This window comes from Theropithecus gelada, chromosome 15 (genome assembly GCF_003255815.1).
Source record: "Theropithecus gelada isolate Dixy chromosome 15, Tgel_1.0, whole genome shotgun sequence".
Classification (NCBI taxonomy): Eukaryota; Metazoa; Chordata; class Mammalia; order Primates; family Cercopithecidae; genus Theropithecus; species Theropithecus gelada.
The window spans coordinates 103,083,525-103,155,613 of NC_037683.1; the positions used below are offsets into that span (position 1 = coordinate 103,083,525).

At 45.2% G+C, this 72,089-nt stretch overlaps 1 long non-coding RNA gene across 1 annotated transcript; it reads left to right on the forward strand.

Annotated features, from left to right (window-relative positions):
* The first annotated feature begins 1,918 nt into the window (after positions 1-1,918).
* On the forward strand, positions 1,919-17,328 carry LOC112607577. The gene is made up of 3 exons (XR_003115880.1): positions 1,919-1,985; positions 7,592-7,746; positions 17,021-17,328. It is a non-coding gene; the product is annotated as an uncharacterized LOC112607577 (long non-coding RNA).
* The last annotated feature ends 54,761 nt before the right edge of the window (positions 17,329-72,089 follow it).

Consider the following 72,089-nt stretch of genomic DNA (forward strand, 5'->3'; position numbering starts at 1 on the left):
CCAGTACAGCTGGGCTGGCATATCCCTGAGAGGGCTTCAGTCACAAAGAGTTTTGTTCTCTCTAACTTGGCCTTGGCAATAGTCAATTTTTCTTACACGCAGGATAGATTGGATTTATCTTCAAAGTTAGCCAGCAATGCTAAATGTTGGTTGAAAAGCAGTTCTCTGCTGGGTAGAGAAAGCAAGTTCCCTGTGTGACTCAATCGATGTGAAAGAGGGAAGAGAGAACGTTTCCTTCCAGGGCAGTTCATTTACATAAGGGTGACAGCATTCAGGATATAGGTACTTAACAGGAGGGTATTTTTTTAACATGTGTTTATGATATAATTTACGCACCCTACAATTCACTCATTTCAAGTGTGCGATTTAATGGCTTTTAATGTATTCATAGAGTTGTGTATCCGTCATTATAGTTCACTTGAGAACGTTTGCATTATGTCAAAACAAAGAACCCTCCCTCTGTTTCCCACCTCAGCCCTAGACAATCACTCTTCCGCCTTTGGATTCTAGGAATTTGCCTCTTCTGCAGATTTTCCTGAAATGGTTTCATACGACATGTGGTCTTTGATGACTGGTTTCTTTTGCTTAGCAGAACGTTTTTAAGGATCATCCATGCTATAGCATCTTCACCCCTTTTTTTGTGCCGAATAATATCCCATTGTGTGGATCTATCACTTTTTATTTATTCATTCATCAGTTGATGAACATTGGGTGCTTTCTACTTGTTCACAATTATGAACAATACCACTTTGAACCTCCGTGCACACATTTTTGTGGGGATAAGCATTCTAACTTCTCCTGGGTGTAACATAGGTGTAACATTGCATGGTCATGTGTTAACTCTATGTCTAACCATTTGAGGAGCTGCTAGGCTGTTTCCTAAAGCAGCTGTATTACTTCACATTCATACCAGCAGTGCACGAGGGGTGCAATCTCGAACAATCCTTAAAATACAAAGCCAGTACATATACACCATGAAATACTATGCAGCCATAAAAAGAAATGAGATCATGTCCTTTGCAAAGACATGGATGGAGCTGGAAGCCATTGTTTTCAAAAACTAACACAGGAACAGAAAACCAAACACCACATATTCTCACTTATAACTGAGAACTGAACAACGAGAACACCAAGACACAGGGAGGGGAACAACACACACTGAGGTCTATGGTCAGGAGCAGGTGGAGGGAGAGTATCACGATAAACAGCTAATGCATTCTGGGCTTAATACCTAGGTGATGGGTTGACAGGTGCAGCAAAACAGCATGGCACACGTTTACCTGTGTAACAAAGCTGCACGTCCTGCACGTGTATCCCAGAACTTAAAATAAAAATAAAATAAAATTAATTTTTTAAAAAAGCCACTTTGTCAAGCCTGTAATCCCAGCACTTTGGGAGGCCGAGACAGGTGGATCACGAGGTCAGGAGATCGAGACCATCCTGGCTAACATGGTGAAACCCCGTCTCTACTAAAAAATACAAAAAACTAGCCGGGCGAGGTGGCGGGCGCCTGTAGTCCCAGCTACTCGGGAGGCTGAGGCAGGAGAATGGCGTGAACCCAGGAGGCGGAGTTTGCAGTGAGCCGAGATCCGGCCACTGCACTCCAGCCTGGGTGACAGAGCCAGACTCCGTCTCAAAAAAAAAAAAAAAAAAAAAAAAAGCCACTTTGTTTAGAAAAGAGTTGGTCAGATCCTCACAATGGTAAGCACAGTAACCATATGACTCAGCAATTCCACTGCTAAGTATACATGCAAGAGAAATGAAAACACACATCCACGCAAAAACCTGTAAATGGATATTAATAGAAACATTATTTATCATATAGCCAAAAAGCAAGAGAAGCTAGTCACAAAAGCCACTTTTATGAGATACGAGAGGATTCAAATTCTCAGACAGTGGAGCAGGGATTGCTGGGGCTGGAGGAGGCAAAGCGCAGTGGAAGGAGGGGCTGCCGCTAATGGGTAGAGGTTTTCTCCTGGTACAAGGTAATGAAGTTGTTCTAAAATTAGAGAGCAGCGATAATTGCACAGCTTTGTAAATATACTCAAAACTGTTGAATCATACACTTTACAAAGGTGAACTTTATGGTGTGTCAACTGCAAATCAATAAAGCTAATGAGAGAGAGGGGGAGCTCAGCTTCATTACTCTGTTCTTCCAGCATTAAGCTTTTCCCTGGACACTTACGATTTAGTCTCTCTCTCTCTCACACACACACATACGCACACATCCTCACTCATGTTTTATACTCTTCTCCTTTTCTCTTCGTGCTTCAAAAATATCAATCAACTGGAAAGTGATGTTCCCAGTGTAGAGACACTGCCAATCTTACTGAGATCTCAAATAGATGGAGGCAGAGGAAGGTGGCTGTTAGGGCTTCACTTTCCAGTAACCACAGGGCACTAGGAGCTCACATGAGCCTTCCTCCTCCTGTGAGAAATTCATGAAGATGTGGATAAAATGTGATGCCCAAACAATATGTGACCAAAATAGGCATTTTTTTAGGCCAACAGAACCTATCCAGTGTTGTGACATGGTCTGTTATGAAAAATTAGCTGTGAGTGTGTCTATTGGTAAGAGAGTAAAAGGAACGCATTTACAACCTGATTTCACTTGTGCCTCTGCTGCTTTTTCATGGGATCTGTGGCTTTATTGAAGACTTTTTTATAAGAACGTGAACAAACAAACTGTAATCATCAGACAATATAGGCAGTATAAATAAAGTGTTTAAGATTCCTTTCATCCTTCTTCAGTCTTCCTTCTCCAGGTCAGGAGACCTATATCTTTTCCTATATTCTTACAAACATGTAATATGTAGAATGTCTGTTTTTATGTCATTCATCACTTATAACTAAAATACACATGATGTAGAATTTACCATCTTAACCATTTTTTAAATGTACAGTTGAGCAGTGTGAAGTATATACACGCTCCTGTGCAACCAATCCCCAGAATGCTTTCACCTCGCAAGACTGAAATTCTATGTCTGCTAGATACTAACCACCTGCTTCCCCACTGCCCTCAGCCCCTGGAAACTACCCTTCTACTTTCTGTCTCTATGAATTTGACTTTTCTCATATGAGTGGCATCATACAGTTGTCATTTGGTGACTGGCTTATTTCACTGAGCATAATGTCCTCAAGGTTTATCCACATTACATAGCATATGTCAGAATTTCCATCTTTTTAAGGGCTGAATAATATTCCATTGTATGAACAGACCGCATTTTGCTTCTCCACCCATCTGTCGATGGACACTTGGGTTGCTTCCATCTTTTGGCTAGTCATTCCAGCCCTTGGAACAGTATTTCTGGAAGAACACTTTACCCAGTCCAATCAATTCTGGAAGTGAAGAACATATCCTACCATGTCTTCCTGCATGGATTGAACCATAAGCGCATTCCGTTAGAGAGTGCCTAGCGCACGCCAGGCGATAGGGGGCTTTTGCCACAGGAGGCGATAAAATGGACACGATCCTGACATCATGAAGCATGAATGGCGTAGACAGAATGTAAAGTTAAGGAATAGGAGTGTGGGACAGGCTCTGAAGAAAATGGGCCATGTCAATAACAGAGACAATGGGAGGGTCGAGGATGGCATCCTGAGAAGCTGATAGTTATGCTGAGACTGGTAGGAGAAGCCATGCACATGAGTGCTTTTGGAGTGGGTGCAGGGCTTCTCGTTAGAGAAAATATGCTGAAGTGGAAAAGAGCATGCAGAAGGCACAGAACAGGCTGGCATGGCAGGCGCACAATGCAGGTGTTCTGCAGGGACAGTGGCATGAGATGGGCATGAATGGGGATGGGTGGACCAAGGTGTGAACTCAGATGATATTCCATATGCAAAGTATATGCTGACAGATTTAAGCGAGGGTGTAGCAAGACTGTAGATATGTTGCAAAAGCATAATGTGGGAGAATAATAATTTGAAGGGGAACAGGAATGGAAGCAGGAAGGCTATTAGGTGGCTACTGCAACAGTTCAGGCATGAGATAAAGAAGGATGGATCTGGGGTTGCAGCAGTGGTACTGGGAAAAAGTGGGTGAACCTGAGATATGTTTTGCAATTAAAACCAATGAGACTTGGGAGTGAATTAGATGTAGGAAGTAAGGGAGGGAGGAGAAGAAGATGGTGCCTTTCTTTCCTGTTTCTTTTAGTCTAGTCTAGAACACTTTGTCGTATTCCCCAGCACAGGGGCTTAGGTAGGCCCAGCGCACACAACACATTTTTGTGGGCTTGGGCCCCCCGTCCTGCTTCCAAGTCCAAGAGCTGCAGAATGCTGGCTGCCTTTAGCACCTTTGATTTTCTTTAAACTTATAGGTTAGAAGATCTCTTGTGTAAACAAATACCTGCAGGTGGGGGTGCTCAGTGGCAACTCTGTTTGGCCATCCCAGGGATGTCTGGACAACAGCATGTGCAAAATAGCCCAGAGGTACGGGGACATTCTATTTGGTATTTCACCCTCCATTTTGCTAAGTCACATGATGACTTCATTCATGACCCATATGAACTATTTTTTTCAAATATTTGAAGTCATAAGACATGAAGAGAGAGAAAAGAACTTGAAAGCTAGAGAAGCAGAAGAAACATTTGAGGTTTTATCATGCTTCAGTTTTCTGTCTTTTAGGCCCATCAGTTCTTACCTTAAAAATGAGAACATTTTATTAAATTTCCCCAAGTTTCCTTCCAGCCCTACCAATTCGTGACTCCTTAGAGTAATAGTCTATTTTTAGGGACAATAAGATCATGTGAGTTTTTCAAAACAAGAACAATAACTTTGTATCAACAACAAAAAAAATCAAACTGAAAATGAAATGCATTCGCATTTGCGGAGCCTAAAACATGTAGAAGTACTATAGTAGGTAAGTCACTTCTTTTTTATTTTTGTTTTTCCAAATTGAAATATAGGAGTTGAACTGCTTCTGAATGCGATGAACTAGTTTGTAGCAGGCCAAGTTCTTGCCTAGAGCCACTGAAAAAGCCAGATAAAATGTAAGAAGCTGTTGAAATGCCCTGAAGACCCATAGAGGCAGCTCACAAGAGCCACTTCCTCTGAGCCCACATCAGACAGGAGTGCGTGGCATGAAGGGGAGCTTTAATGGGCTGCTTGTTACTTTGGAACATCTGCCAATTTTGGTGTGGGGCAAGAGGCCAAGAGCATCACCATCTTGGACAGAAGCAGCCTGTGGAGAGGCCCAGGAGCCAGCAGAACTTTTAGAAATCTCACGGACCTAAAAACAGACTTTGGACCTAAGGACTAGGGGGATGGGGACAGGATTTGCAGAGAGCAGGGTGGGAAGGAGGGAGGCAGTGAAGGCAGACATCTCCTGAACTGTTCACCTAAATGGTAAGAAGATTAAAAGAATTAACACGAAGCTGCAGGAGATGCAAAAACAATTGTACATAACGGAGGGAAGTGTAAGTTATGAGTTCATCTGGTACCCTCTAGAGGAGAGTCCTGTGTGACCTCTGCCCAGGAGCCATGCTGAATGAACGTAAATTGATTTTACAAGCAGTTGTAAGCCATGTATAGCTTGCTTGATGTATTCCACAAATAGATATTCTCCAAGCAAATATTATTAGTCTTTCTCCCCCAAAGCCCAGAATTATGCCTTAATTTATTTCCTCTAGGACCATCCCTTCACCCTCCCTTAATAGAAGGAAGAATGCAACACGGCCTAACTGCTTTAACACCGTTCTCCCTGGTGTTTTGGGGGGGAGCTCAAACCAGACCGCTTGGGTTCTGAACCTGGCACCCCATGTGAATTTAGGAATGTTACTTTCAGATGTGCTACGTCTGAAAAAAAAGCAATAATAGTACGTACATAGTAGAATTGTTATGAGCATTAAATGAATTTTGCTAGCCTTGCATGCAGTAAGCACTCATTTAGTATTCATTACCACTATTATTGGCTTATCTGAATTAATACAAATACCAAGTAGAAGCAGCATGAGTGGGTTTAGCAAAAGCACAACCAGGTCTTGGGAAGCCTAAATTGAGGGCTTCCTGGGTACTGATGTGGAAATATACCCAGACTGTGAACGCCGTTAGCATAGTCCTTCAAGTCCTTCACCCATGTAAGCTGGATATGTTCAGATAAATGTTTGCTATGCTCCAGCCAGATGTAGGAAGGGCAGCTGGCAAGTCCTGGGGAACATCATCCTGGCACCATCAGGGCTTCAGATGTGGCATGGGCTTTCTTACCAACTCATCTGGTGTCCTCAGCTGGCAGGAGGCTCTGGCCGTGTGAAGGGCCCTTCTGCCCACTGCACACCTCTGTGCTAATATCCTTCACACGAAGCACCATTCAGCTGCTGAAGTCCGTGCTTGTGAGTCCAGCAAAGTAGATGCATGTCAGCATTCTGCAGCTCTACGAGGATAGGAAAACAGCACCCCTGCTGGCTGGAACACAGGTGTGCAAGCATCTCAGAGGACCAGTGGGGCATCCGACTGGGTCGGTTGAGTGGAAGGCAATCCAGAACGTGGCTACTGTAGCTGCTTTCTTTTTCTTTCTTTCCATTATAGAAGTAATAATACTTGCTGAAAAAGAAAATCGTATAATAATTAAAAGCATAAAGAAGCAAATTAAAATTACCTTTAATTCTACCATCCAGTGGGTCTGTTTTCTGAAAACGTGATTCATTTTGGTTTCTAAACTGTTTTTTAGTACTAGAGTTTTTGCTTTGTTTTTGTTTTTCAAAGTCGTGGCAAATGAATGCATGAAAATTTATCCCTAGATTCCAAACTTCCGGTAATTAAATGTATGTGTCTTGTCTGCAATACAATTCATCCAAGGTGAGTAAAAAATTGACAGTGATTTTGGTCACACATCAAATGGCAGGTCATTTGTAATACATTCAGTGGCACCCTCGCTCCTGTTCTCTCAAAGGAATTTCAGACTTGCCCCGGTCAGAATTAAAAGGTAGATAAGCTGTCAGCCTACAAGCTTCCTGGTCTAATTAATTTGGGGACAGCAGTGCTGTGAGACATTAATAAGCATCTGCTTTCTTTTTCCATTTTCTCATGAGGTTATCAATTCCTTTTTCTGTACATGTCAACTGCAAACCTGAGAATAGATTTCAAGGGAAAATTTGGAACAATGCGTGCTTTCTAAATAAAAAAAGAAATGAAATGAAAGATGAAGAAAGGAAGAAAAAGGAAGGAAGGAAGGAAGGAAGGAAGGAAAAAGAAAAAGAAGAAAGAAAGAAAGAAAAGAAAGAAAGAAACAAAGAAAGAAAGAGAAAGAAAAAAAGAAAGAAAAAAGAAAGAGAAAGAAAGAAGGAAAGAAAGGGCGGGCAGATGCAATGCTGTTCATTTCTTCTTTTAATATTTCATATTTAAAGTGAAATCTGCTGCTTTTTACAGTGCATATTTGTTCTTTGACCACACTAGTGTTTTGCAAAACTTAAATTATTTGGATTTTAGAAACACCAATTAGGTCACCATGGATGCTACACTATTTCTTTTCCCAAATAATCATTTCCCTTACAAAGTGGCAACTTGCATAAATTGTAATGTTGAAAGTACACAGACTTGAGATTGGAAGGGAGCGAAGTTGCTCAAGGTCGTTTAAGTTGTTGATTTTATCTCTTAGGACTTCTACCTTCTGCGCTTCTGCAGCCATCTAAAATCAGCCAGAGTGGTTTAGGATCCCATTTCCGGCTCTTGCACTGGCGATCCCAGCTGCTGTTCCTCTCTCTGCAGTGAGGGTGTTTCTCTCCCTATTCAAGAGGAGTGCCAACACCTGAGGTTTGGATTCCATCTCTTCCTGCCCCTTCTGCATCATTATCTTCTCTGCCCGGTAGGAACAGCAACTGCCATAGCTAAACACAGACCAGAAGGAACTCTCCTGAGAACTCAGGTCCCTTCACAGGCACCTCTCCTCCCCTCTCTTTCCCTTTAGGGACCTTCAAAAGCAGCTGTTTTGTTCTTCTCTTTCACTTTGATCCTTTATTTCTAGCTCTGTAATATATTGTTTTTGTCTCCACCATTTCACTACAAACTAGAAGTTTAAACTCCAGAAGTTCTTCAAGAGCTTTTTATGTTGATTTTATGTATTTTTTCTATTAAAAAATCTAGACACACACACACTCTTTTTAGCCATCTGCATTCTTGATGTCTTATGTTGATTGCCAATGCTGATGCCTCTCAAGTCAAAAACTCCAAACCATACTTTTGTTTCAAGCCCTAGGCCAGTATCCAATTTCTTAGTAGACTTGAACATCTGGATCTAGACAAGTCTAAAACTTAACTCATGATTTCCTCTGTTTGAGCCCACCAGACTTGCTCCTAAAGCTGACCCTTTACACACATAACTCGTATGTGGTGAGTAAAGCCACCATCCCACCTGCTATTCAACAACACAGTTGGGGGTGATTCTAGGTGCTGCTCCCCAGCCTCTGGATTCCGTCAGTCACTCACCCAACTCTACAGATTCTCTTGCTAAAATATCTCACTTTATTACCCTATTACACGTTCCCACGCTTTCTTACCATTCACATTTAAAAAAACCATTTACAATAATCATGAAATAAAACACTCAAGAAAATAGCACAAAATTCACATATATATTAGGTTGGTGCAAATGTAATCATGTTTTTTTTTTTCTTTTGGTTTGTTTTTTTTTCCACCAACCTCATAGTATATCAGAAACAGCCAAGTAACCAGTCCTCAGGTCAAGCAAAAGAACATTCCTCGAATTCTGGAAGGTTCTGAGTTTTCTCTTCTGGGTAGCATCCTCTTCCTCCTTCTGAAGACAATCCCTAGCCCAGTTTAAGAGTGATCACTTCCTTACTTTTCTCCTAGTGTCTTCTCTGAGACACATGCCCTGAAGTTCCCTCTCTGTGAGCAGTATGTATTCTCTTCCTTGATTTTCATTTCATTTTATTTTTTCATTCACAGTTACGAGTTTGAGATTCATCTATGCAGTGAATCACAGTCATTGTTGTGTAGGGTTCCACGGCATTAATACAGAGCATGCTTTTTTTCCCATTTGTCACTTGGGGGACACTAGGTGGTTCCTAGTTTGGAGTGGATCATAGTAACGCCACTGCCTTCAGGACCCACTGCAGTTCCACTCCCTGGTATGTGTCTGAGAAACCCAGGGTGCATTCCTTGGAGTGGGATCCCAATCCCAATTGAGGCTGGTCCCAATTACCTACCCCACCACTACCTGCAGTGGAAGTACACAGTACAGCATGAATTCTTAAGTGATTTCTGCAATAGCAAATGAATCGTTCTCTCTTTCCTTTCGCCTTCGATGTCAAGGATCTTCCCACGGTGCAGATCTGGTGATGCCACCCTTCTGCACGGCATCTTTTCAGTGACTGCCCTCCACCCTTGGACAATACTTACATTTTCTAGCAATGGCGTTTAGGGCTGATTGTGATCAGAGCTCTGTCCTCCAGTCCAGACTCCCACCTTGCCATTTGCTTACCTTGATCGTATACATCACCCATACAGAAGTGCTCCCAGCTACTGCAACATGGAAGCAAGAGTTGACTCTTTACACACAATTATTCATTTATATCAAATCGTTAGGGAAGGCATTCCCTTATCTCCAGCCTGAGTCCAGTGCAAGTCCCCAGGATTCTGAAATCTCTCCAGGCATTCATTTATTATAGCAGCTATCAAGTTGTATTGGAAATATCTGTTTACATTGAATTCATTCATATCCTGCCTCTTATACAAAAGGGTTGGATAGATGAAATATAATAGAGATGGAACCATGTAAGCAGATAAGTGTAGCTAGACTACAGTTTAAAAAGGAGGACACTGGAAATTAGATAGACAAGCTATGGAATTCCATGTGGTCATTAAAATTGGGTCTCAGAAAGACACTAATGACAGGGACCACAAAGCAGGTGTGTGCCTTCACCACAGGGTGGGAATGGGGGCTGCGTGTTCCATCTCTGAATTCCCAATGCCTGACACCTCCTCAGAGCAATAGGATCACATGCGTGTTGAAGTGGATGCCCAGGTAACAGGCAACTTTAGACTTGCTATGACCTCATTCATGCACTGCAGAATGATGCTGGTGTATATGGCTGGACAACTGAAGTATTTGGAAGGACGAGTGTCATCTGCAGTTGCTAACTAAACTGTCTGTAGGGACAATCTATCAGCAGCTGTCACAAAGACTGAGCAGGCTTAGGAGGTGGGAGCAACTAACAGGGAAATGATGGAGGGCTTTTTGAAACATCACACACCGGGGCCTGTCGTGGGGTTGGGGGAGCCGGGGGATAGCATTAAGAGAAATACCTAATGTAGATGACGAGTTGATGGGTGCATCACACCAACATGGCACATGTATACACATGTAACAAACCTGCACGTTGTGCACATGTACCCTCGAACTTAAAGTATAATAAAACAATTAAATAAACATGAAAAAAAATTTTAAAAGTCAGCTAAAATAACTCTTGTTGTTCTTAAACAGCTTCCAGTTTTATATAACTCTTTTTTCACAAGGTTAGAAGAACACTCAGGATTTAGAAATCTGTCTAATAATGACTGTCTTCAATGACTTAGGGAGGACAGACAGGTAGAAACTGATGTGTTTTGAGACCAGCATCCTAAACTAGATTTGTTCACAACCATTGTCTGAGAGGCTGCCATTCACACAGGCCAGATGCCAGGGAGGAGCACCTCCTGGAAACTGCATCCCCTTCCTTCTGTCTGCTCACCAAGTCCTGACCACGTTATGGGACCAACAGAATTTACCCTGCCTTGTCCCCTTCAAATGTGATTTGGGAAATCAGGAAATTTTTATCTGGAGCCAGTAAGAGACAGTTTTCTTTATTCTGATTTTCTCTGGGAAGATGCACTAGATGGAAGACATCAATATTCCTTTATTTTGTGCAGCTCGACATGCTAAAGTCTTTTTTTTGTTTTTTTTTTTTTTTTTTGAGGAGTCTCACTCTGTCCCCAGGCTGGAGTGCAGTGGCACGATCTTGGCTCGCTGCAGGCTCCGCCTCCTGGGTTCATGCCATTCTCCTGCCTCAGCCTCCCGAGTAGCTGGGACTACAGGTGCCCGCCACCTAGCCAGGCGAATTTTTTGTATTTTTAGTAGAGACAGGGTTTCACCGTGTTAGCCAGGATGGTCTCGATCTCCTGACCTCGTGATCCACCCGCCTCGGCCTCTCAAAGTGCTGCGATTACAGGCGTGAGCCACCGCACCTGGCCGCTAAAGTCTTATTAATGAACACTTTCCCATCTTGCAGTTTCTCCGTAGCAGTTCCATGCCTGGTGGTGATGGAAAGGTTTCTCAGAACACTCAGGTTTATTCAGACTGCCAGACAAATGGCATCCTGTAGACTTACTTAAAGTGTGTTTTTTGGTTATATTGCTGTAACAGGTGAGTCTTAAATCCCCAAATTCTAAGAAAATAAAGCCTGAGGGCAAGGAGTACGTGTTTGATACCATAGCTCACTTAAAGGGAAACCAAAATATGCCTGGAGAACAAAACAGAAACTGGGCATTACCTTAGAATAATAATTGTTATTATTATCGAGGCAAGGTTTTGCCGTGTTGCCCAGGTTGGAGTACACTGGCACTATCACTGCTCACGGCAGCCTCAACCTCCTGGACACAAGTGTTCCTCCCTCCACAGACCCTCAAGTAGCTTCCCTTTAGAATTTAAAGAAAAATGCTGAGTTAAGAGATGGCACGAAGAAGGCCAGGATTACTCTGGAACTCATCACCCTGAGCCTTCACAACAGCATGGGCTTTTCTGGTGGACACCACCTTGCTCCTCCTCAGTGTGATAGTAGCCACATGACTGAGCTCAGCATTCAGACTGATCAATCCCGTCTGTTGCCCACATGCCCTCTCCCCATCTACATCCATCCCCAATAGACGTCCGAGGGTGCTCCTCCAAATGTCATGCCCCCAAGTCCTGTGCAAGTTCTCATCTGACCCTATGGCGCATCCCTCCCTTCCACCCCCATCTTCTGGCCAGCCTGAGTACAGTGCATGTCCCCAGGATTCTGCCCTGTGCCCCGTCAAGTTCTCCTCTGATCTTTGCTCTCACCTTTTGACACCTGGCTGTTCTCTGGGAACACCCTGTCACTGCAGACACAGGATGTATTTCTCACACACGGCCTACATCAGGATCAGGAAATGGAGTTGGTTTTTCCTCTTTCTTATTGTTCCTTCCTAACTTTTCCTCTCCCTCTCTCCTAACCAGAAGTCCCTGATGCTCAAGGATGTGTCTCACTGGCCTCTGCCATCCCCTGCCCTGGTCATTGCCACTGTCTCCTTATCTGGTCCTTCTCAGTCATTTCAGACACTAGATCCAGCCACGGCTTTGTGCACACTCCATCCTGATCCTGATCTGTATTCTGTTCATCATCTACACTGGTGTTTCCAACCTCATGGATGCCTAGGGTGGCCATATGTCATGGTTTCTCTTGGAGTGTCCCCGCTTAGGCCTATTGTCCTGGAGTAATTATCGTCGGCACCACTTTCATTCTCATGCCTCCCCATTTGGAAGATAAATTATATTGGTGGTCTTGTGGTCGGCCAGATATCTACTTCTCTGTCACTCCTTCCTCTTCATCTATGTTCTCCTCCTTCCCACTTCCACCAGTCACTCCTCCATCATATCTGGGATCTTAGGCTCACCAATATATAAGATCTCAACTCTGAGCATTCAAAACACGAGTGTTGCCTCCTATTCTTTCAATTCCAAAGCAATTTAAACTTCACTGAGATCTTCCATTTGACGATCCCTTCACTCCCTCTGTGGATCGTCATTACAATCAACTTCCTGATGCCCTCTAGCCTCTACTCCACTAGAATCCCTGCCAAACCCTCACCTGCTTTAGTGTAAGTACCTTTCTTCCTTCTGTCTGTGTCCAAGCAGAACTTGATTTTAAAACTATCAATCGTTCAACCGGACTGACTGGTTTCATCTTAAATCATGACTATAAACCTCAAATGAGCAATGATTCTACAGACCAATCCTATTCAGGTTCCCCTAACTGCAGTCTGCCAGTGTGTCAGGCAGTGGCCTTGAAGACAGAGCAATAGGATTTACTTCATCTGAATGACAGAAAGAAAATAGATTAGAAAAAAGAAAACGGAGAGAGCCTCAGGAACCTGTGGGACTCTGACAGAAGATCTAACATTCATATTTTGGGAGTCTCAGAAGGAGAGGAGACCGTGAGGTTGAAAGAGTATTCAGAGACATAAGATTTATATATTTCGTTTACACAAACAAAGTTTTATATATTTTGCCAAATTTGGGGAATTTTCTGCTGTTATGTCTTTGAATACTCTTTCTTTGTTTACATATTTCGGGATTTGTTCAAAAAGCTGAATAAATCCCAAATAGAATATACCCAAAGAAATCCATGCCAAGACATGTCATAATTACACTTCTGAAATCCAAAGACAGAGAAGAAGCTCTTAAAAGCAGAGAAAGAGAGAAATGACACATTGCTTTTAGGAAAACACCCACTCAAATGACAGCAGATTTCTCATCAGAAACCACAGAGGTCGGAAGAAAGTGGTACAGCATTTTTCAAGGACTGAAAGAAAAGAATTGTCAACAATGAAGCCTAAACCCACTGAAATTATCCTTCAGGAAAATAAAGACCTTTTCCTATAAAGGACAAGTAAAAAAAATTGTCTCTAAAAGACCTACCCCGAATGATTGCTAAAGACAGCTCTTCCACAGAAAGGAAAAGCTGAAGGGAAGAATCTTGGAGTTACCGGAAAGGAGGAAGGAACCGTGGAAAAGGCAGGTAGACAGAGACACAAAGGAGACTAGGCTTTTGTCTGTGAGTTTTAGAAACCATATTAGATGAGTGAAACCAACATAACACTATCTGATACTCAAGATGACATTTAAAAATGGGACCATAAACAGGCCTAAATGGAAGTTAGGTTTCCACATTTCACTTGAAGTCATAAAATCCAAGGTCTAATATTACTCGTTAGAAAGAAAAAAAAGACTCCTTTCTCAACCCCACCTTCTCCTTCACTACTTTTCCATCTCTCTGACGTTTTGCAGCAATGCTTCTTAGAAGAGCTTCACTCACCATCCCACCCTGATTTTGTTTCCCTTCATACCACTCCACCCAAAAGGATCTTTTCAAAGTCCTTCGCAATTCTGGCAAGAATAGACAGCTGATATTTTCCCAAATTGTCTTCGAGTAATCAAAGGCATTTTCGTGTCAGCTCTCTCTGATGTCAGGATTATTCAGAATATGTATTTTCTGAGTCATCCTCCCTCACTGCCTTTTGTTCCTTGACACTGAAGCTATATACGTTAAAGCACAAATACTCCTAATATTTCATACGCTGGCTTTGATTTCATCATTTCTAACAATTTGCTACCTTGAAATTAAAACCTGCTTACATCTACTAAAGCCTCAGCTTTAAAACGGCACTTGAACCAGACAGTTAGTCCTGTGGGGAATGACATAATTGCCCAAAGAACCAAGCCACAAGCTTTTTACTGTACAAAGAGTGAATATTTGCAAGAGTTAAGCCTTGTTCTATTTTCACTCTTAATTTTTTTGATGCTACGCAAAATTATGGCACTCCTAGATATGGGGCAAAATTAGAGTCTTCTTATTTTTTCTTATGTTGACAGACCTTTGAACTGAACTATTTTGAGTTCAGTATTTTGAGTATTTCAAGATCAGTTTCAATTTGTAAAGATGCACATCTCAGTACAGAGCAACCTCCAGAGGAATGAGATCCATTTAAAGCTTAGAAATACTGTTTTGCCTAAACACAATGAAAAGGAAAGGAAATTAGAATATATGGGTAAACATAAGAAGAGTGTGTGTGTGTGTGTGTGTTTGTGTGTGTGTGAGAGAGAGAGAGATAGAGAGAGGGAGAGAGAAGCAAATTAGAATGAAAAGATACACTTTAAAAAATCCATTGGCCTGAGTTTAAATGTTCACTCAAGCAAGTCACATAGCTCCTCTGAGCCTCATGTGTGAAATAAGAGGATAATGCCAATCTTGCAGGATGATGGGGACTTTGTCCATGTTGATCACCAAACTTTGCTGAGCTCTGTTCTTCATGAGGAAGACTCAAAGACTAGCTGTTTCTGGCTTTGTTGGGGTGTTGGGGTGCCACATGACTCATTGTAGCCATGAGTTAGAAGCAGAGAGCAACTCAAGGATGTGCATTTGATTTTCAATGTGAGGTCACACAGAGCTCTTTGGCCTGCCACGTGGCCAGCATTTAAACTGGTGCCTTTTGGCCTGGCCTCTGAGCAGCAGGGATCAGCAGGGAGCCTTGCCGATGTGCATTGTCATGTTCCATGCGCTGGAATTAAATTTTGGTTGTTCCAAATCCTGAGATGTTCAGTCCTATGTTCCCAAGGCATCATCACATTTCTGCCATATCAGGTGCCTGTTACAGTGATGGAGGTCAGAGATGCTCATTAGGTGGTGACATTACAAATGCTGCTGTTGCTTTTGCTGTGAAATCGATTCTTACTGATTCTTCCCTGGCTTTAGGAGAGTATTGTAAACTCTTTCCTCATACCACCCATCCTCACATAATCCCCTCCTCTTAAAGTCTTTGATGAACCCGCATTCATGTGAAGTCAGAGAACCAAGTTGATTTTCCAACAGGCACTGGGAGTCAACCCAAGTTATTTGCTCACTGGGTGGAGGCAAGTAGCCTGAATCCTCATGGTAAGCCTGTGACAGTGCAAGTTTAGGTAAGATAAAATTGTGGTGTCTCCCTTCTCTGCCAGACTCCGTTCTCATTGTGCTGACCTTGCAATAAGACAGCCCTGAATCCTGTGCTATTGAAGAGGTGAGGCCCTCCTAAATGGCCTGCTTTATGGAAGGATTTTTGGTACTCCCATCACCACATCCACAGAGAAGGCGATTGTAGGCTAAGGGATCAGGGGCTGTGATGCTGCTGGTGCAGTGAGCCGCTCTGCATTGCCAAGGCCTTATGCTTGCTATAAACACCATCATTGCCAGCTCTGCTCTTTGCCAGGGTGCTCACGGTCATGGTGGAGGGCAATGAGCAGACAGGAACCACCCCGGTCATGGCTGGCGTTCACATCCCTCCACTTGCAGGGAGCCATGGACCCTTCTACCGCTGACGCTGGGAGACCAGCCAGACACCATTGCTGACTCTACCCATGCTCCCTCCACTCATTCACACCTGCCACACTAATCATCCCAGAAAATGACTTCCACATGTCACCTCTGTGTTCCTCTCATGGTTCTCCATGCTTTGAGAACAAAGGCAAACTCCCTGTGTCAGTCAGCTAGGGCTGCTGTGACAGAGCACCAGAGCCTGGTGGTTTAAACCACAGAGACTCATCATCTCACAGCTCTGGAGGCTGCAAGGCTAAGATCAAGGTGTGGGCAGGGTCGGTTCCTTCTGAGGCTGTGAGAGAGCCTGCACAGGTCTCTCTTCTGGGGGTTTGCTGGCAGCCTGTGGGTTCCTTGGCATGTGAACGCATTCTATCTTTGAATGGCGTCCTCCGTGTTTGTGTCTGTTCTTGTGTCTGAATTTCCCTTTTTTACAAAGACACTAGTAATATTGGATTAACCACCCACCCCCTGACCCTCACCCCCCACCAACCCACTTGCCAAGGACCTCATTCTAAATTGACTGCATTGGCAAAACCCTATTTCCAATTAAGGTTACATTCTGAGGCACTGGGGGTTAGGACTTCAACATATGTATCTTAGGAGGGGGCACAGTTCAGCTCAAAACACTCCCACAGTTGAGCAACGCAGGCTCTCCACCACATTTTCCAACCTTCCTTTTCCATCTTATATTCTGAATTCCACTACACTTTCCCACCATGCCTGTGGTAGCCAGACTGCTAGAACACTTCCCTGCCTGGGGGTCTAAGCCTTCCTTCTCAGGTCTATCCATCCTTTAACACCTAGCCAAATCACTTCTGTGGAGGGTTTTGGGATTCCTCCAACCTTGGTGATATGTGTGAATGCACTGAATTCAATTTTTTGCATAAACCATAGATTGGGCAGCTACTCACAGGCTTTCTTGCAATTATCCTATCTTCCAGGACAGTATCACCCCTAGACCTGGGCAAGAGAGACCACTGGGTGAGGCATCCATGAAACCCAAGGAAGAGGCGCCTATGAAGAGTCTGCAGTCACCTTCTAGACCATTCTCCCTCAGTAAACTGTGTCCTCTCCAGAGCTGAAGACTGGGTCTTCCCATGCTGACACCTCCAGTGGAAAAGAAAATTCTAGATTCAGCTCTGGGTGTCCAAGTCATCATGGAGGTACATTTGTCAAGGTGGAAGAAAAGGACATGTTGTATTTTGCAGTTTGTAAGTTTGGTCGATAACTTTAAAATATTTGGACCTATGTGTGGGTGCCATTTGCCTCTTAATCGGGGTTGGGTAGGAGTAGAACTTGCTACATGCAATCTCTTTCCCTATTTGCTATACTCCTGTATTACGACATGAGCTTTTTAAAAGATAAGTATAAACGTATCTGAAAGGAAGTTGGTCCTTCCTGACCCTTCAGCATAGCTTTAGCTGCTCCTGTTTAGTTCTGATGTCATTATTCTTCCACTCTCCTATTTTGTGCTGAAGTAATAAGATGTTTCCATGGAGTATGCATTTATCCCAATAAAAGGACTTTTAGTGAACCAATAGAACAAGTCTCCAGAACCCACCTCCAAGTCACAATGATAGTCTCACGATGCAAGGAGAAAGGTGATTTTAGGTGCAGCAGCTAACGGGGTGAGACATGGGAATGAGGCTTCTGTGTCTCACGTGGTACCCACTCATGCCTGCTGTGCAAGTCAATTTCTACGTCTGGCCCCAGGCAATGTCCAACCACCTACTGATCTTATGTGATGAGGGGTGGGAAGGAGACACTTTGCATGGTCCCCAGTGACAAAGAAGAGGCCCTCAGCTATAGCTACTCTTGTGTGAGTACAGGCGAGGATTTCTCAAGGAGCAGAAATAGCTTCTCCTTGAAAGTATTTGGGAATATTCAAAGGCATATCAGATGCATATCAGATGCCAGAAAAGTAATGCAAAGAGTTTATGCTGGCAAAAAGGCATTTGGTTGAATACCAACTCACCTGGATTTTTCCTTTATGTAAATGGGAAGAAATTGTGACTTTTCTTTTCTAGGAGCACCAGGAAGGGTTTCCCAGGTGAGAGGGTGGCAGCCAAGCCTTCCCAGTGGCTCATACCACCTCCTGCTCCCTCCCACCACCAACCCTCTAGGGAGCGCTCTGCCTGGGGGCTTCCCCCAAACCCCCTGCTCCCTTCCCCCTCAAGGACATAATGACTGAGCACCTGTTACTCTGTCATAGTTAAACTAACTTCACTTCTAAATATTCACTTGGACAAAAACATTCTCTTTAATATTTTTCTTCTCATTTTTTTCTGTTTGAAATCTTATCTAACTACTTGAGTAAAACCCCTCTTCCTTTTCTCACTCAATTCTATTTTTGAATCAGAATATTACTCCTATCATGGTTTAAGTATAGGAGTGACACACCACTTCAAATCATGTCAGGGATAGAAAGCATCTTCTTTTTTATATTTGATACAAAATGCATCCTGATCTTGCTGTCTGCTGCTGGCCCCATGCTAGTTTAGAGGACAACCTCTCTTCACTGAGGAGAACATAGAATCCTGGAGATAATTTTGATGAGTAGTGTAAGTCATTTCCACTACCAATAGCTAAGTAAATGTTTTGAATCTTTTCTATAATATCACCATAAATCGAGTAGTTCTGAAATAAAAATAAAGTAAGATAAGGAAGAAGTATCCATCACTGAGTCAGGAGGCTTTCGTCTGAGACAAATGGACTTGTACATACACATATGAATCATTAATTTTACTTTTTGTGGGCAGAGTGTCATTTGTCCATCTAGTACCTATCTCTGTTTTCTTCCTTAGTCACAGAACCCTTGTTTTATCGAAATAACAATGAGTCCAGCTGTAAAATTCCGATTTCTCAGCCCCCATTGCAGACACTTGTGGCTGTGCTAAATTCTGGCCACTGAGATTTAAGCAGCAGATGTTGGCTGAGGCTTCCAGGAAAATACTTCAAAAGAGGGAAGGGCAACTGGCACATTCCCCTAAGTCCTCTTGCCTTTATCTTTCTTTCTGCCCGGAATGCAGACATGATGGCTTAGGCTTCAGCAGTCTATGAGGTAGCCTTGTGGTTGGAAGCAACTCACTGAGGATGGTGAAACAGAACTTTAGAAGGAACCTGGGACTTCCTTCTTTGGACTTGTTTCTTTCTTTCTTTTCTTTTTTTGGAGATGGAGTTTTGCTCTTGTTGCTCAGGCGGGAATGCAACAGTGCAATCTCGTTTCATTGCAACCTCTGCCTCCCAGATTCAAGCAATCCTCCCGCCTCAGCCTCCTGAGTAGCTGGGATTACAGGCGCCCACCACCACACCTGGCTAACTTTTTTGTAATATTAGTAGAGACAGGGTTTGACCATGTTGGCCAGGCTGTCTTGAACTACTGACCTCATGTGATCCACCTGCCTCAGCCTCCCAAAGTGCTGGGATTACAGGCTTGAGCCACTGTGCCAGGCCTGGACTTATTTATAAGAGACAAAAATAATCCCTCTCTTCTTTAAGCTGCTATCAGATCACTCTAGTTCTATGCAGTTGAATTTGATCCTAGTTAATACATTCCACTGTATTCAAATGCAAGAAATGTCATATTATTTTTCTAAATCACAAAAAAACAAATTTCTAAGTCCCCACTAAGCTGGCTGGCAAGAAATTCAATCTCAACATGTGCAGCTGGTTCCCATGTGTACGCCTGACACAGTGCCCAGAAAACACAGTAAGGGCCTATGGTATTTGGCCCATCAGGATGGCTGCTGAGATGCCCATGCAGAGGGAGACAGCTTCCAGGTTTGATGTGGGTTTGATGCAGAGGGAGACAGCTTCCAGGTTTGTGTGCAGCCTGGGCAGCCCAACCCAGCCCTCTGGGTATACAAGGCAGCCATGTCTCTCCCCTTGGGGTCCTATGAGTTCCAGCACTGACCTCGACCTCCCCAAGAGGCCTGCCACCCAGACTCACACCAGAATCAGATCAGGGATGTCCCCGGCCTCCAGGCCAACCCCTCTGCCTCCATGTTTCCAAATTCTCCTTGTTCCCTGCCCTCCTTACTGTCACTCTTGGGAAACGGGCTCTTGAACCACAAAGGGCCTCTCCTGAAGGCAGGTGGGCATGGAAAAAGGAGATGCCCACCCTCAGAGGGGGGGCCTCTCCTTGTCCTCCTGTTTACTTGTGTGTGAGCGTTTTCCTGTGGGAGACGAGGACACTTTCCAGACTCACAAAGGTTTCTGTGAACCAAGAAGATAGAGTGTGAAAGAGGCTCAAAAGTCTCTTTCAGAATTTCCACATCAGCATCTCCTGCTTAGACCTGTTCTTGTTTCCATGAAATATAGAATGGTTATAAGGGATACAAGCTTAGAAAGTCAAAAGACAAAACAAAGACAGAATGAAAGGCAAAGTAGAACATGGAAAGATTTGGATCTGAATGTGGGAGAAGAAAGGAAATGAGTACTGAGTGAAGAGGCGCATAGCCAATGCTGGGGTATATTTGGCAACAACAGCATGACTGGTAAGAGTCACGGTCAGAATGAAATCACTAGTGATTATTTGCCCTTTATATCAATAAGTTAAAATTACTATAGATTTTGCCATATCACAATGCTATAAAAAAGTAGATGTATCACTTAAACAGATACATCTCTTACAGTCTGATATCAGGAAACAAGTGGAGTTAGATAGTGAGTAACACATGCATATAAGTCCTCATAGAATTCTAGCAGTGGCCTGTAACTTGAGATTGAGATGTTTAACTCTTCAAATATTCAAATCACTGCAAAGTCTACTCATGAGGTGTATCAGCCTCAATTTCTAATCATTGTAATGCAATCAACAATTTGCTCTTCAGAAAACACCTCCTCTCTGTTTTCTCATCTGCAACATGGAGGCCTCGTTAGCATTAATAATTTAATGTGTGTCTGAGCTTGGTGGAGGGAGAGAGCCTATAGAGGCAGGCTTTGTTGCTGCTGCTGCTGTTATAATAATGATGATTGTGTCTGAGGCGCCTGGGTGTGTGTGGACTCAGGGAGGTCACGTTCTGACGGGCTGACTCCCTGAAACTTTCTGCCTGGCACTGGTTCCTACCCAGGGAATGGGTTATGGAGTTCAGGCCTGTTTGGGTTTGTAGCATGTAATGATAGTTTCAGGGCAGCTGGTGTTGTTGAATCTGGAGCTGGGTCTTGGGCGTTCACCATCTGATTAATTTGCCCATCTGACTCACTTACCTGCCAAGAGAGTCAAGAACCACGTCTGTAATAGGGGAAATTGGAATCACTTGTTTCAGGCAAATTTATCCATTTTATTTTCTCAAAGCGCTACCTGCAGTTATGTTGGAAAAAAGCCCGGCGTGGCTCCTCTGAGTCAAGCGCTGCATCTTTTTTTTTTTTTTTCCTCTCTAGGCTACTGTACTTCTTTGTAAAAAGAAGAAAATTAGTTAATGGAATGAGCTTGTTAACACATTACACTTGGGCTGCAAGAAAAGTCATGGTTGAATCAAATAATGATCTCAAGCTTGTGCTCTTAGATGAGGGAGAAATACACTGAAAGAGGACGTGCTTGACCTCTACAGACTGAGCCTGGCCAGGTCCCTGCTTGTCCTGAGACAATGAGAGGAGGCATGATGTGGCCAGGGAGCGCTGGAGCTGCCAGGAGCGTCACCTTCGCCTGGCCCCTCATTAGCTGTCTGCTGTCTTCTTACAGGGCTGGTGTGTCTGGAAGTGAAGTGTGGAAGTGTACTCAGCTGGAGCCCATTTTGACATAAAAGCATACAAAGTGGATGAAAAGTGCTGGCTTCTTTGTGCTCAGGTCTACTGTGATCTGTAACCCCCCAGAGAATTCTGAGCTCAATTCTTTCCATCCCACCTGCATCATCTGATGTCTGGCTTTCCTGTGACCATGGGGCACAGATTTCCCTTCGTGAAAAGGGCTCTGCAGGAGGCAGCCAGGAGGGAGCCGAGCCAATGGGCAGTTGGGTCACATGTGTGAAGTGGGGGTGAGTGAATGTGAACAGTCCTGTAAACGGATGGTACCTGTGGATGGTGTCAGGCCACAGCAGGAACACAGAAGGGATAAAAGGGGGAAAGCGCATTGAAAGGAGGAGGCTGGACTGGAGAAGGTCCTTTTAGCCGAACCTGCCCGCACCCTGCCCGTAGCCTCTGACTCTTGACCTGAGGGGTTTCTCTGGATGCTGGAGCCCTCAGATCCTGCACAGAGAAGGCCTGAAGTGCAGGGGAGTTCGTGCCCCCATCCCACGTGACAACAGGCTCCAGCCCATGAGTGATGAGATGGGAGCTGGGAGTCCAAAGCCTAGATCCCGAGTGGGCCATAAGAATGACTGGGGCAGCTATAGGTAACCCGCAATAACGTGCCCTCCAGCCAGGGGTGTGCTGATGGAGGAGTCTCACTGGTTCTCCAGAAGAGCACACAAGTCCTCATTTGTAGCCTTTGCTGACTTCCGTGATGCCAGTTCCCGCGCTGACGGCAGAGTCGGGAGGAGGAGCAGTGATGCTGACATGCCACACCGGGTCAAGGTCAGCACCAGGCTGGAAGTTTTAATATAACGTGTTTGGTTGTAAGTTTGTATAATTTAATTTTCAACAACAGACAACTTTCACAACCGGCTTACAAAAATCCTGAAAATGTCCCAAGCGGGCTGGGCTCTCTGCTTCCTCCCTGCCCAGCAATTCCTCCCTGACTCAGAGCCCCCGGGGCCCCTCCTCCAGTAAGTGCTGTCTCAGGCTGTTGTCTTCCCAGAGGGACTTTCAACAGTCTCTCAGTCGTGCGACCCACTTTGTCTCCTGAAAGCCAGCAGGTGGTACAGATCCATCCTGCTCCACTCTCCGTTTCTCCTTTCCTGGAAACGAGTGGCAGCTCTTGCTCAGCTCTAGCGGCTGCCGCACCGTCAGCTCCACGCAGCCCTCAGCCGCCGGCTTCCAGGCACAGAGCTCCACTGTGGCCCGCATCTGAGCTGTGCCCAGGGCTGGGGCACAGCAAGGACTGGAGAGGGCATGAGTGTGAGCGTGTGTACATGTACATGTGCAGGTGTGTGAGGGTGTGTGTCTGTGTAGGTATCTGTGACTGTGTATGAGCAGGTATGTGTGAGTTGTGAGGAAGTGTACGTGTATAAGTGTGTATAAGGGTATATATGTGTGTGGCATATGTGCATGTGTGATTGTGTATATGTGATTGTGTGTGAGGGTACATAAGGATGCATGTATTAGTGTGTGTGAGGAATGTGTATATGGGTGTGTGTGTCACTGTGTATACGTGTGTATGGGAGTGTGAGCATGAGTGTTAGAGGATATGCATTCGCGTGTATGGGTATGTTGTATATATGTTTGTGTGCGTGCGGGATTGTGTATTAGTACGTGCCCATGAGTGTGTGTGTGTATGACTGTATATGACTGTGTGCATGCATGTGTATGAGTATGAGTGTGTAGGGGTGTGTGTGTAAGGGAGTGTGTGAATGTATGTATAAGAGTATGTATGTGTGAGTGTGACCATGAATGTGTGAGAGTATATGCATGAGTGTGCATGGGTTATGTGTGTGAGTATGAGTGAGTAATTGTGTGTATATGAGTATATGCATGAGTATGTGAATGTGCCTGTGATTGGGGGTGTATAATTGTGTATATGTGTGTGCATGCATGTGTATGAGAGTGTGCAAATGTGTGTGTGTGTGTGGCCTCAGCACCTCTGCCTCCTTTCTTTAACAATAGCACCCCACTTTTCTTGGTGTACATACCCCACATGATCCCTGTAAGCTGCCAGCTCAGATTGCCTGACACCCTGGGAGGCAGAACCCTAACTCCTGCAGGGGAGCAGGAAATTCAGGGGCAGCAGTGGCAGAGGCCAAAGGGGAGTGTCCCTTACTTGAGCCACCTCTGTCACCAGGGCCCAGAGCGTCTTCATGTGATCCTCAAGCCCTCCTGAGATAGAAGCTTTCTAATGTCATTTTATAAATTCCTTTCCCGCTTAAGTCAGCTAGGCAGGCAGGCTGTTTGCAAATACGAGCTCTATTACATAACTGTCTTGTGAAGGGGCCCCTGCTGTCCCACTAGAATTGTGAAATTATTTGGTGGCCTGACAGGGCAAAGGGCAGATTAGGTCCCATCACTGTGGGGGAGGGGCAGAGGGCCAGGCTTGTTGCTAAGAGACAGAAACTGCAAGGACACTGCCTCAACAGGATTTCTCCCAAAATCCATGTATGGGATCAATCCAATAACGAGGGTAAGAACGACAGTTGTAGACAGATAGAGGAAAGAATCCCTGGAATCCAAGAAGCACGTGACACCTTGTCTTGCTAACAAAAACAGTGCACCCTGACCACATACTGTGCACCAGGCCTGAGATACTACATTACCGAACCATTGCAGCACCTGGAAAATAGATTTTTAAAAGGCTCTTAGTATCTCCATGTCCAGACAGTGCCCCTCATTCAGGTGACCTCAGGTGCACAGAGGTTACACAGAAACACGCGGGTCAGTGGTGGAGCCGGGAATGAATGAGGATGGTCCCACTCCAGAGTCACAAAATCTGAATCTCTGGGGGAGAGGCTAGGAATCTGCATTCTAGCAACCACTCCCATGGCCCTTTGTGCACCTGTCTGAAACCCACTGCCTTATGCAGAGAGCTGGATCAGTGTGCTATGAAACACAGACGGATTTCTGTGTTTCTTCTGCATCTGACTTCTGAGGGATCCAGCTGGAATACTAAGAAACATACATGGTGGGCTCCATGGATCCATCCTGCCCTGTGTGCCTGGGAAAGGTCTCCCACAGCACCAACTGTGGCCTCCCACAGAGCCTTCTCATCTGAACATTAGCCTCACAGGCTGCTTGGGTACGGGGAGATCTTGCTAGAATCCTCCTGGAACGTGTGGCCTGTTGTCCGGGATCCGTAGCTACAGACCCTGCCTCAGCTGTGGGAGCCGCCCAGTGTGGGCCAGGCTCAAAGAACGCTGCGTAGAGAGCTGCCCACAGTTTGTTTACACACGTTTGTTGTGTTTCTAGAGTGAAAGGAACAGGACATACAGGGTGGACAAAACCAGCAGGGGCAGCTATGTCATTTCAGACGAAAACAAGCCTTTTCGGAAACATTCCAATACTAGATGATTATGGCTTTCCAGGGACAACGTCTCTCTACTTCTGTCTGCAAACATCCCCAGGGACTGAAAGCATCCTGAAGCCTGCCTCCCCAGGTTAGGGAGTCACTGACAGGGCAGAAGTCACATTTTGAATGTGTGTTTTATTGGCACTTCCCAGAGGATGAGGCAAAGGCATAGACATCTGACACTGCGGCTGTGCCTCCGTGCGCCCGCTGTCAGTGACCACCTCACCCTTCTGCAGGAAGGCCCCGTAGACTCACACACCACTGCTCTATTCTACTTTGGACTTGACTTTTTGTTCTGTGTTTCATTTCCAGTGTCTTTGACTGCTCTTAGGGTCTCCTCTTTCCCTCAGGCAGGGGCTGAAGGGCAGGCAGGGGTGTATTGGGCCCAAGGGGGCCAGCTGGTGAGGACAACCCCACCTGCCCTGGTGGTCTCGCCTCTCCTCAGTGGGCTCATCACATTCACAGAGGTTCTTCGTGCCTCCCTCACTTTGTTGCCACAACAAGAAAGATTTCGCTCCGTCTCTGTTTTAAAGAGAGCCGGAGACATCAAGTGTCTGGCTATGGTCACCCAGCTCCAACCCTGGGTCTTGTCCGTGTTTATCGTCCTGTCATTTCGTCTTCCCCCTACTCCCACCAACACTTTCTATTTAATCTTTCCTCCAGCTCTTCCTCCTTCCTGCACGACGGAGGTGCCTGGGAGCCGCTGGATGTGGGAGGTGGGTGACACCTCAAACAGTAATTTCCAGAAGCATTTTAGATGCAACCTCGGACTCTTCAAAGGAGCACTGGGCAATTTTTCTTGGAGAGGAGGGTGGAGGATCTCTGCCTTTTCATCGCCTGGAACTGGGTGGAACTGGCTGGAACTGGCTGCCTGTTGGATGTTCCTGGAGGTGTGGCATCCTTTGCATGTCAACATCAGGATTTGGCTGTTGTCTGTGCCCCGGGCCTACCTCCCTGCTGCCAATACCTGTGGTCTGGATGTACTTGCTGCCAATTGCCCAGGTGGCAGTGGTGGAGCAGAGTCTGCTGGGAGATACAGCAGGAAACATACAGCACCGTGGGGTCCCAGGTGTGATGGCTGGGCACAGTGTATTTGTGAGAAGAGGCTCCAGAGCTGGGGTCTGGGCTCTGGAGATGTGGGTGGGGAAGAGGATGGGTGAGCCCAGATCCACCTGGCCTGTGGAGGTCTTAACTTCCTAGACCTCTCCAAGCCTCTCTGTAGTGATGAATGCCATGGAAAGGTTCTGGGGACTGCCCAGCAGTGGGATGGGAGGGTGGAGGTGTCTGTCTTCCACAGCCAAGAAGGAGGCATAGTAGAGACCGTTGGATTCAGGCTTAAAGAATAACTAGGGGCATTGGCCTCTTAGAGAGGACACAGGACTTTGTCTGACTTTGCACTTGTCTGGTGTCATTCCAAGTGGCAATTCTCAATTCTTAGTCCTCCAGTTCTCCAGCGCCACCTGGGTGTCCAACAAGTTCATGCCATGAACACTGGAGGTGAAGGGCTCTGTCCCATGACTCTGCCCCACAGCAGACAGCAGCCACAAAGCCCAAGGGTCATCCGGCTCTGAAATCAGGGGCTCCTATGACCTTCCCCCAGGCTTAATACCTTGCTAGAATGAATCACAGAACGCAGGGCAGCACTCTACTTACAATAATGGTTTTGTTATGAAAGATACAACTCAGGAGTGGCCAAATGGAAGAGAAGCATAGGAGAAGGTATTGGGGGAGCAAGTGTGGAGTTTCCCTGTCCTCTCAGTGCACAGCTCCCCACTTAATGTGGATGCTTCTACCACCCTGGAAGCTCCCCAAACCCCATTGTTTGGGGATTTGGTGGCGGTTCCATGATGTAGGTGTGATTGAAACATCATTAGCCATTAGTGACTGACTCGGTCTCCAGCCCCTCCTCCCAACTCTGGGTTGGGGATGAAGTGGCATCATGGTTGGTCTTTCTGGCAATCAGCTGTCATCCTGAAACTAGAGTTCAGCCACCAGCCATCTCGTTAGCACACAGAAGACAGCAAACTCCCAGGGTTCCAGGAGCTGTGTGTGCCAGCCTGGGATGGAAAGAGATCAAGAGGTAGATGGATGAGCAGGGGCATTTTCCTGATCTATCCCCAGCACCAGGCAGAGACCCCTTGTCGTCCTCAAAAAACAGGCTGTCGAGGCAGAGGCAAGGCTCATCGTGGTGTCCCGGGAGTGGAGGCACTGCAGACCATCTGCAATTCCAAGGGAGCAGATGCTGCCAGGGGCACAGAGAGCCCAAGAAAACCTCGGGCTACTGTTGCCTGACTGAAGGACCCTGGGTGTGAGCAGGGCTCTGCTCAGAGGGTCCTGAGCCCTCTCAGGCCAGCCCCAGCCACATTGCAGCCTCCACTAGCCCTGCTTCAGGTTTTAGGCCTGCCCAGAGTCACCTCCCTGTGGTGGGGAAGAGACATCCGCACTTCTCTCAGACTTACGAGGCCACCCAAGGTCTCAGGTTGGGAACGCCACCTTAAAAGATGCTGGGTTTCCAGTTTTAATCTTTGAGGATTTGGGGGAGGAACCCACAGTGTATTGTGTGTAGTGTGGTGTGTGTGTGCTGTGTGGTGCATGCATATAAGTGTGGCATGTATGTATATGTGTGCTTGGTATATGCATATGGATGGATGTATATTGTGTGTATGTATGGGATACCTGGTTTGTAACATTTGTCATTGTCTGTGGTATAAATCCTCCCATGACAGCCAATGGGAAGCTAATGACATGTCACCAAACACAGAGTTGGAAAGGGTTTGCAGAGCCACTACCTTAAGTATGGTGACATACATATATCACCAGACAAACAGGCACACAATCTAGAGAACATGATAATAACACAACGTGGCAGTTATTACCTTGAATTTTAATATAAATTATTTATTGCAAGTCTATTCATTTTAATTTTTAATAATGGCTGTGTGTAACAACTGGTCCCGAAATTCACAAACATTTGGCAATTGACCCCATCAAGGGGGTATGGCTTGGCCTAGACCACCCTGGATTCCTTTGCTGGCTGCGCTCTGTGGCCAATGTACTGAGCTCTGCTGGCCCCTCTCCTCAAGAAGCTGGGAATCTGGTAGGAGCTGGAGATGGTTTCACTGGAGTCCCCGGGTTCGCCCCCCATGGGGCTGCAGAGGGAGAGGTGGAGATACACAAGGAGGCCTCCTGGCTCTGGGAGTAGCTTCACACTCACTCAGGGAATTGTTCTAAGGGCTCAGGTCTGAGGCCCCGCATGTAGTTTTCTTTTTTTTAACGTATGGTATTAATTTATACTTGTCTGTTGTTTATCCAATAAATGGCATTCCAAATAGTGGGGCACGAGCCTGAAGGAGAGAGGAGTGTGGATTCTGTTCTAAACATGTTACAGCATCTGCTTACATACTCATGCATATGCATACATGTGTATATGTATATCTATGTCTACATCAGGCGTGGGCACTTACTGACTTATAAGACTTAGTCGAAGATAAAAGGCGGCACTATGCTCCACTGAGGACGAATCTCACTTGGGTAATAAAATGGCAAAGAGAACTAGAGAACTAATGGCCATGAGACTCAGCCCAGCTGTGCCCCAGGAGGGAGGAGAGATCTGGGAGTGGGGTTCTGTAGGGGGGTGGGAAGTTTCTGGAGTGGGCACTGGGGGTTACAAGCATGTTTGCCTCATAGGACTTCATTAAACTTCATGTTTGCTTTATGCAGCTTCCTGTACTTGTTAAATTCACTGTTAAATATATACTTTTATATATATGTGCAGATATATCTCAATATGTATGTATGTATATGTCTGTATGTATGTGTTGTATGTACACGCACATACACAGACACATTACAGACATGTACTCTCTCTCTTTCAACTGAGTTGGCAGAAGCTTTTGTTGCTGGGCCCTGCTGAGCTAACCGGTTTGCCCATTGGCTCGCTGGCCTTTCCAGGCTGTGCTGAGCTGTTCTGTGATGGCTGGCAGGCGCTGCCTGGGCTAGAACTGGTCCCAGTGCTCCAGGTTTTTAACGGACCCAGGGGGAGCAGCGCTTCTCCTCCCCTCTCCCTCAGAAGGGGGATCAGCCCAGGGTTCCATGCAGGTTTAGCAGGTCGGGTTTAGCAGGCTGTAGCTCTGAGAAGGCTCTGACCTAGAAAATGCTCGTGGACTTGTGGCCTGCCCTACCTGACGGTGGCTCTGATTTCCTGGCCTGTGCACAGGAGCTGGCTGAGGGGCAGCCCCTGCAGGCTTAGAGTTTTCTGGTGAAAAGTGTGGCAAAAGGAGCTTGAGCTGGTCCCCAGCACCTCTGGGCCATGTGGGGCCCTCCCCCTCCCCAGGAGAGGGGCACGGCTGAGATGCCCCCTCTGCTCCAGGGAGGTGCATACCAGAGCAGGGGTAGGAGACACTCAGGCTCAGTAACCACTTTCCAGGCAAGGGCCTGGGGTCCAGGAAACCGCGTGGCTCCTTCCTGTAGGTTAGAGTGGTTCTCAGCAGCAAGCTCTCACTTTCCGTGCCTGGCTGAGACAGCTGGGTGTTGAGACTGAAGACACAGCCCACCTGTCCTTCTGCTCAGAAAGTGAAAATGCCTGAGAAGGGGCTGGGAGTGACTGAGGACAGCCAGATGAAGGTCCAGGTCTGGTGTCGGGTCCCTGAGGAGGGAACGCTGTGGACTGGCTCCTTAGCACATGCTCCTGGGGCCTGCCTGGCGCTGGTGGAGGGATCAAGGTCGGAGTCCACTGGCTGCTGGGAAGGCTGGCGTTGGAGTTACACTAATGCGCTAGGCAGCGTTAGGCACTCAAAATCTATTTTAAGCCTCGTGTAAACATGGATGAGGCAAAGTCTCCCGCTCCCTGTTGCTCCTGCAAAAAGAGCTGTCCTTTGCATTGCCAGCTTCTCAGGGTTCTTGTGGAGGTTAAGCAAGTGCTGTTTTGATTTTTTTTCTGGAGGTGAAGTGAATTATAGCCTTGTTGTTTTAATAAGTCACAATATTTACAAGTTCATTTCTTTGAACTGTGTGTGGAGGGGTTATTTTGTCTGCAAGTTTGAAGGTAAATAAATTTCTGCTGTTTCACCATCGTTTCAGCCAGATATTTTTGTTTGGTTTGGTTTTCAAAAGGAGGAGAAGGGAAATGGCTTTTACGGAATGTCTTTGCTCTGTCCTTACCAACATGGGAGCTGTGCTTCCATTACCTTCTTTTATCATTTTTATAAGGATTTTTGTACAAATGATGAAGAATGACTGGTGGTTTTCAATTTGTTTTTCGGAAAGAAGTAATGCATGACTCTGATTTGCGGCTGCAGGATAAATCCTAACTATTTCAGTGAGATGTCATGGAGAGCTCATCTCTCAGCATGAAAGTTGCCTCTCCTGACTTTTGAATTTTAAGTGTTCTGTGTGGAAGAAAAATGGAGACAACAAATTTCTGTGCATGGATTCAAAGAATCCTTGTAATATATAGACTGCATTCTCCCCAGCTTTTAATCTCTATATATTCTTTTTGTGGAGTTTCAACCACATAGGGTTGAAATTCACCTTTCCACATTACATTTTTCATCAATCGTTGAAGGCCTATTTATGTAAATATCAGGAACTATCAGAACTCCCTGCAACAGGAAACCTGACCCCCAACTCCCCCGAAATGCATCATGATAAAGAGTCACTTGCCAAAATAACAATCAGCTTCCTGGAACATGCTTGCTCAAAACCAGGAGAGGAGCTTAGAGACGTCAGCTTGACTTCGGCCTCGTATGCAGGAAGGTTGACCTTCAAAGATCAAACATCATCCCAAATCTCCCTTCATCTCGTAATACTCCTGCTTGTCGTAGCTCTTGTTATCATCAGGCCCTGGGCCAACCATCCGTCATGTGAGAAAAGACTTGGGGACAATCCCTGGATTATTTCACCCTTGCCCTGCTGGTATAGACAATGTGTGTTATGGCTGGGTGACGCTGACTTTTACTCTGAGCAACAGCTTTGCCAGAGTAAACTAAAACAGAGACTTCAGAGCATAATAAAAGATGCCGTTTTTTCTATATAGAACTGAAGACACAGGGGAGAGAGAACAACTTTAATTAAAAAGACAGTGCCCTTTTAGTGCCCTTTTTAATTTTTTTTGACGAAGTCTTGCTCTGTTGCCAGGCTGGAGTCAGTGGCGCGATCTCAGCTCACTGCAACCTCCGCCTCCCGAGTTCAAGTGATTCTCCTGCCTCAGCCTCCTGAGTAGCTGAGACTATAGGTGTGTGCCACCACACCCAGCTAATTTTTTTGTATTTTTAGTAGAGACAGGGTTTTACCATGTTGGTCACAATGGTGTCGATCTCTTGACCTCGTGATCCGCCCGTCTCTGCCTCCCAAAGTGCTGGGATTACAGGCGTGAGTGTTTATATTCATAAAATAATAGGAACAATACCAACAAGAGTGCTTTGTAAGGATGTCAAGGCTGCCTGTTCCCTGCTCTACACAGCATGTCTCTGACAAAGCGGAGGCCACAGAAGGGGGCATCTGGTGGAGGGTCCAGGCAGTAGAGCAGAGGTCCTGCCATTCTGGATGCTGGGGTGTCATTTGGTGTTTTGAATTAGTCATGAGCCTGGGGGGGCTGCCGCCGGGATCATGTCCAGCAGGGCGGTACCATTTGGTTCTTTCTGACAAAAGGGCCACTGCCCAAGATTTTCCACGTCTGCATTGAAGTGGCAGATGAGACACGGATAATAATACACACTCCAAATCTTTTTAGGGATTCATGGTCTGTTTGCAATGTTATCCTGAATTTGATCACGACATGCACAGAACTGGTTTGAAAATTATTTTCTAGAAGCAATTATTTAATAAAACTTTTTCATCTGAAAAGCAATCTAGCCAAAGTGTCAACAGTGGTAGATAGGATTAAAAAATAATTACTCTGGATCCCAAGCCAAGATGAACATATGAGTATTACCATGGATCTGGGTGTGATATCAACACCTTGCCCCTCTCCAGCCCCCTCCATCCTGGGATCCCTGCCTGTCTCTGTGCTTGCAGGCTTCTCCCCGGGAAGGACAGAGAATGTGAAGTGCCTAAATGCTTAGTGATTACATTCCAGGGCACATTCCTATCATCCTGGTTACTGATGCCAGAGGAAAGCAGGAAGGGTGGGGGATTGGGTTTGCAGCATCTGATGGAGATTGTGGTTTGCAGATTGTGAATTGGTCTTTTGTTCTACAAAAATAATGAACATGGTAACCATAGAAACCTAGTAGAAAGGTGTCCAAGAGGCTAACCGACCCAGTCAAATGAGTGTTTCTCTGTGATGACTTGTAGTGATCCTGTTAAATTGTGCAGGGTTTCTTTCTGGGGGGCAGCAGGAGCTGTGACAAAATGCATTTATTAAGCCATCCTCACGTGTCAGACTGACAAGGATTGCTGTGTTGTTGCTACGAGCTGGCTGCATAACAGCACCCACAGCTGCAGGCCCATTGCAACTGCTTACTTGCAACAGGTGCTGTGTTTTAAGACCCAGACCCCAGAACCTGGATTGACAGAGGGGCCGGCTGCTTAACTTTTTGCTGGCTGTTTTTCATCTGTGGAGTGGTGCCCCTCTGAAGAGACCAGAGCATGTGAAACTCTATCCTCACGCAAAGAACACTGTCCTATTTTTTCTTTTGCTGGAGGGCGCAAATGCCAGAGAGAAGGATAAGAAAGGCTTTGGGCCACTTGCCCCAGCTTGAAGGCCACAATGCCAAACCGACCCGGGGAGTGCGTGGAGTTTTAGGAATTTACAAGCAAAGAGTCCAGTGCATTTGACTAGTAAGGGTGTCTTTATACCCCAGTTGGCAGAGTTTGGGTAAAAACACACACACACACACACACACACACACACACACACAAAATGGCAAACAGATCTTTGCTTTTTGGGCTCAACTTTGCATACCAGAGTGCATTAGCTTAAAATGTCAACAGTGACCATTGCCAGATAGATGTACTTCCCAAGAAAAATACTTGGGTCAGTTTCTATTCTGGGAGAAACTTTTGGTGAACAAAAACCTCATTCCAGTGCTACTCATCACTACATTTAAGTCGAAACGGGGGATGTTTTCATAGCAAAAAGGCCCATTTGACATTTCAGCTGACTCGAAGTTCAGATTCTCCGGCAAGGTTTTTGGTGCTGGTGGTGGTCCGGACTCATGGGAGGGCACTGGGGCTTCTTCACAAGGGATTGTTCATGCCATTCAAGGATGATGCCAAAATATATATTTTCCTTTTTCAAATGTAAAATGGACACAAACCTTTGGAAAACACACAAAAGTAATTAAGTAAAAATATGCATAATTGATATATAATCTCCCCATCAAAAACTGATGAGTCTACCTATTTTTAGATGTAGTCTTTTCCCCGGGGAAAGACTTAGGGGTCCGGAAGAACTTTCTGGAAGCTGAGTTCCCATCTGAGTTGTAGTGACAACCAGGGTCAGAAGGAGAGAGGACAGCTTAGCTGGACATTTCACAAGCAATAGGATAAGGCTGTGCATGTGCTGGAAGAGCATACTTTGATCAAAGGAGCCTAGGAAAGCCACCAGGAGTGCCGCCTGGGAGGCACAGCTCATCACCAGGGGGCTGAAACCTCCATGCCTCCATCTCTCCCAGATCTCACCCTTCCCCTTTGGGGTTCAATAGCTTCCTGAGTTCCATCAGAAACATGCAGTCTCCCCCAGCAAGGCAATCGGGTGCAAGTTGTGTGAGATGAGGACTGGGATGGCAGGCACTCTGTGAGAATAAACAGGGATGACTCTTCCCACCTCCCGGACAGCTGGGGGGCATGGCTGGAGGACACTGTGCATTCAGGACCACCAGCTGCAGTGACCTCATGCCAAGTCATGAGGGAGAAAGCTCACGTGGCCTCCCTGTCTCCCCTCGCCTGTCAGGGGCTTCTTCACACAGAGAGGAGGAGTGGCACACCTGGGCTACCAATGGGACAGGTGTATAAATCTTAGCTATACACGTGAGTGTACAGAAAATGTCCTATGGCCTTATTTACTTGTTAAGTAAAATTAGACCCCAGTTCTGAATTAAATCCCAATCAGTTCTGGAGTGTCTCTCTCTACACGTATTTCTCAGGGTTCTTGAACAGAACAATGTATTTGGGGGCTCCAGGTCCTAGGCTCACACTGAGGTCCCTGAGTGATCCCTGACTCTGTGCCTGCAGGGGCCTTGAAGTCCTCCATCTATGCTGCTTTTTAGTTACAGGAAAGATTTTTCTGGTGAGATTTCTGGGCCCAGGGGCTACGCTTCCCTAGATATTAGAGATGCAGTGTTGAACAAAATGTAGAATGAGCCTAGGCTCCTGGAAGATTTTCAGTGTCAGGGAGACAGGTTAAGCACACACACAAACTGCAGACACCCAGCCATTGCTCACTAGGGACCAGAAGCTTCTGTGAGACACTGTGGTGGTGGAGGAGGTGGTGCTTTGGCAGAACCCCTATCCTCCATGCCTTCCCCAGCTGGAAGGAGTCTCTCCTAAGTCCCAGCTTCTCACTTCATTTCTCTTTTCTCCCTCCTTCCCATTTTTGTCTCCCTCTAGAGACAGAATGTGCCATAACCTTCTGGAAACTTCTACTATTTTCCTGCCACCTGACTACCCCTTAGGTGAAGGAGCCCAGAAGGCTGGCTTGAAATGGGGGAGAGAAAGAACTACCACATAATTTGCAAGACCCTTTTTTTAAAAAGGAAAAGGTATTAAGAATTCCAGCACAGCATTAGGAATGTCTTAAACCAGTTGAGAGACACTGTATGAAAGCACAGCTCATACATTCACGAACCTGATTCCAGGGAGGAAAACATGCAATGAGGAATAGTCAAAAAACACTACAGATTAATAACCCAATAAGTTATCCTGATGTTTATGTACTTTTATATATACATACGGTTTTAACATAATTGTCATCATTTTTCATTCCCCAGATAAAAAGGAAGCTATGGAGTATGATGGTGGCCATGAAATCTGAGGCTAGACTGCCTGGTTCAGGTCACACCTCCATGGTCACCATCTGTGAGCCCTCAGGCAGTGCCTCTACCTCCTCTTCTGCAAAATGGAAACCCTGACCTCTCCTTCTCCTGTACTGAGTGGATTAGGACAGAGGGGTGCCTGGAACGAGTGGGGCTGTGGGCACTGTAGTGATGCCTCTCTGTGTGTCAGGCCTGCTCTAGTCCTGGAGTTACACCATTGAGCAACCCACAGAGAAGCCTGGGCTAGTGCAGCACCCACCTACAGAGCTGAGACAGGCAATGGAGACCCTCATGCAAGCCCAGGCACCTCAGGGGCTCCACTCTCTGAAGAAAACTAAGACAGGGGAAGGGGCTGCACACTCACAGGGCCCTAGTAGGTATTCAGTTATTTTGTACTTTTCTTTATGTAAGTATTATGACTTTTGTGTTAACAGTTATTTTGGAATAGTTTGTATTTTGATGCTATATTTAATAGAATTTTTTTCTCTCAATAAATATCTTGATTAGTTATACCTTAAACCTATGTTTAGTATACTTTCCTTAAGTTTGTCTATTGTATAGAATTCTCTATGTCCTATTCATTCCAACAGATTTTTATTTACCTCTCTTGGGTTTTCTAAGTGGACACACTGACTGAAAACAGGAAGCCATTCTATCCTCCTGTGTAACAGTTAGAATCACCACTTAGCTTTACCTGCCACGGAGTTGCCCAGGGCATTTGGAGTCATACTAAACAGTAATGTCAGGCAGAGGATAATTATTTTGTCCCCAGCTATTATTTGGAATACAAATATATTCTGTCCATGGGCCTCTTCTCTACTCTAGCTCAGGAGTTACTTTGATAATGAGCTACATAATTCAATCTCCCACCTCCATCCTTTTTGGGGAAAATTTTTACATTTATGTTCTTTATTAAAAAGAGTTTATATTTCTCTTCCTGTTAAAAAAATTATTTTAGTTTCTGAGTATTACATGCTTCATAAAATAAAGCTAGTTGATTTTATGTGTTTTATATTGTGAAAAAATACATACACAGAGCACTGGGAATGATAATAACAATACAAAGAATAAGAAAAAGAGTAACAAAGCTAACTAAGTAACTTGCCTAAAGTCAGACTGTCAATAAGTGGCAGAGATGGGATTTAGATATTTCCTTGAATGAGCTCTTCTGAGAATGAGCTCTACCTTGAAGATGAGTTTTAAGAAATGACAAAAATGTGCCAGCTGCCAGAAAATTACAGAATAAAGTCCATTTCATTCAAAGAATTATGCAGATACAACACAAATCAGAAGTTAAGAGTAATAGTTTACTTGACAATGGTTTACAGTGTCTTTTTTTGGTTTTAGAATAAGGAACAGTGGAGCTTCTCCCCGAGACCCTGGTATGTTTGCACATCAGGAAACCTTCTCTCCTGCAATGTGGTGAGTTGGATTTATGGCAGTTACACCTGCTGCTTGGAAGCTAGACTGCCGGGAAATTAATCTTGACATTGACCAACTGCATAACTGTGGGGAAATTAACCTCCAAGGTTTTGCTTCCTTATCTATAAAATGGTACTGATTATAGTGCTTGCTTCCAGGACTAAAGTGAGATAGTGCATGGGACACGCTTAGACCAGACGTTGATCCTTTGTAAATATCTAGTGCGATTAACAATATCACATCTAGTATCCCCTGATCATGGTTCCATCTTTCCATGGCTTTCTGGAAAGGTTAGCAGTGGTACTAGTGGTGAATGGGTTTTAGGTCCTGGAGTCCTCTGATAATTTGATGAGCATTTAAATGATCTGAGTAGAAAATAAAAGTGCGTGTGAACACAGGCATCTCATTTCTTTTCAGAAGATTCAAATTCTGCATTAAGAACCCACAGCTTAGTAAGTTCATGGTTCCTTCTTTCATGTGTTCAGTTAAATAATTCTCCGATAATTGGGATGACTGGGATACTAGGGTCCCACTTCCCCAGGACATTGAATTTGTAACAAATATCTCATGTGCTTCCATACAGTTGCATCAGATGCTGACTTCATTCCTCACTTCATCTTACACCCCTGCCTGATTTTCCTTCTGCTTTGCTTATATCGTCTATTTTTATTTTATTCTCATTGCCAATGTTGTGGCCATGTTTGTAAGCCATCTTAAATCCCTTTTGGGAGGCAGAGAGCAACCACGTGGAGTATTAAACAAAATACTCACACATTCCACTGCCTCTGCGGGCAGGGCCAGGTGGAGCTGCAGTTGTTCTCTCTACTGTGAGGCTGCAAGGCCTGGAGCTGGGTTTTGGTGAATTCCTTAGCTAGTTTCCCTGCTTTCCCGGTGCTGATGACTTCACTGGAGCTAACCAGAGAGCAGCCGCTGTGGAATCTTCCTGCTGCCTGTTTTCCTCTCATGTTTGATAGAGAATTTCTGCTATGATCCCTCCAGAGACCGGGGCCTGCTGACTGTGTCCCCACACTGGTTTCTGGGTTTCTGGTCCCACCATTTGTCAGATGAAGTGTTTCTTGTGGTCAGCATTTACCAGTCAAGCTGGGCTGGGGATCCACACAGGCTGTGGTGTTTTCTGGTCATAGAGAAGCCCTGGAAGCCAATAATTCCTCATGTATTAGTCAGGATTCTCCACAGAAACAGAAACAGAAACAGAAGCAACCGGATCTCTCTCTCTCTCTCACACACACACACACACACAAACACAGACACATACACACCCGTACATATTTTTGATGAACTCATTTTGTTTTGTAAACTAGGGTTAATGATAAGTAACTAGCAAAGGTTTCATGAGGATGAGAGAGAGAGAGAGTGAGAGAGAGGAGAGAGTATGTGTGTGTATGTGTGTAAAAAGAGAGAGAGCGATTTATGATGAGGAATTGGCTTACACAATCATGGATTCTGAGAAGTCCCTGGGTCTGCAAGCTGAAGAGCCAGGAAAGCCCATGGTGTGATTACATCTGTCTCTAAAGGCCTGAGAACCAGGGGAGCCGATGATATGAATCTTTGTCCGAGGGTCAGAGAAGGTGAGATGAGATGTCCCAGTTCAAGCAGGCAGACAGGAAGCACAAAGGATAAATTCCTCTTTTCTCTGCTTTTTTGCTCTATTCAGCCCCTCAGTCAATTGGCTGAGGCCCCTCCACCTTGGGAAGCGCCATGTTCTTAAGTCATTCGGCCAATTCAAACGTTAAACTCTTCCAGAAACACCTTCACAGATACACCCAGAAATAATCTTTAAGCAAATATCTGGGCACCCCATGATCCAGTCAAGTTGACACATAAAAGGAACCACCATACCTCACAAACTCTTTCCCTCTAGATTCTAGAGCACCACTTTGATGAATGCCATCAAAGTGATTTTGGTGAATGGCAGCCAGGCAAGCTGGGCTAGCTGAGCACAGCTCAGATCTCAGTCTGCAGAGGTCACCCCGGTAGAACATGTATGTCAGCCTCCTACCCCACAGATGAGCTGGAACAGCCTGCAGGGCTCCAGCTGGGGCAAGTGCAACACTTCCCCAAACAGCAGTTTGCACGAAGTCCCATAGTTCCCACAGAGACTTAAATAGCAGGTGCAGGTCCTCCTGGCTGGACAGGTGGCACCCACAGTACCACCTCCCTGGAACCTACAGCCCTGTGAGCATAGTGGGTGCTCTCTGTCAGTTGATAAAATGCAGTGTAGAATGATCACTACTTGAACTTTTGCCCAACCTTTTGTTACGAAAATTTTGAAATATATATAAAAAATTGAAATCATTATACAGTGAAACCATTTACCCACACCCTAAATCACCCCTTTGCTATACAGTAGTTGCTTTATCACACATCTGTGCTGCTAGCCATGCCTGTCTCCACCCATGAATTCCTCTTATGTATTGTATTTTGGAGTAAGTTGCAGACATCAGTTACATTTGTTTTTCATTGTAGTATTTAATTAATTTAATTTAATTTGTTTGTTTGTTTGTTTTTTGACGGAGTCTCACTCTGTCCACTAGGCTGGAGTGCAGTGGCGCGATCTCAGCTCACTGCAACCTCCAACTCCCAAGTTCAAGCGATTCTCCTGCCTCAGCCTCCTGATTAGCTGGGATTATAGACATGTGCCACCATGCCCAGCTAAGTTTTGTATTTTTAGTAGAGACAGGGTTTCACCATGTTAGCCAGGATGGTCTCAATCTCCTGACCTCGTGATCCACCCACCTCGGTCTCCCAAAGTGCTGGGATTACAGGCGTGAGCCACCACACCTGGCTAAAAATAACTTTTCCAAGTTTCCCTGCTCCGTGATCATGAAAACTTGTCATAAGCTCTCATTTATTTTATGCACTAGGATTAATGATAAGTAACTAGCAAGGGTTTTATGAGGATGACAGTTACTATAGATACTGAACTCTCCCTGAAGTGCCGTGCATATAGTAAGTGTTCAGTTAATGTACTGATGTGGTAATACAAGAATCATAATTGGTATCATTATATCTGTTAAGATTTATTTCAAGTTTCATAATGAATACTCAACAAATACCAGTGACTTGAGCTAGAAATAAAGAAAAAAAGACTACATTAGAACAATTTTTAAAGAATTGGTTATATTATGTGTTGATTAAAGTCATATGATTTGAAATATTCTTCAGGATCAGAACAGAAAATGCTATGGTCTGCTTGTGTCCTCCAAAATTTATATACTGAAATCCTAATGCTTAAGGTGATGATGTTAGGAGGTGGAACCTTTAGGAGGTGATAAAGTCATGAGGGTGGAGCCCCCATGAATGGGATTAGTGCCCTTATAAAAGAAGTTTGGTGGCTTTAGCCTGCAACCCCAACATTTTGGGAGGCCAAGGCATGAGGATTGCTTGAGCCCAGGAATTTGAGACTGGCCTGGGCAAACAGTGAGACCCCATCTCTACAAAAGTTTTAAAAATATTAGATAGGTATGGTGGCATGTGTCCATAGTCCCAGCTACTCAGGAAGCTGAGGCAAGAGGATTGCTTGAACCCAGGAGGTCAAGGCTATAGTGAACTATGATCACAACACTGCACTCTAACCTGGGCGACACAGTGAGACCCTGTTTCAGGAAAAAAAAAAAAAGAGGCCTGAGAGAACTCCTGAGACCCTTCTACCATGTGAGGACATGGAAAGAAGGCACTGTCTGTGAACCTGGAAGCAGGCTCTCATGAGACATCGAATTTGCCAGAGCCTAGATTGTGGACTTTCAACCTCCAGAACTGTGATAAATGTTTGTTATTCCTTGCAGTGTACAGTATTTTGCCACAACAACCTGAATGGCATAAGTCAGGAAATAAGCAATATTTTCAGAGGAAAAATGGCATTGCTTTGGTGTGTGATTAGTTAATAAATTGCAACCTGCTTCCATGGCCTGCTGCTATAATACAAAAGGCATGAAGCCCCTGAAAACTGGAAGTATACATTTCCTCATGCCCAGCCTTTCTAACTTCTATCGCTTGGAACTCCTGGCAGAACTGTCAAAAGGACAAGTTGAGACCATCATGGAGTGGGAACAGGAAGGGGCTAAAATGCTATCTCTCCCATCCATTTCTGCTTGTGCTTCTTCAATCCCAGGACTCTGGAATTTCATATGCATGACCTCCAAGGGAAGGGGTGGGATGTATTAGTCAGACCTTTAACATTCCCAAATCCTCCTCAAATCAAAGGAGCTAAGCTTTCATTTGTTGTCTGTCTGAAGATCCTTCATGAAGTCTGGTCTGAGAATAAGAGCTCCATTACTTAAAACACATTAGAAGTTGAGTGACCTACTCTTCAAAGTTTCTGGTGATGGAGCATTGAAACGATGCAGCCAAGCCTAGGTGGTTTTATACCTGGTGAGCCACACCATGTCCCCGTCTCCTGGACTCACTGACTCTCCGCTTTACTCCCTTTGAATTTGTAGCCTCTTCCCTTCTGCGAGGTGACAGGTGGTTGTAGGTGCACAAGGGGTAGGGAACATCAGGAAGGTGAAATTTCAGATTCTAAGCAATTCTGGAGAAAACCCTCTGTCCACTGATGGTGTTCACTTCCACAGTCTTGGCTATATGCCCCCGTGTTAGTGCCTCAGGCACAGAACTCAGTTGCTTGGCTAGTGGCATCTCCCTTGGAAGAAAACAGAAGGTTAGCGTCATGAGCTGTCCCCATCCCGGGGCCCACAGCACCGCTTCCCCACTTCTCTCATGGTTCCAATTTGAATGAACCTTCAGCCTCCGACAGTGGCCTTCTGTGTAAGTACGGTAACCCTCAAGGTCTCTGATATAGAAATGCCCCCTTGTTAAGTTAACAGGACTGTGGCATTGGGTCCACCTTTCTGCTACTCTGACCTTTAAGGTGACCATTTGAAGCTACTTAGAAGCCTTCTGGGGTCTACTGGGGGTGGGAACTGTGGGTATGCAGTGATTAAAAATGCTGAAGCGTTGCTTACACACGCCTACCTTACGTTTCTACTAAGCATGTGGCTTGAAGCTTCAAGGATGATCACATTTTGCTACTGCTTCTACCCAGGGTGTCCTCTCCTTCCTTCACTCCTTGGGATAGATGGGATCATGGCACACAGACACCCAGTCTCCCAGTCCTCAGTGTGGAGTTCACATTCCTAATCCAGGGTCTTTCATATTAGCCATGTGTCTGCTTTGGCCAATGAAATGTGCGCCAAAATGGCAGCCTGCCCATCCATCTACGCTGACACCTGAAGAGGCATTGCAGGTTCTGGCTTGCCCTTTGGCATATTATACTATGCCTTCACAGTGGAAGGGTGCCTCATTGAGTTACTGGTCCAAGGAGTGTGAGGCATACGGAACACACCTGGGCACATGCCATAGCCTTAAGGCACGGCCAGTAAACCACAGCCTACTTACCTGTGAGAGAGGAATATAAATGCTTATTGTTGTAGGCCACTGAGTTTTGGGGTGATTTATCCACAGCACTATTGTAGAACTAGCTCACTGATATGTTCCTTCTCCTTAATAACCCTTCACATCGACTGGGTACGTGGCTCATGCCTGTAATCCTAGCACTTTGGGAGGCCGAGGTGGGCGGATCACTTGAGGTCAGGGGTTCGAGATCAGCCTGGGCAACATGGTGAAACGCCGTCTCTACTAAAACTACAAAAAATGTAGGCAGGCATGGTGGTGCATGCCTGTAGTCCCAGCTACTTGGGAGGCTGAGGCACAAAGAATTGCTTGAACCCAGGAGGCGGAGGTTGCAGTGAGCTAAGATTGCTCCACTGCACTCAGCATGGGCAGCGGAGTGAGACTCCGTCTCAAAATAAAAGTAAAAATAAAAAATAAAATAACCCTTTGTGTCCTGAGGGGAAGGGTGCTCTGTCTGCTGTGGGTGCACATCACACTGTGTTCCATTTACAGTTAAGGCATGCACCTATCTTCTAGGATGGAGCTCTAAGAGGAGAGAGACCCTGCTATTCACTTTTCTATTTCTAGGCCACGGCAGAGGCTGTCTCATGGTGAGTCTTAGATACATGATGTGTAATGCATGATAGTATAAATTAATCGGTGCTCCTCAATACTTTTGCCTTCCTTCCTTTGTTTGTTTTAGTCGTTTAAGATTGAACAACCTGGTGCCTTTGCCAGAAGTTAACAGGAAACCCAAGAGGAGATGAACCAAACTGGTTAGTTCAGAAGAGAATTGATGGGGAAGACAATGGGAGCTGCTGTTTGAATGTGGCCCTGAGATTATTTGTGCTTTTCAGTCCCACGTTACCAAAACACATTTCAAGCTGGCCTATAAATCACACCTTGTGCATAATTTTAAGTGGATAAATGTTTGTTGCCCAAGTGAATGATGCTTCCAGCTTTCAAAAAATTGTATTAAGTGTGGTTATTATTATAATGGTGTGAATGTTTACTCTCATTGCCTTGGCCGTGCAGATCCAATACAGCTTCTTTTTAAAATAGAAGATTTCATCTTCTTGATTGACTCCCATCTCACTAGGTAAAGAGGAGGCAGGAGTCCATCCTCTCAGTTCAGGTTCTTCAAAAAAAGGCTCAATAACAAGATTGTGAGTGCAAGCAGTTTCTTTGCAAGGTCATCCTGGGAAGCTGCGATGGGAAGGCAGGCAGTATAAAACATGTGTTAGTGAGAACTTTAAGCACCGTGGGCAACTGGAGTCTGACCCCACTGGGTAGCTCTGGAAGCCAGTGTAGAACATGCCTTAGAATGATCCTTCCTGAGGTGAGGAGCTGGGGTATGAATACACCCATCCCACTGTCCCAGTGTCAGTAGCCGAGGGCTGCTCCTGCAGGGTATTGATTTTCTGGTACTTTCTGACCTGCTCCACACATGGCTGGAGTGGGCTCCAGCTAGGAGTGGAAGGGGATCTAAGATGATCTGAGCAGGCTGCTGCAGAGTCAGCTACACTCAGACATCATGTTGCATGTTTAACATGTTGTTGTCTCTTTAGATTTGAATCCTATTGTTTTGGTGGTATGGTCTCTTTTTTGGAAGTGCTCTGCCTTTTAGATTCCCTTCGTCCCCTTTCCACTGTCCAATATGACAGCAAGCCACCAGAGGAGGTTTCTCAGCCTCCTAGTGGGAGGGGAATGGGCATCAGATCTTGTCTCTCTTCTTCTGTGGCTGATCCATGGCTTGTATCTGGTGAAGTGTGATACATTCCAACTGGCTTCCTGGGGCGTGTGTTCACACTTCCCACTGGGGGCCTTGAGTGTCAATCTCTGACCTCTGGTGTCCATACCCACAAGCTCCCTTGGCCCCTTGTGTCACTCATAGCTGACCGAGCAGCGCCCTGGGGTTCCACATGGGAATGGGAGACAGTTCCTTTGTTTTGAGCTTTCTGTTTCAGTGTCTGCTGTGCCTTCTCACATCCCGGACTTCACCACATGGAGGAATGGCAGGGCACATATGGCTCTCTGCTTGATTTCCTTTCTCTCTCTTTCTCTTGCTCTCACTTCATGGAGACCTGAAAGGATAGATTCTATCATGTCCTTCTCTTTTCAGCCCTGGATAATGCTAAATTTAATGTATTATTGTTCAGGCCTGGATCTTAACAGAAACAGAAAAAAAAAAAAAAAGAAAATCCGTGACTTATAAAACAAACGTCTTGCTGCAGATTTAAAAATCATGTTCTAGATGTAAGAATATAATATTGAATCTTCGTATTCATAGAGTAGCAAACCTAAATATCCCTGAAGCAATTGAATGCCACCAACACAGTAAGAGGAAGGTCAGTATAAACAAATGCAAAAGAGAAAAGGACATCAATATATTTCAACAATATTGTCCCCATTTCATTATAGCCTCTTTTAAAAAAAAAAAAAACAAGACTAAGTTCAGAAAAAAATTCAATCAGTCTTGTTAATTCTCTCTTTCATTTTTTCCATCCATTTCTTGAGCTTTCCCTAAGTTTAGTTTTGAAATAACATGTATCAGTCACAATACTATCATCTTTAAGGAAGACAAAACCAACTCGGACTGATCTAAATAAGGCCTTGCAGCCTCCACAGTGCCAACTTGGGATGACCCTGAGCAAGGCTGGGGCGCCGTCCTCCAGGATGCAGTATACAGCCTTCCTCCAGAATCATCTTGTAGACCTGCTCCTCTACTCCCCAAGTAGTAGAACCTATTTTTGGGAACCAAGACGTGGAAGTAGGCACGAATCTGCTTACATGCCTCCCAGGGTGGCCTTATCAACACTGGTGGGCAGAGATCCTCCCAGTGGTTGGAGTTTTGAGTAGCTCACTTGGAAATCTTTGTGTGAAGAAGAAAGGAGCTCAATGTAAGAATGTACTTGAATTTATGGGTAATATTCTGTGATTTGGCTTGGGAGTCTCAAGGGAGGTGGGTTAGGAGACTGGGAAAGGGGTGGTCTGGGGAGAAGGCATGGATGGGTCTATGGGGGTGGGCATGAAGTGTGAAAATCTCTGTATCTTGTGCTAATACCCACCAGAGAGCAATTGCCACATAGGAGGAACCAAATAACCAGCGGGACAGAAGGACGAGCCAGGTGGCATCAGCCAGCCTTTGGTGAACCCCAGTGCTGGCACGCAAGGTACATGCAGGTAGTAGCCATGGTCTAGGGACGGGACTTATGCACGAGCCTTGTGGAATTGGCATCCACTCCCCAGGGCTGACCAGCTCCTGTCTCTGTGAAACACCCGCTTGATGCTGGGACATGGCACCATCCCTCAAGTGGGTCAACCAATCACGGGGTGTCAAGTTGCTTACATTTGGATCCCTTTCCTAGAAGAAAAGAGATCTTTCTTGACTGAAACTGATTTATATTCTAGTTATGGGTTTGATGTTCCTGCCTGCGAAGCCTTTGCCAGAATGAAAATCTGATGACCGACAGGAAACACTATGCTGCATCCTCTCGGACCAAGGGACCCCTTATAGTAAAAGTGGTACAGCAGCAGGCACACGCACCTGGGTCCTCTGGGCCTCACCGCCCATGTTGTGCAGAAGCAGCTGACATGAAGGCCCAGTTACAAACTAGAGGAGGCCCAGAGCAGTGCCAGCTTGGAGATGAGCCTGGGCAAGGCTAGGGCACCATCCTTCAGAATGTAGAATACAGCCTGCATCCAGCATCATTTTATGGAGCTACGTCCCCCCAACCCTGAGTAGCAGGACGCAGGTCTAGATTCAAGAAGAGGAAGTAGGCATGGATCTGTTTACATCCCTCCCCAGACCTATTTGTGGAATAAGTTCCGTTTTCCCTCCCAGCAATTTAAGGTCCTGTGGATCTAGAGATGTTCTTCCCAAAGGGGAAGTGCTTCCATCAGGGGTCACAGCAAGAATCCATGAAGCTTAAACTTTGCTTAAGCTTCTGAGGTTTTCATCCAACAAAGTAGGAGGTGGAACAGGAGTCCGCTTCCTGGAGGGGGCCACAGGTTCTGACTGCCAGAAGAGGGAGAGCTGCTTCACATGACAGGGGCAAGGAGGAAGATGTTTGGCACTCAGGGGATCCCCAGGCACCACTTGGTGCTCCCGTGCCTCATTTTGATGGCAAATAAACAAGCACTGCAGCCAGAGTCTGAGAAGGGCTTGGGAAATAGAACCTCAGACTTCAGGAGAGAGGGTGTGGGTTACCACATGAGGAGGGTCACAGGGACCGGCTCTCAGCAGACCAAGAGCAAGGAGAACCTGCAATGGCTAGTGGATGAGGGAGCTGAGACGCATCAGTGGGGAGAGTTGTGGTGGCTGCAGCTATGATTCCTTCCACTAAATCTCTTGGTTGTTTCCTCAGGGAGAAGATGGACAAAAGCACCAGAGGAGTTGCTCCCAAATGGAGTGGACTTGCCATACAAAGGAAGGGAGTCCCAGTCAGGCAGGGATCTGAAGTGGATGGTGGTGAAGCACCCAGGAAACCTCATGAGGATGAAGCTACTCCTTCTCCCACTGCGGGTGGTACCAGCTGCTGAAGGCTCACAGCTAAGACTCTCTAAGGAAAGGGGACACAGAGCCCAGGTGATGCCCACTCTCCAGGGAGAGCCTGCACCAGTGACTAGATGCCAGAGGAAAATGCGCACTGCCTGGCTTCCATTTGTGATGGCCTCTGAAGGGCTATCTCATATCCACTGCTGCCTTTGGGGGAAGGGAGGTCCTTGTGGAGACCACATTCCATCTGAACTGCCTCTGCCCAATCCTGCTTTGCCGACTTATGGTTGTTGTTCCCAAGAAGACACCCAATAAATCATTTCCAGGGAACCCAACTGCAGCCATAAATCCCTCCAGAAAAAATCTCCAAGGGGAGTCTCCCCGCAACTCATGGGATCAAATCGGGCCCTATGCCCATTCCTTAATCAATGACCCACAAAGAAAGTGAATTTTCATGCCGCTATCTGCTGGAATGTTGGAAAATCCGTAACCAGCACATTGACCTCTCTAGCAGTGCCCCCAGAGCTGCAGCATCATGGAAGTGGGATGGACCGTGTCTGCTCTTTTGGAGCTTTTGTGGCACTGAGCAGGGGAATGCATTGCATGCCATCCTGGGCACCTGATTCCCAGGGAACAGGGCAGCTGCTGCTGGTCAATGTCTACCGTGAGGTTTGCATCTGCCCGGCCCCCATGCATGTGAACCAAAGCATGTACGTGTGTGCATATTTAAACTTCTCAAGGTCTCAAGGTTAGACTCACCCTGTGTAAGAATAAACCTCAAATATTTAGTGCTTTTCTTTAAAAAAATAAAAAGAAAAAAAAAAGAATTCAGGACTTGGGGCTTCTTAAAGAACTTTAACAAGATCAAGTTCTCCATGAGAACTTCAGTGTCATGATAGAATTTCAAAAGCACGAAGCTGGAGGAGTTGTTGTTTATAATGCAGCAAGCCCCACTCTGCGTACTCTGAAACGCTAGTTCAGAGGATGTAGCAGGAGTTCTAGAAAAATAAAAGGTGAGTATGTGTGGTCAAATGCATTAGATCATGCTGAATAACAAGGATAAATAGGCTTCTTTGCATGGGTCCTCCGAGAGCTTTTTCCCTCCGTATTTCACAAACAGCCTGGGAGAAGCTGCCTGCATGACCTCGGAGAACCTCTTAGAATGAAGGCTGTGTTTCCTTCTTATTTGCACGTGGACTGGTGCAGGCTGTTCCTGTGGTTCTCACTGCAGCGCCCAGCATGCCAGCTGTCATGTCCTCGTGCGATGAGAAGAATTCCAGTGTTGCAGAAACACGCATGGAGTATTTCCTGTCACAGAACAAGTTTTCTGCTCTAGGGGTTTGTTTCTCTTTCTGAGTCAGGAATCAGAATTCAAAGACTGATCATTAAATTGTCTGCCCACTGGTATTTGCTATGAGGGAAAGGAGAAATGGGTCTGAGTCATGTGAGGCATCACGACTTCTGTCAACTTTATTTTATTAACCTTGAAAACTGAGCTCTCACAGGTCAGTAATAAACTTTTCCCTGAACGTTTACCAGAGCCTCTATTTTAGGCTTGTCCTGTTTTGTTTCTTGTCAGCATATTCTATCAGGAATATCCATAGTAATCTGGTCAGTACCTAAGAAAATCAACAGCAGATTATTTAGAAAACCCTCAAAGGTCTAGGGATATTGTGTTTGTTCAACATGTAGATCCAAATGATAAGGAATGCCTGATTAACTGTGGACATTAACATTAAATGAAATAAAAACTGAATTTTATTATGCACAGTTTTCTGGAGGTCTTGATTCATTTGATTATCTTCTGATATGTTCTGTTGCTTTTTGTGGTTTTGTGAGTTGTTGCATGTTTTAATGGCTTAGGTAAGCAAGGGAATGGAGGTGCTACCCAGCAGTGAGATTGTATGGAGATCATTGGGAGGACAGGAAAACAGCCTGCCATGGTAGGTGTGCACGTTTAAAATTAGGTCCAGAGTAATCTGGAAATCTGGAAGAAGCTGCTCATTGAACCCCCGATGAAGTCATGGAAATGGAAATAGCCACTAAGAACTCACAAGGCTCCATGATCAGTGCTAACATCTCGTGACTTGCAAATGCACTGTGTTCTTCTCAGATCTCATCTCAGGACACTATTTCAAGAAAAGTCTCGTTACTCTTCTATCAAGGACCCGTGGCGAGACTCCCGAGTGCTGCATGCTGCTGGGTCTCCATCCTGCTGGCAGCTAGTTCTGACCTAAGCCTGCACGCAGGGGTTCTGCTGGGGTGGAAATGGAATGAGCTGCTTCCTCCCTCATGGGCAGGGAATGCACAGTGCCTGGTAAGCAGAGTTACTCGTTTAAAGTTTCAGTGTGCTGAAAGAGCTAGTAGCAGCACAAAAAACACAAAACACAAACCGGTTAAGTACAGAATGTCTCTCTCCGGGCATTCACTCTCAGAACAAAACAACATTGGTGGAAATAGCCAAGAAGCAAGGGTGAAATATTTTCGAGCAGACAGGCATGAGGGCTTGAAGATATATTTAGGCTTCAGCGTTGCCTTGCCTGGGAAATTTCTCAGTTACAAGTAAACGAGTGGGACACACAGCACCTGGATGACCGGGTTCTGAGAGTCAGCAACAGCTCAGCGCTGGGGCATGTGGGCAGACCCACTGCCTCTGTAAACTCGTCTTCCCACCATGAGCATTTGCAATCCAACAAGACCTGGTGACCCTCATGCCCGCACGCCATGTTCTGTAACCTGGATTTCCAAAGGAGACCATGATTTCATTTAAATGTTTTTCCCTCACATATTTTTTCCCTACAACCTTTTACAAATTTCCAAGATGGTTCTGGAATCAAAAGCCAATTGATAGGCTTAGTAGAATTCTATCCTAAGATTTTACTGAATCTTACCATACAGACTTTTCTTTAATAATGCCTGCCTAGCTGGCCTGAGTCCAGGGGATAAATTGTGAATTCAGTGTCACCATATAGACAAAGATGCCCAGCATCAGATAACTTCAGAGTAGTGCTACTAGACTGTGCCTCCATCTCATAGACTGAATGTTGCATCCTCCCAAAATTCACAGGTGGAAGCTCGAACCCTCTGTGTGGTTGCATTTGGATGCAGGGCCTTTACAGAAGTAATTAAGGTTAAATGAGGTTATAAGGGTGAGGCCCTGATCCAATAGGATTAGTGTCCTTGTAAGAGACACCAGAAGGCTTCCCCCACCTCTGCCTCCATACACAAAAAAGAGATCACATGAGCACACAGGGAGACTGTGGCCACCTACAAGCCAAGGGCAAGAACCTCAGAATGAGATCTACCTTGCTGGCACCTTGATCTTGGATGTCCAACCTCTAGAACTGTGGGAAATACACTGTGATGTCTATGCCACCCAGTGAATGGTATTTTGTGCTGGCAGCCTGAGTTTACTCACACACTGTATGAGCAAGCACACCTCTCCACCGGGTGTCTGCAGTACTGGTGATAACTGTAAGAACTTAGAGTCACCATCCAGTAATGACTTGCTGTGTTTAGATTTGCCATCCAGTGATGACTTGCTGTGCACCTGGCCCTGTTAAACACTTCTAATCTGTATTTGTTTCTCCTTTTGCTGTGGGACGTTTTCCTTCCACGTTCTTGCTGAGCCCTGGTCTGCAGTCCGTAGGGAATCTTGCACATTACCATGAAGACAGTGTGCTATGCTCAGACAGGCTGACGTGGCATTGCTTTGTTGAAGCCATAGCAAAAACCTGGGCTGCAGTCTCCGTTTTACATGTTTCATTTCCTTTGGATTTGTATAAATTTGACAGACTGTATTTCTGTGTCATCCCAGTATTTGGGGGGGCATGTGACAATCCTTTGGATAAAAGTTGATCATGTAAACCTCCTGGGTTGACAGCCCAACCGCAATGTCTCTGGAACGAGGCTGTCCCAGCAGCAAGTTTATAAAATGGCTGTTTATGCCATTATGCCATGGGAGTTGTGGGGACAGGGGGAAGAAAACTCCATCTAGAGACCTTGCTTCCAGTGATTTCTCTTCTCTCTTTAACCACTTCACTCCTTTGAGTCTAGAAGGTTCTGGAAGATTCTGCCTTGAGTAAGTGATGCCTCGACTCACTATCTGCTTCCATTCAGTGGAGAGCTGAGTGGTAGCTGGGAACAGGCTACTGCCACATGGGCCATGAGATAGGTGCCTTGACAGGACCAGGGCTTCTAACAGCAGGGTCAGAGGTGAGGGAAGGAAGGAGGGCAGCCCTCTACCACCTATTTTGGTGGTATTCAGATCGGGACTGCCCCCTCCCTCGCACCTTCTTGGTGACAGCCCACCATGGGGCCAAGGGCCCTCACACAGGGCTGTGTTCCTCTCTGCTCAAATCCTTCCCTCGTTTCCTCTCTCCTTGTCCTCCTATTTCAGTTCATACCAGCAAATACACTGCTCATACTGCTCATGTGGCTATGGTCTGAGGGCTGAGGGTAGAGCTAGAGATTGTTTTGACCCCAGGAGTGTTTGATCCATCAGGGTGTCCAAACCAACTTTGCCAATTGGCAAGGTGAAAGCCAGCACACAGTCCCCATGCTGGCAGCCCAAAAGCAAGGCCTCCTTTGCAGTTCAAGCAAGAAAGCAGATAATCCTTCAGTCCTCACTGTGCGACCAGTACTCCCCTTTCCATGGCTGCGGAGGACGCAGTCTGTATTGTCAGGTAGCTGGCCCTACAATATCACTTTTTCAGGGTATCAGGCATAGCAGTTGCATCTCTCTATAGGAAATGTAAACCCATGGCCCATTAGGAGGGTGTTCTTCTCTGTAGACAACACTGCCAAGAATTTTGCCAGGCGTGGCCTGATCTACAAAGTAGCGTCAATCTGCAGGAAGGGACTCTTAATATTTGAGCAACAAGCAGCTAATTTCCCCCTTTCTTTTCTAAACACAGTTTGAGTGAGGGTGTGATGATTTGGAAGAAACCCAGGTAAGCATCACCTTATTTAAGAAGCCAAGTTTAATAGTCAAAGACCCAACCTTAAGTGCTTCAAAAATAAGAGAAAGATCTGTGTTCCAGTCCAGATCTGCGAATAACTTATATGTTAAGTTTGCTTGGCAATTGAACTGGTACCTTTTCTCCCCTCGAATTGCACCTAGATAGGCCTTAAATGTGGAGTCTAGAAAATGAGAAATGAGAGTGATACCAAAAGCCATTATTGAAGATACTAGAAATTTTCAGTAGGATATAGGCATCTCCCCTTCATCCTCAACCATCCATCATTTTTCCTTGTAAAACTATTCCCCTCTCCCTTCCTCCCACTCTCCCTGCTTCCTTTTATCCTTCTTTCTTGTCTTTCTTTTTCTCTTCCACCTTTTATTCAGCCAGTATTTCTCACATGTCAGTGTTGTGCTAGGCTTCAGAGGAACAACCAGAAAGGCAAGCGTATTCTGTCCTTCCGGAGCTCTCTGTCCTCCCGGAGCTCTTTGTTTTCCCATAGGGGTCTTGATGGTGCTGGTAAGGTGTGCTAAAACTGCATGGAAGCTGGGTTGGGAGCTGGGAGCTGGGCTGGATGGGAGCAGGAGCCACCTAGCTCAGGGTCTGTGTGAGTGCGGGGCGAAGGCTCTCATGGGCTTCCTAGGGAGGGGCTGCCAGATCCAATTCTCAAAGGCTGAGAAGGAGACAGATGGGCAAATAGTGTCAGACGCTCCAAGTCTAAGGACCAGCAAGCCCAGCCACCTTGCCCAGAGCACGGCAGGTGTGAAACACGGTGGCTCTCCGTGAGGAGCTCAGGGTGCAGCGTGGTGTGGGGGAAGTGGGGCTGCAGGTGCAGGCAGAAGCCGAGTCGGGAGGCACTTTACTCTTCCACTAGGAAGTCTGGCCTTGGCTGTGAAGGCACTGGGTGTCGCGGAAGGACTGAGAGGGGAGGGCCATGCCTGGCACTGCATTCATGCACACATTTAGAGAAACCGGGCTTTTCCAGGGAAACTTGGATGGAGGCTTTTGTGGCAACCCTGACCTGATGGAAGATGATGTCAATATCCACATGGTTCTGATGGGAGATATTTTGGAGACAGAATTGGTGGGCCTATTTACCAAGTAGCCCAAAGGGTGGGAGGAGGAGTCTGCCATTGTTTGGGATCTTTTGTGATTTCTCGTTAAGGAGCTGATAGCTCATGCAGAATGGTTCTAAGGACCTTGAACACAGGCCTCTCCCATACCTCTTCCTTAATAGACTCCCGACTCCAGACAGGAGTCCAACATTAATACCTCATATCTGGGTGACCAAACCCTGCTGGCTCACGCCTAGGAAAGGAGCAAGCTGGAGGAAGCAGAGCCTTCTGGGAGGAGTGGGAGGAAGGCTTGCCAAGGGATGAGGCTGCTACAGCAGGGGGAACCAAGCCTGGGGGCAGTGGGGTCTTGCACCCTCCTCCCAGTGTTCCACAGGATGGGTGTCTATGCCCAGGAGAAATGCACAGGAAGGGAGACACCTAGAGACACCCCCCGTTCCAGACATGTGGTGAACCCAAGCCTGGAAGAAGGTCCAGGCTGACAACAGTAAGGCAGGGACTGAACAAAACCCATCAGGGAGCAAGCTAAGGTGGTTGGCGCCTGACAAACCTTCAGAAATGCTTCCTCTGCTCTTTTGAGTAACTAAACATCAGCCAACTTGCATAGGAGAGAAGCCTCCTCCTGCCTAGGCTCCTCTTGGGCTGTTCAGGACCGCTGCAGCCAAGTTCAGACTTAGATCTGTGAGTAAGCAAGAGGCAGCGATGCAGGCAGCTCTACTGCTGGCAGGTCTGAGACATCCCAGACGGCTCTGTGCAGCACATCAGCTGCAGTGATTGTTTGATGTCATCTGGATGGAAACAAAATAAAACAGGTGAACAAAGAAACAGGAGCTGTAGCTTGCCAGTTTATAGGTATTTTTAATTGCCTCCTAGCTTTCTTGGTGCAGACATAGCATCCCTTTCTTTACATTTTGGGGGCTCACTAACCTTACAAGATGACGGCATGAAAGTTCCAAGCACAGAGACAGGCCCACTCAGATACTAAATAAAATAACTCAATGAAAATTGCCCAAATCAGAGAAATGATTTGAAGCCATCTTGTCAGGCTCTGTATCTACATTATTTCAAAATCTCAACTTCATCTGTAGAGACAACTGTATTATTTTGATTTAGTAAATGAGGAAACAGGCTCTGAGCATGTAGGTAACTTGTCCCTACTGTGATAGGCTGGAGTTCAAACCCAGAGCTAATTCCAGAATTTACACTTTTAAAAGGGAAGTGTGGGTGGGAAGAATAGGATCTGTGGTCTGTTGCTATTTCTTCTAGTGAGAACCTACCAGTGCCTTTTCCTCAAGGTATCAGGTAGGTCAACCTGGAACATTCTATTTTGCTTCCTGTAACCCTCCAATGGTGTAGGGGAGTTGAGATGAGGAAGGGGTGGTGTGGTACAGGTGAGAGTCAATTTCAATCTTTTAGTAATAAAAGTCCATGGGTAGATTCCAATGCCTTCCTTGACCAGCCTGTTTCTGCAAATTCTCCAGTCTGTCCATCCACCCTTAACTGTGTTCATCAATCATATCTCACAAACTTCATCATCCCTTAACTATGTTGTAGCACCTGGTCACAATTTTCTCCTTACTAAATGATATATCATGATTCAGCAACCGTGCAGAGGACAACTCAATTCAATGTCAACTTGCTGGCTTAAAAATAAAGCAAACAAGACTTCAAGAAGGCCATGTGCAGGCACGTGTACTGACCTCAGGCCTCTCTTGGCCCAATGTTTGTGAACAGAAGTCAGAAGGTGGCAGTTGGGGGATACGGAATTTCTTTGTAGTTTGCAAAAGAAACAAGCAAGCTTTGAGATCCAGGCCCTTCTATGTCCTGCAAATCACAGCTAATATTTCATCTGCATTTGCGCAGAGGATTCCTTTGCCCTCAGGGGTGCCATATTTTCATCACATACGGTAGTGCTGAAAATGCTGTTTTGGTTTGTGTGAAAGAAGGGATGGAAGACTTTAGTGAGTTTTTAAAGTATTCCTTTTAGAATTAAATGAATACTGTGGAACAAGGACATGTTACTGAATCATGCCGATCAAGTCTGTGGTTCAACCTTTGAGCCCTACAAGGGGCAGCCAGGACACCAGCCTCATATGTAACCTAGTGGAGTCGCCACAGCAGAACACCATAGACTGGGTGGCTTAAACAATAAACATTTATTTCTCACAGTCCTGAAGGCTAGAAGTCAAGATCAGGGTACCAGTATGGTCAAGGTCTTGGTAAGGGCCCTCTTTCTCGTTCACAAATAGTCATCTTTTAGTCACCTCACAGTGGAGAACATAGAGAGAGAAGACAAGCTCTCTCATGTTGGTTCCTATAAAGGCACCAATCCCACCATGAGGGTTTCACTCTGTGGCCTATTTACCTCTCAAAGACCCCATCACCAAATGCTTTCACACTGGGGATTAGGGTTTCAACATATGGATTTTGGAGGGATACAAATATGTCCTTGGCATATAGTAATTGACACAGTGCGGTATCAGTGAAAGAACAGACAAGCATCTCAACAGAACAGTATAGAGAGCCCAATAGATCCACATAAATATAGTCAAATGAACTTTGACTAAGACAAAGGCAATACAATGGAGAAATATCTTTTTAACGAAAGGGGCTGAAACAACTGGACACCCTCATTCAAAAACAAAACAAAACAAAACAAAACAAAACAGTTCTAGATACAGATCTTGTACTCTTCACAAAATTAACTAAAGTAGGCAATAGACCTGAGTCTAAAATGTAGAACAAAACTCCTAGAAGAGAACATAGGAGAATGCCTAGATGACCTTGGGCATAGTGATGACTTTTTAGATACAACAGCAAAGGCTCAATCCATGAAAGAAATAATAGATAACTGGATTTCAGTAAAATAAAACATTTTTGCTCAGCAGAAGACATCAAGAAAATCAGAAGTCAAACAACTGGATTAAAAAATGAGTGAAAGACTTTAATAGAAATCTTACTAAAGAGGAGGTACAGTTGGAAAGTAAGCATGTGAAAAGATGCCTCATGTTATTGTCATTAGGGAACTGCGAATTGACACGATGAGATACCACCACACACCAAAACCCAGGACTCTGACAACACCAAACCCTGGTGAGGACATGGAGCAACAAGAACTCTCATTCAATGCTGATGGGGATGCAAAATGTACAGTCACTTTGGAAGGCAGTTTATCAGTTTCTTAAAAAACTAAACATAAGATCTAGCAATCATGCTCCTCGGTATTTACTCAAAGGAGTTGGAAACTACGTCCACACAAAAAAAACTGCACCTAGATGATTACGGCAGCTGTATTCATCATTGCCAAAACTTTGAGGCAACCAAGATGTCCTTCGGTAGGTGAATAGATCAATAAAGTGTAGTACATACATACAATGGAATGTTATTCCTCCCTGAAAAGAAAGGAACTATCAAGCCATGAAAAGACATGGGGGATCCTTAAACGCATATTACTAAGTGAAAGAGGTCAACCTGAAACAGCTACTTACTATGTGTTCTAATTATATGACATTCTGGAAAAGAAAAACCATAGAGACAGTAAAAGGATCAGTGGTTGCCGGGAGTTAGAAAGGAGAGAGGGATGAATAGGTTGAGCACAGAAGATTTTTAGGGCATGAAAATAACTATCCTGTATAATACTATACTGGTGGATATGTGCCATTATACATTAGTCAAAACCCATAGATGGTACTGCCCCAAAAGTGAATCCCATTGTCAACTATGGACTCTGGGTGATAATGATAAGTCAACGTAGATTCATCCATTGTAAGATATGCGCCTCTCTGGTGGGGAGATGTTGATAACGGAGGAGACTGTGGATGTGTGGGGACAGAGGGTAAGTGGTAAATCTCTGTACTTTTCACTTAGTTTTGCTGTGAACCTAAAACTGCTCTAAAAATACAGTTTATTAATTATTTTTAAAATAGTAATATTGCCAAAGAGGATAAGCCTGCAGAAATGGAGCAACCAGTTAAAGGAAGGTACTTCTAATGCCCCTTTTGCAAGTACTGGTAATCAGATAAGTCCACCTGCAGATGGAAAAGCATGTGGATTCATTGTCTTTTGCTATGCAAAAAATTACCCCAGACTTAGTGGCTTAAAACAATATATATTTATTATGTCACTGTTTCTATGGGTCAGGAATCCAGGCTGGATTCTCTGTGCAGGGTTTCCAACAGCTACAATTAGGGTGTTATGTGGCCTGCGTTCATTTCTGCAGCTCAGGGTCCTCTTTAGTTTGTGAAAGTTGTAGGACTGAGGCTCTCATTCTCTGCTGGCTGCTTGCCAGGGGCTGCTCTCAGCCCCTGGAGGTTTCTGGGGTTCCTTGCTACTTGGCCCCATCCACAGCTTACAATCTTTCTTTCTTCAGAAAGGGCCTTTAAGAATCTTACCTGACTAGGTCAGGCCTCCCTGGATAGTCTCTTTTAATCAATTCAAAATCAGACAATATTTGATCTAATTATGAAAGTGCCATTCCTTCATATTCCTGGGTTTCTCCCTCACCTAAGGTAGGGGGATTCCACAGGGCATAGATGTGAGAGGGTGGAAATCTTGGGAGTCACTGTAGAATTCTGCCTGCCATGGTGTTTCTTTGTTATAACCATACAAGACAAGAAATTAACCACAGCCAAATAAAGCATGCCATGTCTAGTAGCTTAAATTGTCGCCCCTGGAATCAACGGGCTTCGGCAGGTCTTTCTGAGTTAGAAAAGCGAGTGACACAACCTCCCTGTGTTCCCCGTCTGTATGATGTGGATCATGACCAGACCCATTTCACAGAGTGGCACTGAAGATTTGCTGAGCTCATCCCGGCACAGCTTTTGGTTTGGTGCTTGGTACACGGTGACTCAGAGTGAGGGAGCATCTCTTGTGAGTGCTTTTCTACAAAGTTGCTATAAGGCCCTGGCAGGGTGTGTGAGGTTATCTTGTGTTTGCAAACACCACAATGCTGTTGTCAAAACTGAGCATTGGAAAGGAGCCCAAGACCACAGAGCTCTTGGGATGGGAGTTCTGCAAACCAGGTACAAGCCTGCCTGAGGATGTGAGGGATTAGGCTGTGAAAGCATGTAGGATCCAGCAGACCCTAGGATATGGCTAAATATTCCACCAAACACACACCCATCCTTGGTTGAGTAGAGTGGAGCCATCCAGCACGGGATGGAGCAATATGGCAGAGCTGACACAATACATGGGGCCGGTGACATCACCACTGACTGCCCTGCGCTTTAAAGAAGGACAACTAGGGCCCCTCCTGAGGTCCTAAGTACTGAAAAATTGTGTACACATCTCTGTGCTGTAGTCCTACTTCTAATGCCAACTCTATTGTGGCCTGATTTAGGGAAATTAAACTGCTTTCCTCCTGGGAAACAAGTTGCATAAACCCAACTCCCTGGCTGGCCCCATGCAAGTTACTTAACAGCTTTGCCTTAAGTCAATCAAAACATGGCCTGCCTTGGGAGACAGTCATTAGAGAATGCTGGCATGGCATCTTCTGATGGTAATTATTGTTATTGGGAGGTGCTCATCAAGAATGTTGAGGATTGTTTTGCAAGAGGCTGTGTTTATTAAAATGCAAATTATCCTATGCCACCCTCTCCCCTTCAAGCTTTGGAAATCAAAGAGAAGTATGCAGTACATGTTTATTTTAAGACAACTTTTCCCACCAACTCAGTCCTATAGCTTGCAGTTGAAATATTGGATGACTATATGTCTTTTGGCAGATAGACCTGTTTCATTTCTATGTACCTTTTGGAAAAGAAATACCAGCAAGTATAGTGTTCAGTCCAATTATGGCCTGAATGGAGAACATGTGTTCCTGACACTTCAGACTCTAGAGCTTGCTGGCCCACATGGCCACTATTAGCCATGTGTGGCTATGGAGCTATTGAAATGCAGCTGCTCTGAACTGAGACGTGCTGTATGTGTAAAATACACACTGAGTTTTGAAGACTTAAAATGGAAAATACAACGAAAAATAATGCATTAATACTTTTTGGAAAGTCATTACATGTTAAAATGATAATATTTTGGCTATAGTGGGCAAAATCATTTTTATTATAAAAATTAATTTTACCTGCTTCTTTAGACTTTTTGAAAATGTGGATTCTAGAAAACGTACAATCGCAGATGTCTCTCGTGTCCTATTTCTGTCTTTCAAGGCTGCCCTGGACGGAATGAGGGCCCTGGTTTGAAGCGTGGCTGTGTTGCTTGGAATCACTGCCCTCTTGGGTATTCTGCTTCTGAGGCTGCAATCGCCATTCTCACCAACCCACTGGACCAGAGGACCCTGGCTTGCATGGCATTGGCATCCCCTGGTCAAGGTCTGTATGAGACTCCTCCATTGTCTAGCTTATTCCCACTTGCTTGATACACCTTCCCCATGTCCCAGCCACCTTTTTGCCTCGTTGCCCAAACGTTACGGGTCTGTGGTTCCCATGAGACACTGCATGAGCTGTTCCACTGCATTGAATCCTTCCAGCATGAACGCTTCTGGGACCTCCCGTCCCCCACGAAGGCCACGTGTCCTCTCCCCTCCTCTGACCAGCCTTCCCCGAGGCACCTGCCCTTGCAAAGTCTCAGGAGGTCCCTCCCTGCGTTCTCACTGAGCCTTGTCTGTGTTTATCATAGTGCATTGACATCGTGTTGAAATTGTCTGTTTATGCATCTGTCTCCTCATGAGGCTGCTTACTCCTCAAGGGTAGGGAATCACATCTTTCTATCTGTGTATCCACGATACTTAGTAAATATTTGTGAAATGCACGTAGATTGAAAGAGTCAGAGGGTAAATAGCGTTTGGTTGCTAACATTGCGCCACTGCACAATGCTCCACCAATGGCTGTGGTGCTGCAAGCTTTATTTTTAATTTTATGTTTGTTATTATTATCATTATTTTTAATGACAATGAAAACCACTGCAGGGAGTAAACCCAGTGACTCTTCTCCGGAGTGATAAAGAGTCCGTGGTGCACTTTCTTCCCTTTCCAGGCAGCCAGCCTCCCCTGGGGTCACCCACAACCCTGGTTTGTTATGGTGTGTTGGACCATGGAGGAATGCCACAACATGCCAATTAACCACCTGCTGGGACGGTGATCTTGCTAACACGAAGCATGGAGGGTGATTGGCTGCTTGCCTGTTTTCCTAAGAGATAGAAATCTCCTGCTTTGTACCACGCAGGTCAGTGTTTGTGTAGTTTAGGCTGCATGTCTGTTTGGGGTTGTTGAGGCCACACCACCCCCACACGAGGACGTGGCTCCCTGGCCTGAATTGCCCTCATTTTGCTCAACCACAGGGTAGAGCTCCTTGTGCAGGGCACTGCCCACCTTCCCACTAACAGGGTGCAAATTCAGACAAAATATTCAGTTACAGGGATTCCCTGCTTCAGGATAATTCAAGATACAGAAAGTGAACTTTCAGACACATGGATTGACTAGAAGCAGTTCTTTCCCTGAGAAAGGGACTTCCTGGGGACCTACTCCAAGTTCTCATAAGGAATCAACATGACTCAATCAGAAATAGTCTTTGATTTGCAATTTAGTTGACTCGTAGCTTTACAGAAATATGCCTTTTGATAGATGGGAACCCAGTTTGTTTTTGTTTTTGTTTTTGTTTTTGTTTTTTAGTGAGAAGAGCAGAGAAAGTGTTTCCTGTCCAAATAACAACAACAACAACAAAGTAACTCCTGGAGGGATCCACTAACTCTTTTACCTGCAGAGCTGCAAGGGGAGTCCACTGGAAGCCGCAGAGTGGGGAAGTGAGGCGGGAAGCATGAGGCACTCCCACGTGACACTGTGGTGGTGGGTAACTGGGCCCATGCCCGCAGCTTACCTCCTAGTGGTGGCAGGCCCAGTTCCTCTCTTGTGACAGTGACCTGCTGGTCGCATCACACCACCGCTGGGCCCAATCAATACCATATTGCAATTTTCCAACACGCACGCCTTCCCCTAGAGCCAACTGGAGGTTGCATTTTGCTCAGTGAGACCCAGATTTGAAATTCAAGATCTGCGTTGTTTTCCTCTGTGGGATACTGGTATTGTTAGCAGGTCACTTGTTGACCCTTTAGGGATATGTTCCAAGTTGCCAATCCACCCAGCCCTGTGTGGCCCTAAGCCCAGATGCCAATACTCTCCCTGTGACTTTCCTGAGAGGTGGTGTGAGGAGCCTCACTGGCCCAACAGCCAGGAACCCAACTTCTGCAGACACTGGGAGCATGCTGTGTCTGAGAGTCAACAATAGTCCTCTATTCTCAGTCCGTCTCTGGGAAGGCTTGGTATTAGAGCAAGCGTTGCACAGTAAGCCCTGCACTTTCCTACCATCCTCGCCACTTCTGTCCTAAGTGTGTATGGCTCAAGTCTTCCAAGTTTTTCTTGTTTCTGTTTTCCTTTGTCTTTTTTTTTTTTTTTTTAACAAAGTCTCGCTCTCTCGCCTAGGCTGGAGTGCAGTGGCGCAATCTCAACTCACTGCAATCTCCACCTCACGGGTACAAGCAATTCTCCTGCCTCAGCCTCCCAAGTAGCTGGGACTACAAGCACCTGCCTCCACGCCTGGCAAATTTTTGTATTTTTAGTAGAGACGGGGTTTCACCATGTTGGCCAGGCTGGTCTCAAAGTCCTGACCTCAGGTGACCCACCCGCCTCGGCCTCCCAAAGTGCTGGGATTACAGGCTTGAGCCACCACGTCTGGCCTTTTCCTCTTTTTTAAAAACTCAAGTACTAGCCTTGTATTGACTCTACATTCACTGCATCAAGGCAGAGACTCAGCACACAGGGCTGCAGACAGTGTACTGGGCTAAACGTTAGTGACTGGATTCTGGGTCCTTATTGGCCCTCAGGTTCCATGGCCTCATTTTACTCCCCAGGCCTCAGTTGAATCATCTGGAATATGAACCCATGGCCCTACATACTCCAATAGCCTGCAAAGCCTAACAAATGAAATCGCTGAGATGACTCAATTGTCAGTGCCCTGTGTCAACATGAATGAGCAGAGCAGAGAAGCCCCTCCCTCCTTCACATCACAGAAGTCAACAGCTACTGAGACCTGTGGATCTTCACAACTGGAAATATTATGCCCCCAGAAAAGCAGTTATGTCTCTAATGCTTTGATTCGATCCCAAACTGCATTTTAAACAAGAAGACATAACACTGAACAGTGTCTGATTCACTGTCTGATTCTGATTCTGCTGCACTGAACAGTGTCTGATTCAGACAGGTGACCTGTTGTTTTGTCTTCAAAACAATCAAACATCAAACAATCAAAACACCATGTCCAAAGGTTTTTTTCCTGCAAATCGACTGAACTGATTGTTATCAGCATGTTAATGCTTCAAAAGAAGGTGCTAACTTCAGAGCCAAAAGTAGGATTGGTTTTGTTGTTCCATACGTAGATACTTTAGCATGTTTACCATTGTGGTTGGCAGTTTGGAGCAGGAGTTAAATATATCATGTTTAAAATGCAATGATTAATATTAACTCTGTCTAATGATATTCACAGCACATGATATTTTCACATTTCGTACCTCACTCATTGGAACACCCGGAAAACTCAATGAGGCCAGTAGTTTTGTTTATTGAAAGGTATCCTCGTGCTCAGAGAAATAAAGTTGTTTTCTCAGTGTCACGAGCCTGTGGGCTCATGAGCCAAGTGTTCAGACTTACGTCCCTGCTCAGTCCATCATGTCCTATGCCTTTAAAATATGCATTTGTAACCGTTTTAAGTGACAAATGAAAAAAAACAGGTTGAAATAAATAATGCAGTTATCAAGAATATCTGAAGCTAAAGATTTTACAATACAGCTAGCAAACTAGTACTACTATTTTAAACTAGTATTTGAATACATGTTGTTAGTGTTCTGTGATCTGTATCAGCCCTAGTCTTCATTCCTTTGGATTACTGAAGGTCTTTATGGCCATTTATTCATTTAAGAGCAATATTTGCATTTTAAGCAATTTATTTGAAGGGCCAGTGACAGTTATTTAACATGCCTGTTATTGATTATAAAGATAAAGCTCTTCCTGGGCTCACTCTTTTTAACTATACATTACAAAGAACAGCTTTCCTATGTCTTTTCTTTGCTGAAAAGTCCCTGTCAGTTTCCTTAACATTCAACTAAACCTCCCTCCTCTTATGATGTTTAATGGGGATGACATTCATCTAAAGGGTTTAACTTGGCTTCTGTGTTATAAAGTGGCCTCTGTTGGATAGGACTCAGTTAATTCCGTATATCTGGTTGAAACATGGAGCAACACATGATTCGTAAGCACAGAGTGCATTTCTCTCACGACAGTGCTGAAGTCTGTAACTAGGGTGCTGTCCCCAGGCTGTGCAATTTTATTATTATAGAAGACCTCTCACCCACTGTCCTCCACGCCAGTGCCTCCAGCTGGTTTTTAGCAAAACGAGGAAGGCCAGTGTGGAAGTTCTCACCAGCCAAGAACCCACCATCAATAACTGACACCGGAATGAAGTAGAGTGGGCAGGACAAGGGGCTTCTGGTAGGCCCAGTGAGCTGGTGGCTTTGTGGACAGCCAGTCATGAGCTGAAGCTTCCAGCATTCAGTATACAAGGTGTTTTCTGTGTAACCTGCAGGATAGATAGGGGCCTTGGGAGAAAGTCTTCTGCTGAGGCTCTGGATTCCAGGCATTTTGCAGAGCTAAGTCAGCATTATCAGTAACAAAGAGTACTCTTGCATATGGCAAAATAAGTTGAATCTAAGGAATAGCCTTTTTAAAATAATAAGGGACACAGGAGACTTGTCCAGAAGGTAAATGAAATCTAAGATCATTTCTCACCTTAGATTATCTGGCCTGCAGCTGATGACATGGAGGGCAATGCTTGGCTTAGTGCCAGTCAAGAAACTGACCAGAAATGATCGCTGCTGGAGAAAAAAAAATGCAGACACACACACACGTGTGCATGCATACATGAACACACAGATACACTCATGTACAGAGATATAACTGTACACACAGGCACACACACACGTGCATGTACTCAGACATATGCCCAAATACGAACACACACATATACATGCACACACACAAACACAGTTTCTCTTATTTAACTCTCTAAATCCTTTTCTTTTATCTTTTAATTCCTTGAATAAATGTTCCTTTAATTCCTTAAATAAATGTTCACCTAAAATGCTTGAGTAGGACTGATATTTTTCATCTCCTCAATTGTGTGGTAGCTCAGATGTGGGTAAGTCAGTCTACAAGCACTAGGCTGAAGACAGCTGAAGCACTAAGCACTGTATTATTTTCTGGTAGCTTTCTTCTGAAGAACTCTAAACACTTTGTTGAGCATATCTTGGGTTGCTTTACCTGGGAGAAAACAGTTGTTACTATTCCCACTTTCCTAGAGGGAAGCGAATATTGTGTGTAAGTCAACCAGTCCTCAGTAATGCTGGGGCCAGGGAACCTGCCCTTCTCTCACTTATGCTAAATGGGACATTTTTAATTTTGTTTACTACTGTGGGTAGAGATTTTATCTGTATGGACTGCTACACCTCCTGGGGGAAGCAGATATATTCCTGAATGTGAAATAGTATAGAAACAGTTCTTTAATCTGATGATATTTTAAGTGCTCCAGGAGAAATTGCTATAGGAGATTTGCAGAGGTTTTTCATGGAGGCAATTAATGACTGACAATCAATATACTGTCAGTCAATGATTGGATTTACCCATAGAGCAATTGCCTCAGTCATCTTTTAGCAACGTGAGAGAATGAGAAATATACATTGTTAATTAACATTGTCCCCAATCTCCCAAAAACCTTCCTGGCGCTCTGGAAGTTCCACCTGGAACCTGCAGAAGAAGCTGTGTCCCAGTACCCTCTGGTTCCTGCACCACTCCCTGGCTCATCCCTGGGTTGGTCTGTGTAGGCAGCAGGAGGCCACCTCCACTGTGGGTGTGGATCTGCCGGCTTTGCCTCCTCCAACTTCTGTTGGGGCTGCCCATGGGGAGCAATGTGAGCAAAGCCTTAGACGACTTGCATGGAACCCGAGTGCTGGTGCATTTTAATTAATCACGGAGCAGTGGAGTCCTCAGGCCCTTTCACAGAAGCAGGCTCCATGTGCATTGCTGATCCTCAGCGGACATTAAGCATTCTGAGCTGCTTCGCCTCCATCAAAACGTGACGTGCTGAGAGCTGCCTGACCCCTACTGTGGGTTTTGCAAGAGAGGAGTTTTGTATTCATCTGTTTGCCACTGTGATCCAGAAACCCTTTTCTCGCTCAGGAAGAGGACGGATTCCGACGTACCGCATAGACTGGAATCTCAACTCATTTCTTCCTTGCCTTCTACCAGAACCGAATGCTGCGGCTCACTCACGCATTCCTCAGTCTACACAGCGCATGCGCTGTCCTTCCCTGTGGAAGGCTGGCCCAGCCCTTCCCTTCTTCATACATAGGACAGGACCCGGGGAGGTTCAGTCCTGCCTCATTCTTCCTGCTGCTGCTGGCTTTACCAGAATTCCCACTGGCATCAGGATTTGCACAGCCAGCCTTCTGCTGTGTTGCAGTCATGTGTTCTTATGAGAGTAATGCTGGCGGTGGCATCTGAGATGCGGGAAGAAAACATCACTGATGGGCAACATAAAAGACCAAAAGCATTCGATGCTCAAGAGGATGTTGTGGATCCCAGACCATTTATCCCACATCAAACTGATAGCAGAGACAGGGTTCAAGTCCAGGTGTTGGGATGGCTGAGAAGGGTTCAGACAGAGCTGGGGGTAAGCCCAGGGCTGCAAGGGCATGGCAGCATCTCCACACTCCACTTCCTCTTCTGTAGAAGGGAGGCCTGGATGCCTCTCTCAGCTGAAGGCAGGGACCAGCAGCTATTCTGGAACCACTCACCAATTCTGTCTCCCTGTTGGTTTGCTCTCTTTTGGGGATGCTTGATATGTGCAAATGAAACCAGAGCATGTTCCTCACAGTGAAACACTTCGAGCTAGGCAATCTGGCCACGTGATTATATAGTCCTATATCATCATAGGAATATATAAAGTGTTACTATATTTTGTAACATCTATTCTGTGGTGTAATTAAAACTGAAGAAGTGACATCCTGGTGGGGATGAGTGAACCAGGCCTTTTCATGCCAGCTTCTATCAGAAAAGAAGTGGAGTTTGCTTTGTGTCAGTAAGCAGTGCAAAACTCAGACATAGATAGATAGACAGATAGGCAGATAGACATACATATAAACACACATATATATATGTGTACATAGCTGCAAGTGAGAATTTTGGAATTATTTTTTATGTGACTTGCTTTATTGCAATATTCACTTTATCATGGTGGTCTAGAACTGAACTTGCAATATCTCCCAGGAATGCCTGCACAAAATTCTTTATTTTTTATTGTAAATTTTATTAATTTTATTTTATTTTTAAATTTACATGTAATTAAATTGTATGTATTTATGAGGTATGTAGTGAGGTTCTGATGCATTTTAGTAGCTTACTAGGGCCGCCGAGCACTGGTGTGCTCACTTCTCATGGCCGTGCGGAGTCTGCGGTAGAAATGGTTGATGGCCTGTGATTCCAGGTGTTAGCAAAGTAACAGCCTCAAGCAGACAATTGATGCATTCATTGGATGGCGCCAGAGCTCGAATGCTCCAGCTAAATGATATTTATCATGCCCCATTTAACAAGCCTCCTTAATTCACTCTCCTTGGCCTCCTGTGTTTATGAGGAACCGGCATGGTTGGTTTGTGGAACGCAGTGCGCATCACCCCCAGAGAGCATCACCCACAGAACACTGGACCTGGAAATGCCAAGGGGAGGGGCATGGCTCTGAGCTGAGCTGTGGATCCAGCAGTCAAAGGCTCCAGAGCGGGCTGAGCTAGGCGGGCCTGCCATGCCCTGCCTGTCCATCTCCTTGTTTTGGTCCAGCTGCCTCCTCTGAGGCAGGCAGGGACTTCATCTTTTATGTCCTCATAACTAGTGCTTTCTAGGATGACTTGATGGGTTCTTGAATTCGAGAATTATTCTGAAGGAACTACAGCATGATTTATGGATTAAATAATGATTTTCTGGAATAGGGTAACACAATTCCCACGAGCCTAGTTATTTCTCGCCTGGGTTATTTTTATTTGTTTTATTATTTTATTATTATTATTATTTTTTGAGATAGAGTCTCGCTGTGTCACCCAGGCTGGAGTGCAATGGCGCAATCTCGGCCCACTGCAACCTCTGCCTCCCAGGTTCAGGTGATTCTTGTGCCTCAGCCTCTTGAGTAGCTGGGACTACGTACAGGCAAGCACCACCATGCCTGGCTAAGTTTTTGTATTTTTTAGTAGAGATGGGGTTTCACCATGTTGGTTATGCTGGTCTCAAACTCCTGACCTCAAATGATGCGCCCTCCTCGACCTCCCAAAGTGCTGGGATTACAGGCATGAGCCCAAGCTTCCAGCCTCTTGCCTGGGTTATTGCAATAGCCTCCTCACTGCTCTCCTGCTGGGGCTCCCTGCCCAGAAGGTGCCTTCACACCCGCACCATGAGGCCTGCTTGTGCAAGAGGAGAGAGATCTGGAACATCTATTCAATAAAAAGTTATTCATTCTCTTATTAAAGCATGATAAGGCAGACTTTATTTAGGACCATTGTGATAGGTACAGGAACCACTGTAACGGGGTCTTGCTGTAGGGGAGAGATACTGGGCTCAACTCTGAATGCAACAAGGAAAAGTGGGAATTTATCAACAAGGAGTAGGATAGGGGTCAGTGAATGGAAAATTACTCTGAAGAAATATCAGGGCTGGGGGGGATTCTGACTTAACTGACCAAAGAGGATCATTGCTGAAGACCAAGCAGGGTGACCAGACATCAGCTGGGGGTGGCGGGAGATAAGAAACCTGATCGGATACCAAGAGTGGGGTTCCTGGCTAAACTGACTTAGCAGGATTCTTGCTAAAACATGGGGTCGCAAAGTCAGACATAATCGGAAAAGAGCTCAGGAAAGCCTGAGTAGAGTTGGGTTGAGGAGACATTCTTTGTCACATCCCTACTGGGCCTCCCAGAAACCCCCTCTGACTTGATTCTCAAAATCTCGTTTTTTTAGCCATAAAGGATGGAATAGCCTGTGCAGCAGGGAGTCCCAGGGGCTCTTCTTATTTCAAGCTGCATCCAAGAACAAAGGGTTACACATCCTACCAGAGTGAGCAGCTTTCCCGGCAAGACTTGTGAAGGGTGGCCCCAAATTTGTTCTGCCTCCTGGGCCCTAAAGGAGGACTATGAGGAGGGTGCAAGGAGGTCTCTTGGAAGAAGCTGCGGAGTGACTTCACCTGTCACCTTTCCCTGTGAGGATAGGCGTGTTTTCCTCAGCTCATGCCAAATGAGGATGATTGGAGAGAACCTCCTGAAAAGCTGACCCTGGCTTGGTGACATTTACAGTGTCAGAAGCTGCCTAGAGCTTTCTGGGAGGACAGAGTGAGAGAGACAGAGCGACTTGTGTCCTGAGAGCAGATGGGCATCTCAGGCATGGACCACAGAGGACCCTGGGGACCTTACCACCAGCAGGGCCTGGGAGAGCTCCAGGTTGTGCCTGACTCTGCTAGGGTTAGAGGATGCAGGGCCACAGGGACTGCCTTCTGAGAACCTGCAGGAGCTCCAAATAGGAAAAGAGAGTCAGATAAGATCACAGAGACAGAAAGTAGAATGGTGGTCACCAGGGGCTAGGGGGAGAAAGGGGAACAGGGAGGTGTTTGATGGGTATAGAGCTTCCATTTGGGAAGATGAAGAACTTCTGGGGATGGATGGTGGTATCAGTTTTACAAAAATGTGAATGCACTTAATGTCATTCAACTGTAACTTTAATGTGGCTAAGATGCTCAATTTTATGTTATGTATATTTTATCATAATTTTAAAAAGAAAGAGAATCTAAGTGTTGGCATCTACTGTCCAGCAGGCACCAATGTCCAACTGAAATGTCACCAATAAGATAATGCCCTCTCCACTGGCCCACCATCTTGGCCATCCATGGAGACCAACACAGGGAATGGGCATGAGGAAGAAGAAAGTCAGGACTTACCTCCTCCTCAGGTTCTGAGGGTCTGGCCAGGAGCCGCCATTGTGTCTGGAGTCGGTTCCTGCTGGTGGGTTCGTGATCTTGCTGACTTCAAGAACAAAGTCATGGACCCTCCTTGTGAGTGTTACAGCTCTTAAAGATGGCACAGACACAAACAGTGAGCGGTAGCAAGGTTTACTGTGAAGACCACAAGGACAAAGCTTCCACAGTGTGGAAGGGGACCCAGCAGGTTGCCAGCTGGTTGCCAGCTGGGGTCCCCTTCCACGTTCTGTTTTATTCCCTTATTGTCCCCTCCTACGTTCTGTTTCTGTCCTATCAGAGTGCCCTTTTTTCAATCCTCCCCAGGATTGGCTACTTTTAGAATCCTGTTGATTGGTGCATTTTATAGAGCACTGATTGGTGCATTTTACAATCCTCTTGTAAGACAGGAAATTTCCCCAAGTCCCCACTTGACCCAGGAAGTCCAGCTGGCTTCACTTCTCACCATGGCTGGGGGAGCCCTGCCCCAGATGAGAGTGGGAGACTTGGGTTTAGATTAGGCTGGACATGCAATATCTGATCATCAGACTGGGGAATGATAACTGGAGATGACTGTAATGATTGATCCTGATAGTGCCTGAGATGCCTTCTGGAACCTGAGAAGGAAGAAGCTGTGTAAGGGAAAAAGTCTATTTCATAATTCTGCTCTCCAAGTCCCATTTATTCAATAAGTTATACACGCTTGACTATAAGATTGTTTTTTTAATTACAACAAAGGATACCCCAAACAAAACAAAGGCAAGGATACTGGGAAAAACATGATTCGAGCTATAACAAGAGTTAATATGGACAACGTATCAAGAACTTTTGCAAACTTATGATGAAAGTGAAATAACACAGAAAAAAGTGAGTGAATCCTATTCATAGGCAATTCACAGAGAGGTGAATGCAAATGATAGATAAGCATGTTTTTAAAAATGCCAATTCTTAGATGGAAGCATGGAAAAGTAATGAAAATAAATAATTACATCAATTTTGGTTTATCATATTTGGAAAACCATCATATTAATGTTATCCACGTTGGTGAGGAGGTAAAGGAGAGAGCATTTTATATGTTGTTTATTATATTTTCCCATCCACACACACACACACATGCACACACATCCATCTGTTCCATTGCTGCTCATCTAGTCTGCAGAAATGAAGTCATTTGCACATGTCATAAGTACAGTGAGACATATTCCAGCACAAAATTGCAAGTCCACCAACAGGAAAATGTTTAAATAAGTTGACTACATACCTAATATAGAGTATCATTCAAATATTAAACATGTTGAGTTAGATCCACATTCATCAAATTATAGGGATGCCCACACCATGAAGTAAGGAAATAAGTTGGACAGATATATAAATAACAATGAGGTGGGTGTGGTGGCTCATGTCTGTAATCCCAGCGCTTTGGGAGGCCAAGGTGAGCAGATCACTTGAGGTCAGGAGTACGAGACCAGCCTGGCCAATGAGGTGAAATCCCATCTCTACTAAAAATACAAAAATTAGCTCGATATGGTAGCAGGTACCTGTAATCCCAGCTACATAGGAGGCTGAGGCAGGAGAATTGCTTGAACCCAGGAGGCGGAGCTTGCCATGAGCCGAGATCATGCCACTGCACTCTAGCTTGGGTGACAAGAACGAAACTCTGTCTCGGAAAAACATAAACATAAAAATAAATAAGTAACACGATGAAGAAGGGGAGACATTTGTGGTCCCCGGGTATGTGTGTGCATATTTGTATCTGAAGGCCTGGCCATGCAGAAGTTGTATAACATACACCAGGCCCTCAGTACTGGTTCCATGATTGTGGTAGAAGGATGGGGGGAGAAGGAGGCAATACATAAAATATTAATAAATGTTAAGTAAAACAGTCAATTATAATGTCTATTTAGTATCTTTCTTCACATACATGAAAATGAATATGGACCGTATTTACAGGCAAGCACAAGAAGAGGAAAAACATTGATTTGATTAAAGGATATCATTGTGGACTTTTAGAGCTTCAATATTTTAAAATAAATTTTATTTTGGAATAATTTTAGATTTAATAGACAAATTACAAAGATATTACAGAGACTTCTCACATACCCTTTACCGAATTTCCCTCATCGTTAATATCGGGTACTATCACCATGCTTTTGTGAAAACTAAGACATTGACATTGGTACATTACTACTAACTAACTGGATTTTATTGGATTTCATCAGTTTTTTAAAATTACGCCCTGTTTTAGTTCCAGGATCCAGTCCAGGGCACCACTACCTGCCCTGTTATGGTGTCATGATACTGACGAGTCATGTTAGGATGGCTTTTTAACACTTCATGGGGCTATACTATTGTAGTTGCCTCTTTGCCTTAAAGACTTTCATTTTCACTTTGACGTAAGTTTGCAATAAAGTAAAAAATGTTTTTAATGACTTTATTGTCGTCTAAGTGAGATATTTTTGCAAGACACTTAGAGTCCTTCTTGATGTGCTCAATTCTCCCTGTCTAACTAGGCGTGTCTTCCTCCTTTTCTCTACCCACCTTCTTGATGCTTCAGCCACTTGGGATGCAATGCATTGTGTGGATGCCATATTATCCTTTTCTGCCTCGCCCACATTGATTCCAGATCCGTCAGTCTCGGCCTTATTTCCTATCAAGGTCGTAGGCCATACTTTCCCACATCTTCTGGTTACTGATCAGTCTCTTCATGCATCCAGCTGGCCCATTCCTCTTCCATAGAGCTCAACCCAGCAACCATGTAACTATAAGTCCTACCACCATTTGTGTGTGTGCGTGTGTGTGTGCGTGTGTGTGTGTGTGCGTGTGTGTGTGTGTGTGTAGGGGTGATCTCTTCCTGACCCAGGAGCACATGACACAGATGCTATGTGTTCATCTCCATGCCCCTTGGTTCCCAGCTAAGAGTCTTGGACCTGCATGATGGAAAAAAGAAGAAAGACAAGGAAGAGAAGGAGGAAGAGAATACTCAGCCTGAAAAAATGAAGGAAATCATGTCACATGCTGCAACATAAATAAGCGTCAAGGACATTATACTAAGTGGAACAAACCAGGCACAAAAGGACAAATGCTGTCTGATTCCACTCATGGGAGGCCCCTGGAGAAGTTCAAGTCATGGAGACAGAAAGTGGAATGATGGTTTCCAGGGCCTGGGGGGAGGAGGAATGGGGAGTGAGTGTTTAATGAGTACTGAGTTTTTGTTTGGAATGATAAAAAAGTTCTGGAAATGGTTAACGATGATGGTTGTACAACTGTGAATGTACCTAATGCTGCTGAACTGTACACTTGAAAATGGTTAAGAAAGTAAATTTTATGTTATGTGTCTTCATCATAATTTAAAAGAAAAGATGTAAAATGTCTATGAAAACAATATTTTGAAACTGGTTTACAAGGAGGTGACTAAGTGCTCTCTTCCTGTCCTCCTTTGTGATTGTAAACAGAAAATTCATCATTTAAAGTCTGTTAGCTGTGCACTCCAGGAGGCAGGGGACATGAAGTGACAGCAGGTGACTGGTGCGTTTCCATTTGTGCTAC